Consider the following 72,089-nt stretch of genomic DNA (forward strand, 5'->3'; position numbering starts at 1 on the left):
AAATCCAGCAACACGTTGCCAATACTCCAACCTTCAGTACTCTGTCTCTTGTAGTTCATGTAGGCCTAGAGTGAGCAAGCACACACACACACACACACACACACACACACACACACACACACACACACACACACACACACACACACACACACACACACACACACACACACACACACACACACACACACACCAAAAGTACCAATAACAAACAAAGACACAACAACAATGGTATCATCCTTGAGTCTTAATACATTTCTTGGGTGTTGCTTACCTGCGGCATGTACTTGATCAGAGTGATGGCTAGTTTGATGTAAGAGAAATAGTAGAGGTAATCCAACCAGGTAATCAAACGGGCTATTGCCACAAAAAGGCTAGTACATGCAAATGCCCAGCCAACCACCAGCAAGATCAGGGCTACCCTGGACACCTTCTGATCACCTCTCTGGAAAACAGAAGATAGAGGGTTACATACTGCACACACACACACACACACACACACACACACACACACACACACACACACACACACACACACACACACACACACACACACACACACACACACACACACACACACACACACACACACACACACACACACACACACACACACACACACACACACACACAATTCAATGTTCAATATATAACCGTGCTGGTTAATGCTGATGCTGTTATGTTGAGACAAAAACATTTTCTTTCTCACACCAACAAATGCACATTCCAATCTCGTATACAATCATGTGTCAGATATACCATAAATAAACACATCCCACTCATTCAAGAAATACATTTCTAGGACATTTACAGGACATTTTACTGTATGCAAAATAACCACTTTTATGCTGTATATGTTCATATTCATAATGCTGCATTGTAATGTGCTTTTTAGACCGTTTAGAATAGAGCAGTAACATTATGAGTTGAAATGAGACCATTATCTCAGACCAGTAAAAGAAAAGCACTTTTAACTGTTCCCATTTCTACTCTATTACAACATTTCCAATCAGTGCCAAGATTCCCAATTCTTGTGAACTGTCACCACAGGCATTGTGGGTCAGCAAAATTCTGCCAACTTCTGCAAATTTGAGAGATGAAATGCACTGGTGTAAAGTAACTCATTACATTTACTCAAGTACTGTACTGTCCAATTTTCAGTACGTTTACTTCTACTCCGCTACATCTCGGAGGCAAATATTGTACTTTTACTCCACTACAATTATTTGAAAACTTGAGTTACTAGTTACTTTGTAGATTTTGATTATTAGTACAAAACATACATACATTAACCATTTCAGCCCTATATACATTTTGGCCATTTGAAAATAGCCGATCTACAAGCTCACAATGCATCGCATGAGCTTGTAGATCTGCTATTTTCAAAAGATTTTTATATATTTTAAAACTTTCAATTCTGCATGAGTACTTTCTACTTGGCATTTTAAGTACATTTTGTTACCTACACTTTTGTACTTTTACTCAAGTACAGTAAATACAGAATTTCTGACTTACTTGTAACAGAGTATTTCTACATTGCAGTATTGATACTTTTAAGTAAGAAATGTGAGTGCTTTTTCCACCACTGATGAAATGTCATCCATGAACCCTAACTGAAAAAGAGATATTATGTCCCTCTTCCCCTTTATTGGGAGAACTACGTAGACTGGACGGAGCACTCAGACCGAGTTGGCAATGTCTTACTGTAGAAATGTAAGTAACTAAAATAATAAATTGGTCATGTTTTCTTTTGAAGAGCAATACATATTTTTTATACAACTCATATAGATGGGTGGAAATTGTTTCGGGGATTACAGCAGAATGGTCCACACACCAAATAGCTCCCATTAACAGGATTTGATTTAATGCCACGACGTGACAACAATTCAAGCAACAAGCTTTACCTCAGACTTCTGGTATAGACAAAAAAGAGTTTGCGGGAGTATGCATTTTTTAGTGAAAGCTTTTATCTAAGGGGATTTACTCCCAGCACCACAAAAATAATTCTGAGTGTGCATGTTGATCTCCCCTTATAGACAGAAAGTCACCATCTTAAATACACATAGTCCCCATTACAGATTCACATAAAAACGTCTGTTGCATGAGGCCATGAACCAAATTGTAGCAAACAAACGCATTTTGTATTCACATTTACACATATTTTACACACACATGGTGTACCTTGTATACATGGCTTTTCTGTGTAGAAAATATGTGTACATTATGTGAAATGAAATGCATTGTTTCATACGATTTGATTTGACTGATGGCAATATCACATGTTTTTTTTAATGGGACAATAGGCACTTAACCACTTAAACCTACAGTATATACTTTGTTTTACATCAAATAGTGAAAATAGCAATCTAAAGTTCTCCTATTTCTGCAGAATGTTTGTCTGTTTTCGCCTATAACGCCCAGAATGCTAGGGTTCATGTGGTTAAGATGGAGACTTTCTGTCTATACCAGAAGTCTGAGGAAGAGCTTGGAGCTCGAAACGTCACGTCATTGCATTAAATAAAATCCTCTTAATGGGAGCTATTTGGTGTGTGGATATTTCTGTTCTAATCTCTGCATTTCTGGATCCAGCACCCATTCATTGGAGATTGGGATAATCTTTTGTTATTGGAAAGTCTTAGCTCATATTCCCCTCTTACAGCCCAGCCTCACAGTCAGCTCTTTCTCTCCAACCGGGGCGTCAATTTGTTGTCATTTGTGTTAATAATATTATACATTGCAATGCAAATTCTCGTAGGGAAACATTGCGACGATAACAGTAGATGTAAAGGAAGAAGCAGTCGTTTCATCAGATGAATAGCTTGTCACTTTGAGTTGATTGACTAAAACTGCAAGCTTGCTACCCAAGTGGCTGAGTTTCAGAAAGCAAGGAAAAAAATTACTAGTATACAGGCAACTTATTTATTTAAACTAATTAATGAATTGAAAAAAAAAAACTACATCAAAACATTGCAGGTTTTCCAGGGTACGTGGGACCCCTGTGTATGTAACTACCTCATATACAGCAGCCTGACAGACATAGACCAAGCAGAGCAGAACCGCGTGGAGACTGAAGAAAACATCATTGGCATCCACAGGGCTGACTCCATTAGGGTTCTTGTCCAAAAATAGCTCCTAACGCAAAAATAGACAATAGAAAAAGACACACATGCAGTTAGATTGATACAGATGAAGTTGCTGGTGACCTATGTTATCTATTTGTTTTGAAGCTATTAAACAATGGTATCTTTCAAAAACCTATTTTTTTTTTGTGGGTGCGTTGGTTGGTTGGTTGGTTGGAGGGAGGGGGGGTGGATGGATGGATGGATGGATAAAACTGTATTGATCCCACGGTCTGAATATACCGAATACTGACTGTTCAGGAGCCACTACCTTATTGTTAATAAATTATGTAACCTTAACATAATTCAGGAAACACTGAGAGAAACACTGTGTTATGATGCTGACCTTGATTAAACTAACACATGGTATCTTTATAATATAGAATTACCTTGATGTAAGGCACCCAGAAAAGCCCTACATTGAAGACACTATAGGCAATGAAGCCAGTCAAGTTCAAAGCCAAGAAGTCAAAGTTCAGACCTACAACACTGTCATACAGTAGCACACCACACACACACACACACACACACACACACACACACACACACACACACACACACACACACACACACACACACACACACACACACACACACACACACACACACAAAGTATTAGTAATACACACAAACAAGAATTAAGAATCTACTGGACTTCATACTTGTAGCCATTCTGATAATTACTTGATGTTTCTACAGAAGATAGTGTATACAGTATGTCCATCATACTGTAGGTAAGCTACCTTTTCCTTTTCCAGTTTTCCCAAGCTTGTGGATAGAAGGAGATTGACCAGGCAACAAAGTAGATCCATCCAATCACCTGGTTGAGTATTGACAGAAGGTTGCTATGGATAACCAGGAAACGGATCCTTGAGGTCAGACTGAAACTGTAAAAGAAAAAGACTGGGTGGATTGTTGTTCCGGTGTCATTTCTGGCCGAATAGGTCTGTCACGACAGTATGCTAGTTAATCCATTAAGACCGGGGAAGCATCCGTGTCATTTTAAGATTTCTTTGGCTATTCAAAAATAGCAGATATACAAGCTCATAGTGCGGCACTGAGCTTTTTTTTAAATAATTCGTGCAAATCTTTGAATATATATAGCCAAAGTGTAAAATAATGGTTAAAGTGTTTCAAATCTAAATGACAAATGCTTTCCCGGTCTTTTAGTCCCTACACCAATATCATCTTCACAATTATTTTAACTTGTTTAATAAAAGGTTCTGATGAATGGATGGAGATAGGAAAAGACGATGGGGTGGATGGAGAGATGAATACATAGCTAAGAACAGTGGTTCCCAAAGTTTTTAGCTCAAAGACCCAAAAGAGAAACTAGACATTTGCCCGGGACCTAAACTAGTGAAAATAGCAGATCTACAAGCTCACAATGCAATTAATTTATTTATGGAAATTATTACATTTTTTTACTTTATTTATTGAATACTTTTGAAAAATGTTGGAATAGTTTTTAATTGGTGAAAGGTTGTGACTTTTTTTTTGTTTAAACTTTTTAAAATATTTTTTAATATTTTATTTGTTTTAATGTAGGAAACAGAAATAGGGGATATTTACTCGCGACCACTAGGAAACAGTGGCTCAGATGAATTAGATACTGTATACTGAGATGAACAGATGAAGAGTGATAAAGATCCATGGCATTCCATTCAATAGACCCTTTTCACATTTCCACGCTCTGTAGTAATGAGCAACGTTATTGACGGGTGAAACAGCTAGGCCTGTCACAATTATTACATAATCATCTAATCGCAATTATTTGGCATAATCGTCATAATCGTTTCCATGTTGGAACATTTTCAAATATTACAATAAAGCAGAAATAGCAGATCTACAAGCTTACAACGCGAAGTGACGCGTTGTAAGCTTGTAGATGAACTATCATATTACATGTATAATATGATTAAAAATATCAATAATTCCTTTGTATATTTAATTATTTGTCATATCTGCCCTGTGAAATTTTTTATTACGAAACCTAAAAGGCAAACAGAAATAAAATTGATATTCATATGTTCAATGCCAAACACACAATTATATCGTCAATCTCAACTATTTGAGTAACAATTAATCGTCAACTTAAATTTGTAATGGTGACAGCCCTAGAAACAGCTAGCGAAACAGTCAAAAACTTGATGGTGAATGAGAATTTCTCTGCAGCAGTGATTCAACGCCGCTTTGAAAAGACCACTGCCATTGTCGTTTACCCTACCACCATGTGTCGTGGAATTCAACGGTCAATCAGTAATAGGAAATAAAGGGGTCAGAGTCAGTACTTAGAAGGTGGTGGTGTTGGTGCTTTAATACATTAGCGCACAAGGGAGATGTACATTGAGTACGCACAGGCCTGTGGTACAATCACTCTGACAGGAGCACAAGGAATCAGACCATGGTTAGACTGTCTGTCATGTTACAAGGACAAGTTGTACCATAAACAATAGCTATCAGGCCTAGGAGATACATCATGGCTCTTCTAAGTCATGTAAAATATAATGTATCATAGGGCACAAAGATGAATAACATAAGATGAACAACATAATGTACTGACAATAAGGTTACATGATATACAGACAAGGGCGTGGCTGTACACTACTGAACTGGACATCTGATGATGACACAAGAAAGAAGAAGATATAACCAATCATGATAACATAATATGATTTTGTCCACACATGACATCATAAAAATGATCGTTATAGTGAGAGCTTACCTCGGTATGTCTGTGTTGTTGCTCAGGAGGTACACGGTCACTTGACCCACCCTGTGGGCTGCCACCACAAAACTGACTGAGGTCGTTTCCACTGGCAACAACACCTAAACAACATAAACAGCAGCATTCAATCTCTCTATAAATACAGTATGATGCACTGTATGATCATGAGAGGCATTTTTACCTCTAAACCAAAATATCTTTGCCAAAAACAGCCGATCTACAAGCTCACAACGCATCGCAATGAGACGTGTTGTGACCTGGTAGATCAGCTAATTTGCAGAATCTTCGCCAGCCCAGAATAAGGATGCTAGGGTTCAAGTGTTTACTGTAGTCTTGCCTAGTAGTCTTGCCTAGTCTTACCTGTTGAGGGAGAGTGATGATGGAGGAGTAGTTGTGTGTGGAGCTATAGGTCACGTTGAACTGGATGACAGTTGACTGGTTAACAGGGGGGCTGCAGGAAAGGACAGAAAGACAATTTCAAAAAATGGCAGAGAGACCTCCAAACAAATACATTAGCATTAAGTCTAGCTGGACCACAAGGACAGGTAATTTATCATGTGTTTGGCTGAGAATTATTTAACACCGACAACAGCCTGCTTCACATTCATACCGTTACATGACTTCTCACCTAACTCAGTTCAACAACTTGCAAAAAACTGCTCAGCAAATGGACACATTTCGGACACAGGCTACATTGCGAGAGTGACTACTGCTGATGATGATGATTGCCAGCTATAGTTACACTATGTAATTGTGTTACCTGACATCGATGTTGATATTGACTGTCGATTTCTCTTGCAAGGTGACAGCATCAGGAACAGACAGAGACACCGTGGATCCTACAAGTTGGGAACAGTACTACATATTTAATTCAATTGTATACAAAACAACACATTAGAATCTAATGTGTTCTGTCTAACATTAGATGTTTAGGTTTAATTGAAAAAAATCGGAATAAAACTATCTGAACAGAAAATATCTGTTAACATTGGGTATTTGGATGACTGAACATTGTCAATTTGTCATACACCAATGTCATGTTGGTGAACGTGTAAGCAGTAGCTCTCTATCAACAGGATTCAATTTGGCTAAATGATCAATGTACAAATCAGTTGTCACACACCAGATGTAATGTTAGCTGTCCAGTAAACCAACAGCAGCCCTGCTAGCAGACCTCTCCCTGCCATGTTCAGCCAGAACAGATGTGCTCAGCAGAGAGGTGGCCTGCAGATTCAGAAAGGGTGAGGGTGCAGCAGCTAACCTAGATGAGATGAAAGGCACAGAACATTTTGTAAAAGGTCATTCTCACAGTCCACAACTGACATATGGCTGTGAGAGAGAACTTTACAGTTAATTATACTAAGTAAATACATGCTCACTTTAAGACAACTAGTGAACAATCAAGTCGGACTGGATCCATCAAGGAAGTTGGTGCAGATGTTATGCCACCAAAATGTGCTAGGGTTGGAATGCCAAAATGTGGAATGCCCTACCAAAAGTCGTGAAGGAGTGTAAAACCCTATTCTACCTCAAAAGTGCCCTAAAAGAGTACCAGGTGGCTGCAATTCGAAACTCGCCCCTGTAAAAGTCATAACCTAGCCCCCCCCCCCCCCTCGAACTGTTTACTATACATATTTGTTTTCTTTTTAACTGCTTATATGATGTTCTGCATAGTAGTGTATATCTGTCTGTTTTTTTAATGTCACTGTTAATGTTAATGTCACTATGAATTGGGTACAAATGACCCCAATGGAAACAAGCCAATGGCTTTCTTGGGTTTTCTAATTCCTATTAGCTGACCTTGTATTGAACTGTACTTTCATGTGCTTTTTTTATGCAAACTTCTAATAAAGTATTCAATCAATCAATCGTATCAATGGATACAGGATAGGTGGGCACTTTTTGTCCAAAACGTTAAAAAATAAAATATTTGAAAAATGGTCTTAAGTAATGTAAAGTATACATGATGTGAACATGCCCAGTACATCATTAATTGTATCCGATCAATTTCTTGTTTATGCCCCAAAATGACTGGATATACAGGTTTTGTAGCAATTTGTAGAAATATTAGACCTTAATTGACGAATGTTTAAGCATGTTCTAATCATGTATTTTTTACTTTACTTCATTTTCCAAATATTTAATTTGTTAACATTTTGGGGAAAAAATACAGGAGGTATCGATGTGTATCAATGCTTGCCCTGAACTATAGCCTCAATCAACTTAGATGAGATAGCATAGTTGCTTGCCTGAACTTGTCCCTGAACTTAACTGAACTGAACAAAACATCGATGTCCGTCAAGAATAGTGAATCATACACGTGTCTTTAGCCCTGAATAGCTGATATTCTAATCTATTCATTGCATTGGCCTCATGTGAGTTCTGTTACCATCTTCGGAAAATAGCAGTGCTTTGAAAACAAAGTAAAAGTCTGATCATACAGTTAAAATATGTATTTTTTTGTACGCAAACTGCTTTCTTTGGCTATATTATCGTCACTGCCAGAAGTAGCTATTCAAAGCTCTTTATGACAATAAATACATACAAACTGCGCACATTAAGAACACTATATCTGCATTTAAAACGCTTTGATACTTTGATAAGTTAAATCATGCACCTTGCCTTACCCTTGCAGTCTTGTATCTGCTACCATATGTCTGTGTCTGCTATACCTCCTCCTCATCACACATTCACAACACAAACTGAATCTGTGAACAAGTCATATGACCATGTCATCTGACCATAGATATGTCATCTGACTACGTCATATATGTCATGTGCCTGACACAGTCAGACACACGATCAAAGTATGTTTGTATACAGTAAATTATATTAACAGTTACAGATATGCACCCAGAATGCTAGCCTTGGATCAAGACTATCATGGATGGATTTTATCGCTTTTGATTTTTTTTATATCTCCGATAGTCTTGACTAGCACCCGGCCCCCAGTGCGTCCTGCACTTTCACCAGTAAAGCCCGTACTTCTCCCGAACGTGTACAAATGCAAAATGAAAGGTGCTTACCCGGTAGCCCCACATGTTAACTCACCCTTTGGAGTCTTTGTGCAATGTATTAGTCCGTATTTTTCAATGAAGAAGTGTTTTAATCCCGTCTGTGCTTGAACGCCGTCGTTTCCCCCTCGTTTACGTCCTGTTTACATTGAGTGTAATACCGGCTTTCACCGGATGCGCCCCGTCACTACCGCCCATTGAGGAATACAGCGAATTTCCGACAGAATCCGCCACAGACGGGATTAAAAAAAACACTTCTTTATTGAAACATATGGACTAATACATTGCACAAAGACTCACGAGTTAACATTTGGGGGCAACCGAAAAAGCACCGTTTATATTTTTTACCATCAAGAATCGTCTAAATTCTTAATTATGATTATGTAGTAGTCTCGTGTGTCGTAGAATAATGTAATGTGGAACCATTGTGACGTGCGTTGTTTCGGTACGACAAACTAATGTGGGAACTCCACGGTATGACCTTCTATTTCCGGTAGAGTTCATAGTGTTACATGCATAATAATAACATTAGACGTTTTTATTTCTTCTCAAAATGTCCTTAATGAAGATCTGGATGCCTCTATCTCCGTTCTCACGGTAAATTTGTGTGAACGTGACTTTGTTAACGGAAAACCCATGCGATCCAACTAATAATTAGCATTTTAAAGTTATATTCTTATATTTCTGATGACTGTGTAGCCTTTTTGAGTGAAACGTGTTTCAGATTGTATTTATTTACACAGATTGAATGATGAGACATTAGGCACAAACAATTCTTACATTTCTGATCACTGTGTAGTTGTAGTTAACAACTGTATGCAAGAGATCTACTGACTGGACTATGTGGCTTGATCTTTCTCTCTGTGGGTAGAATATCTCTGTCTCTGTGTGTGCAGTGGTGTAAAGTAACTAAGTAAATTTACTCAAGTACTGTATAAGTACAATTTTGAGGTACTTTTACTTTACTGGAGTATTTACAATTTTCAGTACTTTTACTTCTACTCTACATCTCAGAGGCAAATATTGTGCTTTTACTCCACAATATGAAAACTAATAGTATTAAAAAATAATACTAATACTAATACTTATACTAAAAAAGTAAGAAATGTGAGTACTTTTTCCACCACTGTGTGTGAGCGTGCGTGTGTGTGCTCATTTATCTTGGGTTGATAATTCTCGACTTTACCTCTTGTGTGTTTCATTCTCACTGCTTTTGCTGCTACTGTTATGACACCTGAACATTTCCCTCCAGTGATCTGATCAATAAAGGTTTATCTTGTCTTTCTGTCTCTCCTGCAGGTGTATCCATCATATCAGGAGGCGGACTGGATCCCTCTCAGCACTCTCTCTCCCCTCACACACGTCTCAGCCTGTGTCCCCATTCACACCCTGTCCGTCCGTGGTGTGTGCCTCTCTCTTCCACACACACACTCCTCAGAATAACTCCAACAAGACGTCCATAGTACGCTGCGGCAGGCAGAAATACGAGAGGCTCTATCCGGTCCTTTTGGTCAGATCTGATGGCTCCACTTTAAATATAAGATACAAAGAACCAAGGCGGATACTTATGGTTAGTATGTGTTCCACTGTGCTGTTTTTTTTCTTTTCTTCAGTTGTCAATTATATCTCAATCCCAATCAACCTCCTATGGAATAGATATAAGTCCTACACATTGCCAGGTTATAGGTTACATTTTGTTAATTTCTGATCTTTTTTGTTGTTTCAATGGATCTATATTTATTCATTATTTTTATTTATTTATTTATTAATTCACAATTTTTATTGCGCGTGCGTGTGTGTGTGTGTGTGTCAACAGATGCCGGTAGACCTGTCCACTCTGTCAGAGGAGGATCGTAGAGCTCGTCAGAAGAAGAGAGAAGTAAAGAAGACAGTGAAAAAGGATGAAGTCCACTATGAAGACGACTTTAAGGCTGACGATTACAGCAAATTCTGGAAGAAGAAATAACAGTTGGGTCAGAAGTGTGCTGGTTTCATGATTCTGGACTTGATGCAGTCTGTAAAACATTTTATTTGAACCCATTAAAACCGGGAAAGCATCTGTGTCATTTTAGATTTTTGCGTTTTTCAAAACAAATAAAAATAGCAGATATACTGTACAAGCTCACAGCACGTCACTTAGTGCAGGGGCTTTCAACTGATTGTGAACCAGGGACCACTAGCCTAACTAAGAAACAACCAGGGGACCACTGTTGTCTTGGGTGTTGGTAAAAAAAAAAAAGTACACAGGAGCCGAGATACAGCCTTTTTAAGTAATAAGTTAAACAAAAAGTGAATGGAGCAGCAAATCTTTGGATCACGATATCTTGGGTTCTGAACATTTGTTTCATCTTATGTCACCAGGTCATTGAGTGAACTGTTTCTCAACTAGTGGTCCATGGACTGATTACAGGTGGTCCATGTCTGTCTCTTCTTGGCTATTAGTGGAGTCTCATGTCATTTTCTGGCTCGAACCTTGCCTTGAACCTTGCCCTTAATGTAACCTCTGCCAGCTTGAAAATACTGCAGTCACAGAGATACGTATAGTTACAGAAGGTCAAATACATTTAGCTTTTACTGTAAGCTCTGGGAATTCTGCCTTACAACTCCAGAACTTCACAAGGCACTGTGTTTCATGTGCCTCTTGACAGAGTCTGTGGACATGGCAATGAGCTGATGATCCTCTTTTGTAGTTTTTAAGCATTGAAGTACATTTGGAATTGAAGAATATGGACTCCTCAAAGGACCACTGAAAATGATAATGCTCGTACTCGTACATCTGCTATTTTTGATAATTTTTTGAAAATCTTGAAAGTGTGAGAACTGCTGATTTAGTAGGCATTTGTAGAATCAGCCTCAAGTGAGATCTTCAACAGTAAACTCTAAGTCTAAGTGTTCTCTCCTGGAAGAAGAATTAAGCCACAGCTGTACTTAGCAGCCAAATCATTAAGTTACAGGTTGTCATCATGTTATCAGATGTTGTGTTAATAAAACATCTGATTGGACTATATGAAGCTGGCTCTGTCTCACATTTCACAGCCACGTTATAGACGGTGTTCCTCAGAGATGGAAATAGTAAATAAATCTATAATATATATATGTTCAAATAATTACATGGATGAGCACTGTTTCATGCCTGGGGCTGGGCAGTGCAAGACAGTCCCACTGAACTGTAATTATGTGTGTAGAATATTCAATACAACAGTCACTAGTTGACTTCTGTGCCATTGACACAAATCACTGAGTGACCACTGTCCAGTAATTATTGAATATAATTTCAAAATACTGTATATTGACTGTAATTATCCAATTAAAGTATGATTTCAGAGTGTTCAATTAACAGGGAATGTCCTTTCTAAATAGTCGCTGGTTGTATGGGGTGATCCGGTTTGTATTTTGTCAATGTACCTAAAGAGCTATACTTGTAAGATTATTTTACACGTTTGAAACATCTGTGATGTGGAGATATTCAGAGAATATTCCAACACTGATGTTTCTTCTGATCTGTATCTGCTCTCCTACCACTCTACAGGTAGGCTATTTCAGAGAAAGCTGTATGAACTTCTTTTAACCACTTATATAGAAGCTTATATACTTAATAGTCTCACAATGAATAGTGACAATAGCTTGTCTACAATATCACAACATGTCACATCGCAAACTTGTAGATCGGCTAATTTAGCCATTTTAGCATAATTGGGAAATTATTTTAATTTTGTTTTTACATTTTGCGTATGATTACATAAACCCAAAATTGCGACACCAGGTTGAAAATAGTTAACCCTTCCATTGTCCTGGATTGACCCGTTTTCGAGTTGATATGTAATGAAGACCAGTTTTTTTCTATTTACACAAGGCTTCGTGATATCCTCAAGGAAAACACGTAAAACACAGAAATAACAGTTGTGGTTGTCACCATTTTTGTCAATTCTGAAGTTCTCTAAAAAGAAGTTACATCTGTTGTGTACTGTAGGTCAAATATGAGTCAGCAGAGAATTGGCTGTTGATATTAATGGTTTGTAGTATGACATGCATCATTGAACAGTTCTGGCTAGCTCTGTGGATTAGTTGAGCTGTGGCTCAAACTAGATTCATGTTTGACTCTAGACACCCCACCTCTCCCCTTCCTGGGAAAAAACATTTTCTCACAGTATGGACTCCGAATCCCTATGGCTCCCCTCCCCCAACGGGGACTCAATCTTTCTCACAGAATGTGGACACACTAAATATGAACTTGAATGTTAACACAGACACAGCAACATTCTTGTTCATGGTCAAGGACATCTGTTCACTATACAGGCCCCCTGTTTCACAGGAGTAAACAAGCCATGTTTTCACCTGTCGTCTGGTAGTCTGTCAGAGTAACTATTTGTAAAACTAGAATGGTCGCGCCATGTATGGTGCTGTCCAGTGTCCACCAACGGGGCCTCCATCTATTTGTGTTTTCCTGTTCTTCTATAAAAGGGACACATGTCTGACATTTGGGAGGCTGCATTTGCATGGGGCAGGCTCAGAGAGTTCCCGACTTTTGTATAAAAAGTTAGTTATGAAGTAAAAATAAAACTGAATGATAATCATTGTTTTAGTATTTTAGGTTAAGTCATAGATAAGATTTGGCCCACTAACACAAAACGTGTGGGCAATTATCTACAACATCAAGAAGGTTAACTTCTCCGTATTTCCTGGTGATAATACGTGACTTAAGGAAACAGGTTTACTGACTGTCTTGATAACACACTGATTAATGATTGACAATTTAAGAGACAGCACAGATTAACTCTCTGAACAGTCACTTGCAGATAGACAAGAAATATCCATACCATCACACACACACACCACATCCACACCCGCACACAGGGAGTCTCAAACCCACTAAAGAAAAGTAAAGGAATATTTTGAGAAACAATTCTGGAAGAATAGTTGCAGGGTTAACGGTACATGATAGCAAGTCAACATCTGGAGGTTCCTGAAGCAAGCTGAGCTCTGGACTCAAGATGGCAGCCACAGGTGTGTTTCCCAGTGTTTCCTGATTCTGTGCAGACAATGTTGCTTTAGTGCAGTAGTATTTATCTTTGTCAGCACATATATATTTTATTTATTTTACATTTTTATCGTGTACCCATCCATTTCAAGATCAGCAGAACCAACCTGCAGTGCTTGAAAGCTTTTTTTCCTAAGCTTTTAATCAACAATTGAAAAAAGGCAAAATGATGTATTGATGTGGCTGAATACTGAATCATAATACCTAGACCAACCCTACTATTATTGCGTTGTGTAGGTTAACAAAATAAAAATGAATGGTAGTTGCCCGACTACTACCAAAGCAATGTATTGCTTTAAATTTGCTATATTTTGTCCACAGTCAGCATCCCCACTATCCTGCCCACTACGAAACCCCCAACCACCGGTTTTACCTTGGAAGCAGCTGACATTGCTGTGGTTGTGATCTACTTTGTCTTTGTCATGGTGGTTGGCATCTGGGTAAGATCTCACTTGTAAAGATGTTGTAACAGTATTAGTAGAAGTAGTAGTAGCAACTCAGATTTTTCTCTGATTTGTCTCTGACCCAACAGGAGAGGATGAAGAATTTGTAATAACAGGTCCATGTGATCATAATTAAGTTAGTTAAGTGGAGGGCAACAAAAGAATCAGCACCAATGAAATGATCAATCCATTATTTTGTATTTCTTATTCAGGACCCCTTGTAACTTTGCCATATTTTGTATCAATATAATATTTTTGTTATCATGGGTATTTGGATGCGTCATTCACCACCACATTACCATTGAAATAATAACCTTATGGCAATGGCATCATATTTACCTCTCATTTCTCCTCCAGTCATCAATGCGAGCCAATCGCAGCACAGTGGGTGGATACTTCCTAGCTGGCCGTTCAATGAGCTGGTGGCCTGTAAGTATGCTGATCTTAAGGTGTGCACATAGTCCGTTCAATGGTCAGTTTCTATAGTGTTATTCTATATTGTTTGTATATCCACAGATTGGAGCTTCTTTGATGTCCAGTAATGTTGGAAGCGGTTTATTCATTGGCCTGGCTGGCACAGGAGCAGCAGGAGGAATTGCAGTTGGGGGCTTTGAATGGAATGTACGAAACACTCTCTATGTATATACCTGTGTGTGTATATACCTGTGTGTGTGTGTGTGTGTGTGTGTGTGTGTGTGTGTGTGTGTGTGTGTGTGTGTGTGTGTGTGTGTGTGTGTGTGTGTGTGTTTCTGACCAGTGGTGGGTACTATAGGTAAGTATTGGGGTTTGTGTACTGAACTGTACTGTATGTTATTTACTGTGTGTACATTCCTGCAGTCAGCGTGGGTTCTGGTGGCTCTGGGGTGGATATTTGTGCCCGTCTACATCTCTTCTGGCGTGGTGACCATGCCTGAATACCTTGCCAAACGCTTTGGAGGGCAGAGAATACGGATCTACATGTCTGTTCTCTCTCTAGTACTCTACATCTTCACCAAGATATCTGTAAGCCACACAAAACACAACATAAACAAGTACTCATATAATATATGGCACTCATTTATATAAAAACGTCACTTAGCATCTTCTCTTACTTATGATTCATCAGAATCAATCTGACATGTATGTGTGCGTGCGTGCTCGTGCATGCGTGTGTGTTTTGTCCAGTCAGATATCTTCTCTGGAGCATTGTTCATCCAGATATCTTTAGGCTGGGACCTGTACTTGTCTACTGGCATACTGCTGCTGGTCACTGCTGCTTACACTGTGGCAGGTACAATACCATGCACTACATAGACACTGGCTCCACATTAAGCAATGTCCCAAAACTTTATACAATGATTGCATGAGTACCAGGCTTATCTGCTGTTTTGCAACAAGTGGATAGTATACTTATTACCTTTACATTTTTAATAATATAATTTTAGAATGTTTTACCTCTAAACCCAAATCATAACTTTTGATTTAGTGACATATAGCTATATTGTGCATTGTGCAATAGTATTTGTATTTCATTTTGGCACTTTTCAGTTATTTCTATTATTTTATTGCTGTTTTTGTTGCTGCAATGTCGAGGAGCGGAAACCCAATAATTCTTCTCTCTTATGTGTTTTTTTGTGTCTGTGCATGTGTGTGTGCATGCGAGCATGCATGTGCGTTTGTGTGTGTGTGTGTGTGTGTGTGTGTGTGTGTGTGCGTGCGTGCGTGCGTGCGTGCGTGCGTGCGTGCGTGCGTGTGTGCGCGTGTAGGTGGTCTGACAGCAGTGATCTATACTGACGCCCTGCAGACTGTTATTATGGTGGTAGGAGCCTTCACACTCATGTTCATAGGTAACTCAATGCTATTGATACCTTTTTGGAGTTTTTGAGTCTTTTTCTCTGTGAAGTAGCTCAGTGTCTCTTAATGACATTCTACGTCTGGTCTGGGAAAGAGCTGATCCAGTTTGTTTGTGTGTGTGTCTATTTCCCAGCATTTGACGAGGTGGGTTGGTACGAGGGTCTCCTGGACCGCTATCCCTCAGCTGTTCCCTCGGTAACAGTTCCAAACACAACGTGTCACCTGCCACGTGCCGACGCCTTCCATTTGCTAAGACACCCCATAACAGGAGATTTACCCTGGCCTGGTTTGATATTTGGTCTCACAGTACTGTCCACATGGGTCTGGTGTGTATGGATCAGGTATTCACCATCATTATAATCATCATACTGATCATCATCATTATCATCATCATTTACGAGTAAAGACCACACCTTATCAAAAGTTGAAGTGGAGATGACTTGAGTAGAGTGAAATCGAAAAAGGGGTGAAGGAGGCTATGAAAGGATGGGATGGAGCGAAAAGTAGGGTGTGAGGAGATGAAGGGATGAAGGGCAAGGGGACAATGAGACATAAGGGTAGGGAATGAGGGAGCTAGTGGATGAAGGGATGAGAGAATGGAGCGTGAAGGGGATGAAGGAGGATGAGGGAGTGAGGAGGCAGGGATGCCAGTCGCACGTTGGGATGAAGGTTCCACATGATGGAGGGAAACACTGAATCTTTGGCTTGAGGGTTCGTATAGCGTGGGCGTCTGGTGGAAGACGCTGAAGACCTCCAATCAGAAACCTGAAAAATAACGAATAGAGGAGAAGGACACGGAAAAAAGGGGGATAATGGGGTGGTGATGTAAGATACAATATACAAATGACAGGTAGACGTGTCGTGAAGTATAAATTCCTCACTGATTGATGTGAAGCGAGGAGATAAGGGAGAAGTTGTTATCAGGCTTGATTGGTAACAGCTGAGCGGGGGAGAAGTTGTTAATCAGGTGAGATTGATGTCAGGTGAGTGGGGGAGAAGTTATATGTTGAGATTGAAATCATGTGAGTGGAGATGTTATCAGGTGTTGTTTTCCCTCATGAACATATGTTGTCCAACTCCATTTAAATTATCATCATTACTTCTCAATAGCTAGGTATTCCACACAATTGAGACCACCTAACAAAATATAATAATCTCTCTGACACTGATCTTTGCCGGCCTCTGTCCCCAGGTCATTGTCCAGAGGTCTCTGTCAGCCAGGTCTCTTTCTCATGCCAAAGGAGGAAGTGTTTTGGGTGCATATCTCAAACTGCTGCCAATGTTCTTCATCGTCATGCCAGGCATGATTAGCCGTGCACTGTTTCCTGGTGAGGAAAAATTATACTTATTGTTTCGAAGTGTGACTGGAATGGTCTTTTAGGGCATGTTCACACCAGGGACTTGAATCCGGTCCAGTTGGTTTGATTAGTGTAAACATTGTTTACCGTACCTGGGAACGGATTCCGTACCAGGGTGGTATACTCTTTAATACTATTGGTGCAATACTATCTAAGGGCTAATTATACACTTTATCATGTCATTGAAATATAAACTTGGAATTAAAATATGGAAATGTATCATGCTTTAAAACATTTTTGTGAGCATATTGTTTTATATTTTGTCAGTGGTTTATCTCAAGTTTGTATCTCAATATTGTGTGTGTGTGTGTGTGTGTGTGTGTGTGTGTGTGTGTGTGTGTGTGTGTGTGTGTGTGTGTGTGTGTGTGTGTGTGTGTGTGTGTGTGTGTGTGTGTGCTTGTGTGCGTGCGTGTGTGTGTGTGCGCGCGTGTAGATGAGGTAGGTTGTGTGGACCCAGCAATTTGTCAGAGTGTTTGTGGGGCATCAGTTGGCTGCTCCAACATCGCCTACCCTAAACTAGTGGTGCAGTTAATGCCTGTGGGTAAGACACACACACACACACACACACACACACACACACACACACACACACACACACACACATATATAATTAATTGCCAAATTTGGAAACCCATGCTACATGCTGTAATCCTGCTTTGTTGCTGTTGCTAAGTAACAACCTTGTTACTTAGTAACATGACATTATAAAGGATACTACATTTATTTGAAATAGTCAGAGAAGACAATGGACAATATGGTGAGCAAAGTGAAATGTGGACAGACTCAGTGGTTCTGGAAGGGTTCCATAATTATCTGTACTCTGACATGGAAAAGTATGCAGTTCTTCACCTCACTCTGGATTTCTCTTTTTCTCCCTTTGGCTTATTTTGGCTCTTTTCCACTGCAAGAACTATCCAAACTGTACCGTCTAGTGTATTTCATAGGTTCTGGATTTGTTTGGCTCGGTTTCAGATATGGTTCTCAGAACCTAATTTGGGCCATGCTCAGGAGGTTTTACTAACCCCTGAACTCAGAACGTATACTTTCAGATCTTTTCTAAAATAGCTAAAATAGAAGATCTACAAGCTCACAACACATCGTGAGGCGACACGTTGAGAGCAATCTTCTATTTTCACTTATTTTATGGGATTTTAATGACGACCTTTCACTTTCACGTAAAAAAAACAAATACAATACGAGTTCTGGAAGGTTTCAGTTTATATTATGAAACGTTCTTGGTTACCCTTCACTGTGGAAAAGAGCCATTAGTGTTGCTGTTGTTGTGTCTGTTGTTTTCTCCGCAGGGCTGCGTGGTCTGATGATAGCAGTGATGCTTGCTGCTCTGATGTCCTCTCTGACCTCTATCTTTAACAGCAGCTCTACTCTGTTTACACTGGACCTATACAAGAGAGCAAGACCTAAAGCTACTGAGAGAGAGCTCATGGTGGTGGGGAGGTAAACGCACGCACGCACATACACACACACACACACACACACACACACACACACACACACACACACACACACACACACACACACACACACACACACACACACACACACACACACACACATGGTATAAGAAATGCTTTGAGGTTTGTGTTAACATCAATAAGAGGAGTTTTACATGCATTAAACATCCCAATACAAAGAAAATATACAACAGTGTTTTGCAGGACATTATGGGGTTGAATTTTTAGGTGGGAGTAAGAAAAACATGGACAATATACTAATGTGGGACAATAACATTCTAGTATCACAGAGTACATAGATCACGAGTACACCTTATCTCATGGTTAGAAAATTGGAAATAATAATAATGATAATATTCTGTGTGTTTTCAGGGTATTTATCTTGGTTTTGGTGGTCATTAGTCTACTGTGGGTTCCGGTCATCCAAACATCCAATAGTGGGCAACTCTTTGATTACATCCAGTCAGTGACCAGCTTTCTAGCCCCACCCATCACATCTGTATTTCTACTGGCAATCTTCTGGCCACGCGCCAATGAACAGGTCTCACACACATGGACTGTACATATATGTTACAGTATGATTGAAAGAACAGTCAGATTGAAAAAGGAGTGCTTGTTTTCTTTGAGTTCACCTCCTCCGCGTTCCCCCACGGCGGTCAGGGCCCCCGATCAAAAAAATAAATGACGTCTCGGAGGTACCTAGACCAGGGGGATGATTTACGATTCTGTGCCTATCGGGACATAACTCGGACGGCGCTGAGTCGACTGAAGGTGACTTCACAACGCTCGGCACGGCGTCTCACTCGCCTAAGCTCGCTTGGCGGTGGCTCAAGTCACTTTCAGGCGGGGCGCCTCCGTCGGTGAAACCGAGTGCACCTTTTTCAATCTAACTGGTTTTCCACTGTGACATATACTGTACTGTGACATATATACACACACTACATTCATACTTCTCTCATTTATTGTTAAATTCACATCTTGGTATGATCCACCATATCTGTATGGTTGTATTTGAGTGTGTGTGTGTGTGTGTGTGTGTGTGTGTGTGTGTGTGTGTGTGTGTGTGTGTGTGTGTGTGTGTGTGTGTGTGTGTGTGTGTGTGTGTGTGTGTGTGTGTGTGTGTGTGTGTGTGTGTGTGTGTGTGTGTGTGTGTGTATATAATTATGTTTCTCATTCGCTCTTAGGGTGCGTTTTGGGGACTAATGATTGGGCTGGTGGTGGGAGGAGTCAGAATGGTTCTAGAATTCACCTACACTGTTCCTTCCTGTGGAGAGCCTGACCTGCGGCCATCCATAATAACTGATGTTCACTACCTGTACTTTGCTCTCATCCTTTTGGCTCTCACTTGCCTTGTCATTGTTGCTGTCAGCTTGGCCACGCCCCCAATACCTAAAGAACATGTGAGCATTAAAGCACATTAATCGGTACACACACACTAACCCCATCAGTGGACAATTCAATTACATTAGACATTAGGCAAGGCATGGTTTTATCAGTAGAACACATTTCAACAACAAGGCAATTCAATGTGCTTTACACAGGACATCAAGCTAAGGAAACACAATCGTAAAATAACATTAGGATGCACAAAACAAAAGAAGTAAAAGATGTTACAGTAACAGTGCAGAAGAGAAAAGAAAAGAGAACAAGAAAAGTAAAACTCAATCAAATGCAGCAACAAACAGAAAGGTCTTTAGTTGTTTTTTAAAGGAAATAAGAGTGGCAGCAGATCAGCAGTTTTCTGGGAGTTTGTTCCAGATATGTGGTGCATAAAAACTAAATGCTGCTTCCCCACATTTATTGCTGGTTTTAGGGACAGAAAGCAGACCTTTCCCAGATGACCTGAGAGGTCTGGATGGTTCATGATATCGTACAAGATGAGAAATGTATTGGCCCTAAACCATTTAAAGCTTTAGACCAACAGTATAGCATTTTGAAATCAATTATTTGACACAGGGAGCCAGTGTAAGGATTTAAGTACTGGAGTGTTATGCTCCTTTCACCATCTCATTGGCTTGTGTTATTGATTAGATTGCCACTAAAATTCAGAATTCAAATTTTCAAAATTGCTACATTTTAATATTTTCTCATCTCAACATTCTTCTCCTCTCTTCTACAGTTGTACAGGTTAACCTGGTGGTCAAGACATAGCAAGGAGCCTCGTATTGACCTCCCTGATCCCTGGAGGGACTGTGACCCTGTGACATCTAATGGAAGCTTTGTCTCCGACCCTGACACCTCACCAGTGTCATGGTGGCGGAGAGCGGCTCTGTGGCTCTGCGGTCTGAGTAGCTCAACCTCCAGTTCTGGCCCTGTTTTGAGCCCTGAGGAGCAGGCACTGCAGGCCATCAAACTAACCTCCCTCCAGGAGAGGGCAGTATGGAGGAATGTCTGTAATGCTAATGCAATAATATTATTGGCTATTAATGTGTTTCTATGGGGATACTTCTCCTGATATTTGGGTTTCAGGTAGAACATCAGTGAGTTTGCTTTGGCAGAAATTAGCCATCTACAAAATTCTTGTCTGTTGATATACCCTAAATACTGATCAATTATAACCACCTAGCCTGCCCTGCACATACTTTTAGCCAAGTTCTAATGTCTAACATTACAGTGTGCTCGACAATATGATGGGATTCAACCAACAGTATGTGAATCAACCTATTACTACACTGTAATCAGTTTTGACCATGTATATTTCTTTGATTAGCTAATAGCTACTAATAGTATTTGGATCTACTAAATGCTACTATTTAGATGGTGTGCCACTATCCATTCTTTTCTTACACAATGGTGTAAGAAAGGTTTTGCACAATGGTGTTGTGCAAAAAAAAAGAGTGAAAATAGCACATCTACAAGCTTGCAATGTGAAGAAAAATAAATGTAGGACTACTTTTTCGCCTGGCCTGCTCAAAATAGGATTGATTCAATTCAATTATTTTATTAAATGATCAATTATCGACACAATGCTGATGTGTTTTAGATTCCAAACTGGGTTCATTCCCTCTAGTACAAACATAATTAAACTAAGCATTCACAGTCAGCTGTTTACAGTATATCATTATGCATTTTATTCACATTTGATGTATAATTTCTGTTTACTATCAAACCAGCCTGTTTTGCTTTCATTCAGTCACTGAGGCTCCATCCCACCCCATCCCACTCTGTAGCGTCACATCCATGAAGTTGTGTGTACTATAGTTGAAATAATTTCCTGTCACTGCTAAAAGTTAGTAATAAATATATTGACTTGAATTACTATGAGTAAGAAATAAGCACAAATACATGCTTAGCTGTCCCACATTAGGCTACATGATGTGTCAGATCGATTGACTTCACAATAAATGTTTTCATCTGGTTTAAAGCTTTTTTTCTTTTTCAACATATGGCACAATTAATGTATGAATGAACAATGTTGAAGAGTGTTACAATCTACAATTTAGGCTTATACTGAGTAACTCATAAAGTGCAAGACCAGGCTAAATGGATGAAGTATTAGGATACCAGATAAACATAAAACCTAGCCTCTAAATGACATTTGTGGACTAGAACTTTAGAATTTTGGGACCTCTTTTAGGCCTAAGGCAATAACAACAGTAGTATTTTGAAATCAATTCTTTGACACACAGGGAGCCAGTGTAAGGAAGGATTTAAGTACTGGAGTGATATGCTCGGTTCCGTTGGCTTGTGTCACCTGTATTCATGTTTAACCATCTAGAATCAATTGTCCTTTCCCCTCTCATATTATGTAGATTTTATATCTCTGTTCACCAGGAATACATTCCAAAACAAACAAACAAAACAAAATGAACACCAGTACACCACTAATGATGAATCAGTTTACTATACTAGACCCTTATAAACAAACACCACCAGAGCGATGTGATGCTCATTTTCCACCAGCACAAAACCATGGGGCAATTCACAGGGGTATAAAGGGAGCGTGTGTGCACCAGTGGTGGAAAAAGTACTATATATATTTTTACAATACAGCAATGCAGTTGCATCGCGATGCATTGTGAGCTTGTAGATCGGCTATTTTCAAATGGCTGAAATATATATGTATGGCTGAAGTGGTTAGTGTGTTTTGTAATAATAATCAAAATCTACAAAGTAACTAGTAACTGAAGTTATCAAATATTTGCCTCTGAGATGGAGTAGAAGTAAAAGTACAGAAAATTGGAAATACAGTAACGTTAAAAAAATACCTCAAAATTGTACTTAAGTACAGTACTTGAGTAGGTAACAGGAGAGGTGGGCACCAAGGAAGAGTGGGCACCTCGAGGTAAAATTGGCTATGTAAAAAAAAAAGGAAAAATGTAAAAAATAAATATATATATATACATTTGGAAAATGTTTTAAGTAAAGTAAAGTAGGCTTTACATGATTAGAACATGCTTAAACATGACAATTAAGGTATAACATTTCTACAATTGCTACAAAACCTGTATATCCAGTCATTTTGGTGCATAAACAAGAAGTTGAAGGATAACATTAAGTTTGATAATGATGTATCGTGCATGTTCACATCATTACTTAAGACCATTTTTCAAATATGTATTTTGTTTTAGCATTTTGGACAAAATAGCCAATTTTATATCGAGGTGCCCAGATTTCCCTAGTGCCCACCTATCCTGAATCCCTTGAGTACATGTACTTGGTTACTTTCCACCACTGGCACGCGCATGCGCTTGCACGCCGTTGCCCTGGTGACGCGTCCCCATGCAGTTTGGTCCCGCCCCTCGGCCTCCTTGATTGGCTGTATGCGACCCGTGCGGCGTCTCTGCATGGTCAACACAGCTGCCAGTCAAGTAGCAGCTGATGCTATTTAGCTTAGCTTGGTTTATTATCGGATCAGTTGAGCTGCCCGTCAGATTAAACCTGGATACAATCCTACAAGTCAACATATTGTATGGGCTGCATAGTCCGCGGACTGCATGCTGTTTACGGGAACATATGCCCATTAGATCCAGTAGATCCCTTGCCAGTTTGCAAGTCAACATCACCTTTTTGGTGGCTCCTTGTTTTCTCTCCACCCCAGGAAAAGTGAAGATTTATCCGACATGTCTTCAGAAGAGGACGGCAGGGCCAAGGATATTCTGAAGGGCTTTAAACTGTATCCTTTTGTTGTGGTTCTTCAATGTTAGTTGTGTAGTAATAATGATAATAAGTGCCCGGGTGTGTTACTTACCAGCCAAAAGGCAGTTCGTTGCACACACACACGCATAGCTTTCTGAGCTAACGGTTGCTAGCTGGCGTTATAATAACCGTTTACTCTCTGAAATAATGATCCGTTCTCGTTTGATAGCTCTATAGCAGACATATGACATCAGTCTGGATTGACTCATGTTACTCATATGGTTCACTATTTTTGAAAGATATAATTTGGCGCCACTTAACGTGCCAGGCCTTGCCTACTAGTTGCTAATAATGTAAGTGACTATAATGTAATCTCGTGGAACCTAGCAGTTAGTCATACCCCCGTCCCAACAATATAGAGTTATGTCCGACGGAGGCTATAACGCGAGATTACACTGTTTTCATTGCAAAGCATCCAAGTGGAAAATTGCAGTAGCAGGAGGATACATTGTAGCCTCCTCACTAGCCATGGATACACGACGGTCGTCTGTCTCGACCGTCATGGATGAACTTCAACCTGCTGTTTGCACTTTCTCCCTTTTTGGCCCGTACATCTACATAAACGTTCAGATTTCAAATATAAAGTGCTTACATCATGGCCACGGATGTTGCAATTATGTACGGGCCCTCAGAAGTACCTTGTATGTTCCGTATTGTTCATAAAAAGCATTTTAATCCGATTGGTGGCCATTTTCTCATAAGAATTATAATGTATCAGAGTGCCATACACCTCCCAACCGATAGGGTCGCGTATTAGAAAGCTTGTGGAGGACATATCAAGAAAATGGCCACCGATCGAATAATTTTTTTTTATTGAACAATATGGAAGATACTGGTACTGCTGATATCCCGTACAGTATTGTAACATCCGTGGCCAAGGGGTAAGCACTTTATATTTGAAATCTGAACGTTTATGTAGATGCACGGGCCGTAAATGGAGGAAGTGCAAACACCAGGTTGAAGTTCATCCATGGCTGTCATGATATGACAGTTAAATATGATGCATAAAGCATCATATTTAACTGATGTCAAACAACTGTGAGGTAACGTGACAACTAAGCCAAATTAGATAGTGGTCAGTGGTGCAGGAATTGACATAAACATACCTGCATTGAGTGAAAATGAATAATTGTCTGATATTAACCATTATTGTTTACTGCATGTGTTATGCATTTGGTTATGTACATGTAAGAGCAGGCTGTGTGCCTTGGAAAATATACAAACACATTCGTTTGCCTGAAGGAGAGCAAATGTTTGTGAAAACATGTATCAATATTTCTGGGTAATTGCTGAAAAAGTTTGAGTGCCCGACCTGTGCATGGATCCTATTAGCCTTGGATCAAGACGGTCATCTGTCATAATGACAGTCTTGTATCAAGGCTAGGATCCTATTATAGTTGGACAGCACTGATGTCTGTAATTGTTTAAAATGGGACAGACTGTGCTCTGCTCAAATCACTGATGCATGCCAGATCAGCTAATGAGGATGTCAGGAGATGAAGCCTGTAGAAAGATGGATATTTTGGTTCCTACTGGAAGTGCTGTGCAGCACTAGGGCTAGCCTGTCACAATTCTGATATCTTCTAATCATTGATATAGAGTGTTTGTTCAGTTACAAGGGTCTGCCTGTCTCCAGCTTAATAGACAGAAAATACATTTTCAGGTGGGTTGCACATTTTCAGCCAATCAGGAGGAGTACCCATTGCCATTTATCAGCTTAAATGTTATAATCTTACTGTTCCGGTTTTGTCTGCTCATTTCTTTGCGTCATCACTTCCAAATTCACCTTAGCTGTATCCTGTGTGAGTTCTCTCTCCTGATTGGATAAAATTGGTGTTTATTTTCTGTTTACCAAAGAGCTGGAGAGACAAGGAGACTCCTGTTACTCCTGTAAACACTCTATAACAATGAGTACTATCCGAATATAGAGCATTTTAACACTTATTTTGAAAAAAAACATATCACTTACCCTACCTTTAATTGTCATACAAATAATTGTGATTAACGATATATTTGTGTTCTGCCATTGAACATTGGAACATACAAATTATATTTCAGTTTTTAGGCTTTGTAAACAAAGATTGCACGGGGTAGATATGACAAATAACTTAAACATGCAAAGACATGACTGACAACGAGAAATACCAATAACCAAAATAAATAATGCACCATGTCCAAAATATGCCATATTTAATCATTTTATACTCAAAATGTGTTAAACAATTGTGGAAATACCCGATCTATAAGCTCACAGTGTGTCGCATCGTGACATGATAGACATGAGATGACATGACATGAGACCTTGGCTTGTAGATCTGCTTTTTCCACTATTTCTCAAATTGTATAAACATTTTTCAACATGGAAGCGATTATGATGCTTATGCTAAATAACTGCGATTAAGCGATTATGTAATCATTGTTTGTGACAGGCCTAGCTGTGCAGAAGGTGACTTTCTCACAGTGATAGTCAAAATCAGCCTTTGGCCCAAATCCAGTGATGTCCCGAAAAATATTCGAGGACGACCTAGAGAGCTGCATTTAGGTTAGCACTAACATTTTCTAGCGGACTGTTCAGGTGGAAGCTCCCAAAGCTGTACCATAACATTTTTATTCATCCTTTATATACAAGCTTTGTCTTTAAAGTGATCATTTATTAGATTCGATTTTCGGATGACTGTGTGGTTGCTTGCAAAGGTGGATGGCTGAAACTAATTACGGTCTGCAGCGTTAACCTCTATAGCCCACTGCCCCCCCCCCCTCTATTGAATAAATCTTTTTATCCGGGAGGTGGGAGGGAAGGGTTAAGCCCAGCCCCAATAGAAGAGTTAAAGGACAGCAAGTTATGTTTATGCTCCTTTTTCCTTTTCACCTCCTCCACCTCTTCCTCCTCCCTACTGCCTCCTTACATAACCACACAGGAGACTGAAATAGCCTCAGTAATACCCTCTAGAATAAACAGTACACCTGCACTGCAGCCTATTGCTACTATCATTGCTACAGCTAAGGTTATATTAATCCTGTCCTGTACAAGAGAATGACTAGACAACTTTACAACTGTTTTAACACCTGTGTCTGTCAAACCCATTCAAAATATATATATATATACATTTCGACATTTTGCTGCAACCATTCTGTTCTAGGGTGCCTATCCCCTATTGCATTTCACACAACCTTTCTACTCTCAATCCTCTCCTAAACACTAAACCTTACTGTCTATTGCTTATCTGCTTACCTGCCAGCTTCTCTGTTCCTTATCACTCAAATTGCAGCATAACTTGTAAGACGGACATCTATGTGAGGGTGTGTGTGACCTTCCTGCATGAAGCCTGGCCCCCTAATTCCTAAATCCATGATTTACTGGGGCAGGGATTTTCTGGCTAAGGCTAATGATAACAGTGGGTGTTCATGATGTTGCTACACATACTACTATGGCTAATATTAATGCTGCTGGCTATACAGTGCAGCACCGTTTGGGTTGGTACTCATCATCTACCCACATCGCATGTTATCACGCTACATCCAAAACTGCTATACTGTATATTCAAGCCAACCAGCCTCTAAGAGGTCTCTATACAATTGTTATTAATCCCTTAAAGTCGGCCATACCACCCATGACCAAAAAGGAAAGTCATTTTGTATTTTAAAACAAAATGCCAGATGCCAGAGGGGCAAACAAGCATTGAATGATGAAGATTGTAAAAGTATTTTTCAACTTCTCAACATTGCGGCAACAAGGAAAAATAGCAATAAAATCACATAGAAATTATATGAAAAATAGTACAAAACAAAACATATAATGCAATAATCGCACAGTGTCATGTTTTTAATTGATTGACATCTTTATTGACAAAATGCTTATAGGCATATATTTTGTGGTCCTTTGAATATAAGTGTGTGTAAACTGAGTGCCACGTGTTGGGGGATGAGGTGCTGCCTTTGTTAGGAATAGGTGCTGTCTAGTCTTATCTGTCCATCCATCTATCCTACCCAGGATGCAATTCGCGTACAGCCAGAGGCTAGCAGAGGCCGCCTAAGTTCAGGTAGAAAGGGTTGTGTTTAGGTATTGCATCACAGATGGTTTCATTTAGGCATGGGATTGTTGTGGTTAAGATCAGGGTACATTGCAACAGTTGGTTTAGCCGGCAGTTAGCCAATGAGGATGGGTGACCTCAAACTCCTGCATTCTGAGCTTGTAGAAGGTGCCAGTATCAGTTCAGGGGCCACAGCCTAACAATAAATATCTATGTTTTAGTTGAAAGATATTATTGTTTAATAACTTCAAAAACAGATTAGCAACCTCATCTATATCAAACTAACAGCATGTGTGCACTTGTCTCTGTCTATTTGTGTGGTAGGAGGACGTTTTTAACCCTAATCGATCTATCTGTCTAATCAATAATATAGATAATACAATTGTATAATTATCAATATAAAGTGGCACATGAGTCTGTTATATGTTTACAGTGTGTGTGAGTTGCGTGTGAGGTGTGTGCAAGATGCTGTGGGTGTTAATATTCTGCTTTAATGAGCATTAATGTGCATATAATGTTTATGTAGTTTGAGTGTGATTATGTATGCACAGCTCTGTATGTGAGTGACACAGGCAACATGCCGTGTCCGTTGTTCACAAGCCTGCTTGCCTGCCAGGTGGAAAAAAGCTGTTCCGGAGCCTGCTGGTCCGAGCCACCATGAGGGTGCTGTAACAGTAGCAGCTGAAACAGTCCATGGTTAGTCTGGCTGGGGTCCTGTGGGCTTTACTGACACGTGGTCGGTTGTATACTACTGTAGCTGGAGGGAAGCTCACATCCATCCATTGATGCTCTGGGCTGTCCGTACCACTTTCAAATGAACAAGGTGGTGTGTTTCCACTGTTACTGTGTTTTTGGTTGAATGCTGTGTCACGGTTGGTGAAGTGATGATGGTAATTGTAATGATGATGATTTAAAATTGCAGTAATGGTCATTGGTCAGGATGATGATGTGAGAAAGATGGTGTCGTTGGTGATGAAGAGTTTCAAGTATGAACCTCTGTTTTTCAATGAGAATTTTATATTTTGTCAATTATTGATGGTGTTGCGTTGAATGTGATGTATTTTACCCTGGTGTAGCTACAGTACTTTTTCTTGCCTTGTAACTGTATCTTAACTGCCATGTTGCCTTTAGCAACTGAAATTCCCCGCGGGATCAATAAAAGGTCTTGTCTTGTCTGTCTGAAGGAAGCCAGGTTTGACTTGATTTTGCATACATATTCGTCATCCGGTGTGGGGCAAGCTGTCATAGCCAAAAAATACTTTTCGGTTTGTGTTGAGTAGGTTAGGGTTAGAGTCTGGCGAGGTAGGCAGCTGTCAGTATTTTGCAATCCTCAGCGTCTCTTTAAAAATGAATACAGACTGAAAGGTGACAGAAGCTACTCGCTGGGGACTCATTAACGTACGTGTGTGTGTGTGTGTGTGTGTGTGTGTGTGTGTGTGTGTGTGTGTGTCCTTCCCTCCACCTGGGACTCCTCAGCCTGGTTGATGTAAGTGAGGACATGTTCTTAGCCAACCAGATTCAGGTAGACTACGACTTTCTCTTTGTCAGATATTTGTCACTTGTCATGCTGCAGTGGCATGTTATAACGAATGGGATTTGAGGAGAGATGCTCTTTCCCCATTGTCAGCACAAATGACTACATCCATCTGCCTTTATTTATAGATTCTCAGTTGCAGAGAAAAGTAAAGGGTTCATCTGCCCTCTCCCAGTCCATTGCAGAATGTGAACAAGTTGCCCATTATCTATGCCTTACATACGTAGATTGTCATATGAGAGAAAATGTTAAAGGATTGACATGTGTGGTTTCGAAAATAAGTGGTTACAGTTCTGTAGTATTTCACCGTTGCAAAGTTGGTGGGCTCTAATGAGACAATAAAATCAGAGTTGCAGTGTATTATTGGCTCTGCATACAGTAAATGTAGTTTATTTAATAATTGATTGAAGGTGGCATACCCGTTTCCGGTTCAGTTTCCTGTAGCTTTGTTTGATTCGTGCAGCAACAGATTTAAACCGGATACAAATATGCCATTCATATGTATGTCTGGTTTAAATCTGCTGCCGGATCTATGGGAAACTGAAGCAGAAATGGGTATGGTTTGGTAACTGGGTTAGGCACTGAGCATATTGCTCATATTACCCAAGTGACATCACTTGGGTAATCTTCTCAGACTTTCCACCAGTCGGTCTAGTTACAGAACACTTTAAAGAGCGTTTTTCCACAAACAATGTAATACCTCACATAACAAGACATCATATTCTGATATCTAATGTCAGCACAGAGCCTCTTTTTTAAAGGAGTAGTTCACCCAACAAATTACTTATTTTCTATCAATTACACACCCCATGAAGCCTTGAATTCATGAAGATTCTTTTGGGAGTTTTTATTTTTGTCGGATTCCTGAGCCGGTAGGAGGAGACTCAAATGCAGGTCAATTGAGTCTCAAATTATTGGCTCAGGAATGCGACAAAAACAAAAAAATCTCCATGAATTCAAGGCTTCATGGGGTGTGTAATTGATAGCAAATAAGTTTGTTTTGTTTTGGGTGAACTACTCCTTTTTAAGGTATAACGTAGACCTAGACCACTGTATTAGTAGTGCTAGATGGGTACTCTTCCTGCATGGAAAAACAGTGTGGGCTCATCTCTTGTCGTCTGACACAGGATTGACATTTGATTGATTGATTGAATACTTTATTAACAAGATTATTAGCAGTACAGGTAGTATAGACAAGGGTTATGCTAAAAGGATAACCCAGAAATCCCCAGGGGCTTGTTTCCATTGTGGTCCATTGTACTCAATTCACCAGTAATACATATAACACATACAATACAATACAAAACATATTGGGATAAATCTCAGTAGCATCATAAGGTATATTTAGAGAGACAGGAGGGGTTGGGGGCAGAGAATTCAGCTATCAAGATGTTTAGAGAGTTAACCCATTCAATCCGGGAACGCATCATTTTAGATGTCTTTGGCTATTCAAAAATAGCAGATCTACAAGCTCATAGCGCGGCACTGAGTGTCGCACTGTGAGCTTGTAGATCTGCTATTTTTTTTAAAGAATCGTGAAAATGTGTGCAAATCTTTCAATATATATACATTTTTAACTCAAATGTTTGCTTCTGTATAAAAACATTTTCTTCTAAATAAATTGCGGATCTACAGGCTGAGCTTGTATATCTGCTATTTTTTAATACAAAGCATAAAATAATGGTTATAGGCTAGCTAAAAATCTAAGATGACACGGATTGAATGGGCTCCCGGATTGAATGGGTTAAGCTGTGTCCAGTTGTATTTTGAGAACAGGATCTTTTAGGTTAGTTTTGAGTCTGGGTAGGTCGGACCTTGTCTTTTTGGTTGGTCATTCCACATTTTTGTGGCAGTGTAGCGTCCGAGGCTGTAAGGGCATATAGGTGTAGGCTTTAGACTCTCTTTATAAGGACAAAAACCAAGGAACTCTCTGTGGAGCGCCAGCAGAAGCTACTCCATTTATTATAAATTTCACACCAGATGACAACTCGCCAGAAAAACAATACAGTCGCACACCGTTTTACGTCATCACCCTGTGTCCCCTCCCCTCTCAGGCATGATCAATCAATCCCTGAGCCTACAGCAGCATAGTAGAATACATTTTACCCATGTTTGAGCCGAATTTGGGGGAATGAGGTCTGATGATTTCCTTCTGGTGTTATGGGCATCACTCACTCTAGAGAAGTAGTTTGACAGGTAACTGGGCACTGACCATATAAAAACATCCCCAAAGTCTTGTGCGCATGTGTTGTTTCGGCATAACGCCAAACGTGACCCGGACTAAATGCAACGTTTACAAAGTTAAACACGTTATATTTAACTTTGTACTAGTAATAAATATAGATTAAAAGGATTTCCTGGCTATACCTGAAGTTTTTTTTTATAGTCTGAAGCTTCTAGGTGAAATTATGGCAGAGTTAAAGTGTGCCTCCAAAATAAATAAATAAAGATAAAGTTATAATAAAGAATAGTGACAATAATCGGGGCTCTCCCAGATCGAGCCCACTACTTAGCGGAATTAAGGAAAGAGTTACTGTACATAACTGTACATATCACACTGGGAGCTGCCCAGTACAATCAAAGTTCATTGATACATTTCTACCGGTGATCAAGCTGGTCTGGTAAGAATAGGATTGCATTCTACAGGGTGGCTTCCTTGGATTATTCTAGAAGGCAGGGAGTGCAAGAGAGGGGGAGGGGATGGATGTGGAAGTGACAGATGAGAGGGAGGATGAGTTTAAATGGAGATCGGACTCCGTTTGACTTGAGAGGATTAGAGGGTTTGTTCAACCCAGCACGTTTCTAGAAAGAGACAATAGACTGACGTTGTAGTATAATATAATTCACTTCAGCAGTCAATTCACTTTGAAGCTTAGCTAGTTATTTATAGCCAAGCTCAAGTTCATAGTGTTATAAGTAAGTTGACTCAAGTGGTGCATCTCTTATCCCTTCTTTGATACATTTCCTGTCAGAATTCTTATAGAAATATAGAACACTTATTCCAATGGCTCATCACAAGTTATCTGAACAAACATCTTTGAAGTTGTTTAATATTTATAATATTTTCTCAGCTGTCAAAACATTTAACAGCAATTTTACAAATGCAACAAAGTCAAGCATTCACATTTTGGAGTAGCTGTAGGCTCTGCCATATATTACATGTTTTTACATGATGCATCACTAAATCAAATGGATTACTAAAATTGCATTTCAATTATAATCAGTTATTTTATTCGTTATTTTACCTCTACTTTGTAACAAGTGCAACAGTGGTGGTTGAGGCTAATTTTGTTTAGCCTTTTGTTTGTCAAAAACCTAAACCTTTTGGTGGTAGTAGTATTCTCAATGTGTTCATTAATGCAGAGGGCCTAATGGGGCCCCTCTCCTCTCTGCTAGTCATCAAATAGTAATGCCTGTGACAAAATGTCAAGTCGGCATCCTGGGGCTTGGAGGGTTTTGTTGTGTGGATAAGCCATGATGGGGAGTCTAGGCCGGGGACGAGAGCATCACAGGTGGTCAAGAAATTCCCATTTACCTCTCTTGTAGATGTGGTTGTCTTTTTCAGGTGTGTGTGACACTAAGTAGTGTCTGAGTGTGACAGGGCTGCTAAGTGGAGACACTTCCAGACCTGAACACTGAACAGTCTGTAGTGTCTCTCAGGTCCTTTTTTATATTTTTAGTTTGTGGGCTTGCTGGGAAACAAACACACTCTAATGTTTTCTTCATTTTGTATTATTTATGTCTTCTCACTTTTTTCTCACAGTAACAACTTCTGCATACTTGGAGCAATACACTCATACTTTCATACTTGTTAGACTGGAGCCAGGTGTAATTCAATCTTTTAACATATTTTTGTAAACTCTTAACATGTGACAAAGAGCAGCTTTGTGATTTTTCCATACTTGTCTGGCTGTAAATGGCTTCGATTAGTGTCAGGAGCCTATTTTTACGATAAAATTACGGATCAACTCCAAACTTGATTCGCATGTTGCGGAGTCTCACCTCAAAAGTGTTTTCACTTCTGACCATAGGGGGTGCCACAAATGTGAAACATTTAACTGAATTTGGACAGGCATGGGGGCCTGCTGTCATTTACATTCCCAGTCTAATTTGTGTTCCAGAGTCTGGCCCCAGACAATCATTATTGACACAAGGAATTAACAATCTGCATGCTTTATCATAGCCTTTCCCTCCGTTGCATTTCCACCTTTCGCGAAGGTATTGGAAGGGGTCCTTCGGTCCAAAAAGGTTGGGGAACCCTGGTGTAGAGGTTTAAATATATACGCTTAAATGGCAAAACTCCTTTTAGAATGTATTTTCTGCAGCTCCCACTCTCCCTCCACCTGTAGTCAAGTCTGTGATTGAAGGTTCTTTTGTTTCAATTTCCGTTATGTGTTGTGTCATGGCAGTCAGGAACAGATGGCTCACAGGACACAGCTAACAACCAGCGTGCATCATCTAGGCTGCACAGGTTTCTTTTTGCAACCCTGCATTTAGCTTACTAATCCACTACTTTACATTCTTTAATTAAGACTAAGATTGTAGATGCTTTTTTTTAAAAACATAACCAGGAACATTTTTTGGACATCAGACATACAGTACCTGGATAGAACATTGATTTGATTACATCTCAAAACTGTATTGGTTTATAGTCCAGATCATACAATACAATACAGATGACGACATTCAACATTCATACTGTTCTTTTTCTGTAGGTCTGATCCTTCTCCCGTTTTGCTTGTAATCTGAGACTGGATAGAGATAATACTGGTAGTTAATCTGACCGTGCTATGTAAATGCACAGGTTTAATAAGGAGCCCACAGCATGAAGTTGTGTTAGACTGCATACTGAGATGCTATATATAGGTCTTAGTCAGCTCTGTTTACCTCTACAATGAAATCCCAATGGAGACAAAACATGCTGCTAGATTGTTCCTAATGTAGATGGTCTTTTTACACCTGGAAGGGGTGAGACTGGTGCTTTAGAAAGATTCTGTGTTGTTTAGAAAGTTGAGTTCTTATGTCTGCAGTGAAATAAGGCGTTGTGTCTTTGTGGACACAGTATGTTATGTGCAGTGAAGCATGTTATAACACTGAATTCAGGTAGCCCTTGGATAGAGCTTGAATATTTCAAGCACCTGTCCAGCTTCCTCAGAATGATGATGATGTTTGAGTTTTAAGTAAATACGCACAGAAACCAAAGCACCAAGTTTTGTGCTTTTTGGAAGGAAAAAAACACAGATTCCTGTGTTCCTCCTAATGTCTCTCTTGGATATTTAAGTGTAATTCTGCTTCATATCTGTAATGTAGATTTTTATTGTTGGCACTATTGCTGTTCATCTTTTGGTTTTTTTTTGTTTGTTATTTCCTTAACCCCATTTCTCTCTCAGTAACTGGATGAATCTTAGAGATGCAGAGACAGGCAAGGTGCTTTGGCAGGGAACCGAGGACCTTTCTCTACCAGGAGTAGAACATGAAGGTACACACACACACACTCCTAGATTTGCGCACACATTTACAGTCTGTTGAGAGGAAACGGAATAAAGAAAGGGACTGAACCTCAAACCCATATTTTGTAGTACAAATAAAGGTGTGCGACTATGCATTGGATTCAAATTGAAGATACACAGATCCTTTGGAGAGTTTGACATTGCTGTGCGGTTAATATTGCATTTGACATTGAAAACTAGAGCTCAGACACTGCTTCCTCTAGTGGTTTACATCCCCATGCAGAACAATCATGCATTTGACATTGAAAACTACAGCTCATTGCTCCCTCTAGTGGTTAACAGCACCAAGTGCGTAATTTTTGTTTTGTCACACAGTCGATGTGGGAGTTATGAGCCTTGCTCTGGTTTCTGCTAACAAGTCCCCTGTTCCTCCCTTTGACTACCTGCAAAACAACTTTGGCAAGTCAAAGACCAATAAGAGTTAACAATGAGAGAGGCATCACTTTCAACGGGTCTCTGTTTTACACTTGCAGTAGTTCATGTGCTTGTTCTTTCCTAAATCCTACATGTTACCTCTTCTCTCTTCTTATTTCTTGCTCCCTGTCCTCGACTTTTCTTTTCTTTTTCGGCTTTCTCTGAAGCTTACTGCTTCTTCCTCTTCTCCTTGCCTCTTGTGACCGCCTGTATCTTTCTCCCACTCCAGCCCGCGTTCCTAAGAAGATTCTGAAGTGTAAAGCAGTGTCCAGAGAGCTAAACTTTTCATCTTCAGAGAAACTAGAAAAGTTCAGACTGGAGCAGAAGGTCTTCTTTAAAGGACAGTGTCTAGAAGGTACAGAAGGCCCAGTATTTATTTATACATTTTTAACTGAGGGTCCATTTGGTTATATTTGTATAATCACAGAGTTAAATGAACACTGAGGACTTTACATGGTATAAATGCCATTCAACTAAATTGCCTAAAAGGCATGCATCCATAGTACTTTACTGTCCAGGTAGTATGACAACGCTGAGGAAGACCTATCAGGTCGAAACACATCAGTTGTCTCAGTCTGTGAGAGGTAAATACAAAACTATGGGAAAAAGGACATTCATTGTGTGCCGTGTGAGCTGTGCACCTTAAGACTTTTTATTAAACCTGGAGAGTTGCGGGCCTTCTGCTTTGCAGTCATTTCTCTCAGTATACAGCTGCAGAACTGCACTGTGTAGGAATTATACTGTACGGTCTCAATTGGGTTTACTTTGTATCCAGTGGTGAGCTGTGGATTTTTGAACTAAGGGTACTGTATTTTATGACGTCACGTGCGCGCGCACAGGCATGTGCACATAGCCACTTACTAATACTGTATTCAATATGTGATTATTCATGTATTTATATTTCTTATTATTTTGTTGCATTGTTAATTTGTTGTTTTTATTTTTGTTTCAATTAATCAATTATTTTATTTTCCTTTTAGTTTTATATAAAAGCCCTTTACATAGACTCACCCACACATAAGCAGTTAAAATAATCAGACAACTTGTCTTTGTCTTGTCTCAGAGAACTGGGTGCTCTGCTAAGCAATCCCCTTCACACTCTGCAGTGCAGAGACTGTTGTCTCTCATTGTGCAAGGAATGTAACACATTCAATTCAAGTCCGTGGCTTTTCTCCGGTAGCCCAATGTTATGCAAAGCAGCCAGGTAGACGCTATTGAGAATGTCTCGCCACTGACGGCGCGAACCTTCAGAGGCTATTGTTTAAACTTTAAGGTTTTAACGACCGCCGCTTGACGGTGAGTGCATGTGGAGCACGCGCGAGCCCCCAGCCCCCACAGTCTCAGAACTAAGGGTACGCCGTACCCGCCCGTACCCCCTAGAGCTCAACCCTGTTTGTATCAGTTCTTCTCAGTGAGTTCTAAAACAGCATTTTTCCTTCAGCATCGAGTGCCTTGTGTTTGCTTCCAAATGTGATTTGTTCTTGTACATGTTAATTCAGTTCCCCAAATTCTGTCTAAAACTTGTCACACTGTGGACGTTATAACCCGAGGCTAATCAGAATAATTCTGGCCACAAGGTTCATCTACATAACTTCAAAATGTTGCACATAATCTGGGGCAGCACTTCTGGGGAGGGGGAAGGGAGGCGGGAGGGTCCCTTTGTTTTTTGCTTAAGTTTGAGTGTATTCTTTTTATGTTACTCGTCTATTTTGTGTATATGTCTGTTGGTTTTTGTTTTAAAAAAAAGGAAGCAATCCATATGTATGAACAGAAATGTATAATATTACCCTGTGCTTCACAATTAAAAAAGATTTGAAACATAACTTCAAAATGGCCATTGCAATTCCAACGATTGTGACAACGTTTTTTTCTCTTTCTCCCTCTTTCTCTATCTAGAATGGTTCTTTGAGTTTGGCTTTGTCATTCCTAACTCCACCAATACATGGCAGTCTCTGATAGAAGCAGCTCCAGAATCTCAAATGATGCCAGCCAACGTTCTCACGTAAGTCCACCATACTGCTACGCTCACCATTTTATCTGTTATTCATGCCACTGTCATGCTAGGAATTACATTTTTGCCATTATTATGGTATGATCTAAAGACATTTTCTTCCTTTGTTTAATATAATTATTACACCGTAGATGATAATTATATATGTATTCTTTGCTCCAATAGTATTTTGACTATTTAAAGTTTGTTATTGATAGTTAAAGAATATTTTGATATATTTCATAGTAATATTGTGTTCACCCCTGAGGTTTCCTTTATACTTCAGTTAATGCATTTATTCCTCTATATTTCAGTGGAAACGTTATCATAGAGACCAACTTTTACGACGATGACCTCCATGTGAGCACCTCCAGGGTACGACTGTTCTACGTCTGACCTCCGACCCTTAATCCCCCAAGCCGTGGTCTATAAATTACCAAGTTGAGACACAATTTGCAGAGGCAAACAATTCAAGTGCTGATGTGGGACCTGTATGTTTTATTAAACTGAATTCTGGTCCAATTGCAGTTCCCACTGTCACCTGAAGTCTGAATTTGTTGACTTATTGTTGTTTTGACCTGCATAATTTATAGACCTTGCTCTCCTTGCCCCATCCTCACAATCTCTCTAACCTCATCCCTGACAGCAGGGGGAAAGAGGGAGGAGGAGGGGAAGAGGAGGGTAGAGAGAGAGAGAGAGAGGGAGAGAGGGAGAGATGAAGAGGTCATCTTTCTCCACTGTTGCCCCAGTATGCAGATCAACTCTCTTCCCTCTCCCTGTTGGACTGTTCCACTGTAAATATTCTGCCACTGATCTGAAGTCAGCCTTGGAGAGTGCTCTGTAAATTAACCGATTTGTACATTTTATTTGAACTCTTAAATGTTATGTTTTGTGTTAAGTACAGTTCAGTACCTCACCTTTTTTAGCTGCATTCAACAAGGTGTCACATTCCTGAAACCCAAGTTGATGTTTGCCGAATTAAACGTTTTATAAGTTGTCGGCAAACAATATCAAGCTGTCATTGTTACATGTATATGTACATGTTAGGACTTGTAAATGTGTACCAACATTTGGCTTCAAAAGTTGACAGAAATTAAATGACAACAGTTAAACTGTAACTGTTAGTATAAGGTCAAGTGCAGTGGCATTGAATGTTTGTCTTTAAATGTAATTCCCTGTTAACAGCTTGTTGGATGCAGCTCTGTTTTGTGTATCCCTGCTGGATTTTTAACTTCAGTTTCCTATCATCTCAGCGTGTATGTCATCATTTTTGTTTGTTTTTTAGCTGCTAACTGAGTTCTGTAAATTAGGAGTGTTTATTACTACAGGATTAATGAATTAAAGTTGTCCACTATTTAATAACTTCATGGTGTGTCTGATATTATTCTGTGTGCTCGTGCTATTGGGCTTCCATCAGAAGGTGTCTCGTGTCCAAGAAAAAAATAATTTTCATGGGACCTGAATTTGGTTATTCTATAAACATGGGTGACCCTGGTGCCTGGGGAAAAAAGGCTGCTAGATGCAACTTGCTGTTTTTGTTCACTGTCTTGTCTCAAAGCAGTTGCACCCCAAAAGTTTTTTTTTTAAATGGTGCCTTTAACCTCAGTGTCCCTATCTGCTATATTGAGCTATTTATGTAAATAGAGCTGTATAAATATACAGTTTAAGTGGTTAACAATTGACAATTTTTGACGGGACAAATCTACGGTAGTTCCCTGTTAACTTGAAAATGTCTGCTCCTCCTTGGTCACTTGGCTGATGCTTTCAAGTGCTACCCATCTCACCCGTAGATGTATTGATTCCAGCATCACCATGGTAATGTTATCATCTTTACTGCCAGCACTTCACCACTCCAGTGGGGGAGGCAACATAACACCCACCTTTCAGTCTGACTATGCCACATAATCGGCTCCTTTTTCTTGTCTTTATGTTCATCATTGTTCCGGCACTACAATGAGGAGTTGAATATGACATTGTTTTATCCATCTCATCTGATGGTCCAGATCTTTCAAATGTGTTGATGTATGAGTTGCAGCCTACCCCCCAATTCTGGTAGTGATATGTCCTGGTGTCATCATGGAAACACTTCCCGTCAGATAGGCTACTGTTACATTAGGGTCATTTAGCTGACGCTTTTATCCAAAGCGACTTACAATAAGTGCATTCAACATAGGTAGGCAAGAAAACTACTAATCACCGGAAGTCTTAAGTGCATTCTCTTCTAAAACAAGCAACTAAGAGTATACCTAGTGCTAAGGTAAAAGTGCAATATATGTGCTACCTACTTTCTTAAACAGATGAGACAAATAGGAAAATCAAATGAGCACAAGCTAAAACCAATAAGTGTATCAAAATAAACAAGATCCAATAAAACAAGAGCTCGTACAAATAATTGACAACAAGTAGGCAAGGCTAAGTGGAAGGGTCAGGGTAGTGTTTGGGGGTTTTCAGCCTGCGGCGAAAGATGGGCAGTGACTGCTGTCCTGAGTGGGGAGTTCGTTCCACCACTGTGGGGCCAGAACAGAAAAAAGCTGTGACCGCGTAGATCGGCCAGAAGAACCACTGAGCGACGCGGCAACCAGTCGCCCGAGGCGGCAGACCGCTCAGGTCTCTACAGAGTTTGAGAGCACACTGAAGAAAACACTGCCAGGGCTGCCTTTATAGTCCTTGAGATGTGATAGGCCTTCTCCCACACTATAGCAAGGCACTTGATTGGGCTAGCCTGCTTAACTGCTCAACTGCCTACTGCTTCAAACACAAATACTAATACAATTACAACTAATGCAAACTAACAACAGCCTACTGCTTAAAGCACTAATATACTTAAAGGGATATTTCACTTTCAATATTTCATTTTATCAGACACGCCCCCCTCCTATACAAACCCATTGTAACGTCAAACTCCATTTTTAACATACTAGATTCATCAAAAACACCCGTCCTTGGTTCTGGTGATTCATCCTGCCCTCCTAAAATGTGAGGGGCCCGTGTTTTTTCAATTACTTTTTTAAAAATAAAGGAAAAAAGTAATACAAAACACACGGTCTCCTCACGTATTAGAAGGACAATGTCAGTCACCAGAACCAAGGACAGGTGTTTCTGATGAATCCAACATGGTTAAAATGGAGTTTGAAGTTACAATGGGTTTGTATAGGATATGATATATCTAAGTATTGAATCAAGCAAGCAACTTAAAAACTGTCTGGGGTGCTCCCAAAAGCCTGAGTAGACGATAAAATGACCAACATTTTGTTTTGAAAGTGAAATATCCCTTTAAGCACAACAAAGTACAACTAATAGCAACCTGTTAGTTAAGAAAATCCTATACTTACACTACACCAGATGAGTTCAGTAGCTCAGGTCTCTACAGAGTTTGAAAGCTCACTGAAGAAAACTCTGCCAGGGCTGCCTTTATAGTCCTTGAGATGTGCCAGACACTTACAGTAGCAAGCAAGGCACTTGATTGGGCTAGCCTGCTTAACTGCTCAACTGCTTTAAGCCTACTGTTTCAAACACAAATACTAATACAAATACAACTAATACAAATTAACAACAGCCTACTGCTTAAAGCACTAATATACTTAAGCACAACAAAGTACAACTAATAGCAACCTGTTAGATAAGAAAATCCTATATTTACACACTACACCAGATGAGTTCAGTAGCTCAGGTCTTGCCTTTATAGTCCTTGAGATGTGATGGGCCTTCTCCCAGACACTTAGCAAGGCACTTGATTGGGCTAGCCTAGGCTACTGTTGGGGTTTCACAAGCTATTCATTTATCAAGAAAATGTATTTGCTGTAAGTATCTCTGATATCATGTACTGTAGTCTAAGCTAGATATTAGGCAGAAAGAATCAAAGAATAAGAACAAGATGCACCAACCGGCCTGGCATATAGTCCACACCTTATTCTGGTCTGAACATGACCACAGTCATATTTTAATTAGATTTTCTGATCAACCTGTTAAGATGCCTGATTTCTAGCCTATGATCTTTTGCATAAACCTCCACTCTCATATTTCTGACGCTAATCACATTATAGGTATACTGCTTGATAACCGATGGAGGATATTTCTTAACCTATAATCTGCTGCTGTTACGGGCAGAGATTGATTGATTGATTTAATACTTTTTTAGCAGTTTGCAACAAAAAAGCACAGGAAAGTACAATTCAATACAAGGTCTGCTAAGAGGATTTAAAACCCAAGAAAGCCTATATGGCTTGTTTCCATTGGGGTCCTTTGTACTCAATTCATCGAAAAATGTAATGACAGACAGATATACAGTACACCAGGGGTCTTCAACAGGGGGTCCGGGACCCCTAGGGGGTCCTCAGAGTTACTACAGGGGGTCCGCCAAATCTTTGTGTGATATGTTTTTTTGTTTTTTTTACCGTAACCACTTGAACCCTAGCATCCCCTTTCTGAGGAGAACTTTAGCCAAAAATAGCAGATCTACAAGCTCACAACGCCTCGCAGTGTGAGCTTGTAGATCTGCTATTTTTGGCTAAGAGCAGACCAATTAAACAAAAAAAGTTGAAAATGAAACACAATTTTTATACAATATATAGTAGGGGGTCCCTGCTTCATCTCTCTCTCAGCTAGGGGGTCCTTGGCCTGAAAACGTTGAAGACCCCTGTAGTACACTACTATGCAAAACATCTAACAGTTTTAAAACAGAAAAACTAAAATATGTACAGTAGAGATATTTGGACCTAAGCTCAAGTTTATGCAGTGGCAGAGCAGATACATCTCTGGCCTAATATAGCTAAGAAACTTGTAACAGGATGACCCCACATTAGTATAATACTATACAATATACAATTAATAAACAACTCTAAGAACTTATAATTTTCTTCTCCAGAGTCAGACATAGAGCAGGTATATTCCTGAATCCAATAAACTACAAGCAGTGGTTTAAAGTAACCAAGTATATTTACTCAAGCACTGTACTTAAGTACAATTTTGAGGTATGTTTGACTTTCTTCAGTATTTCCAATTTTCAACACTTTTACTTCTACTCCACTACATCTTAGAGGCAAATATTGTACTTTTTACTCCACTCGGCACAGCTTTAGATACCAGTTACTTTGCACATTTAGATTACTATCACAAAACATACATTAACCACTTCAGCCCTATATATATTTCGACCATTTGATCTACAAGCTACAAGCTTGTAGATCTGCTATTTTCAAAAGATTTTTTATACATTTTGAACATGTGAAATGGAACATTCTGCACAACAATGAGTACTTTTACTTTTGGTACTTTTAAGTATATTTTCATGCCAATACGTTTGTGCTTTTACACAATCACACTTTGAATAGTGGAAAGTTACTTGTAACAGAGTTTTAGTAATACTCTGTTACAAGTAAGTTTCCAATTAAAAAAGTATCAATACTGCAATGTAGTAATACTATTACTACATTGCAGCATTGATACTTTAAAAAAAACAATATTAGTTCTAAAACTTTAGAACTTTTTAGTTTTACTTAAAAAAAGAAAAAAAAGTTTTCGTTTCTTAGTTATTTTTAGTTCTAAAAAGTACTAAAAACATTTAGTAGGCTACTTTTTCCACCACTGGATACAACTACATATCCCAGCGGTCTTTGCGGCACATGTGTCCAGTCCTGACTGCCTGCCTGCCTGTAGTGTCGACCTTCAAGGAGCTGTCTCACTGAAAACTGAAGCATGGCGAGCAAAGATCCAAGCGTGAGTTTAATGTTGGATATCAAACTATTGAATAACGTTAGTTTATGACGTTGCAGGCTTAATGTGTCTGTTAGAAGTCTGTAGTTTACTGTACATAAACTCTTTGAGTTGACATTAGAGAGAGAATGAGCTAACTACGTATGCTGTCAAACATTAGCCTAAATGCTAACGTGCAGTTTACGTTACATGTATTGACGTAGAAACTTAATCTGTCAACGACAAAACAAACATAAGTATCTCTCCATTTATATCCACCAAAACATTTTCCTGTGTTAAAACTCACAAGAATTCATAGCATAACGTTAGGATTAGGCTATCGCTAGGCTAGCTTATTAGCCTCGATGGTTGCTTAACACCTACTTTATATGTGATATGTTATGTGATGTGATGAAAGGTTATATTCTCTAGACTGAATAAAAGTCTATTTATGGCCTTGATTCAGTCTGGTTTAGTGTATGGAAAGTGACAAATATCGAAGAGAATATAGCAGTTAATTCATGCACTGCACCTGCACGACCCTGACGTAACGTCATGTTACATGTCTAAAGTCAGACGAGTTTTAGAAGAAATCCAAGGAACGTTTCAGAATCTAACTCCATTGTCACATTACAATTAATATGGGTGATATTCTTAATTGTGCAGGCCCATTAATGCAGTTAAAAGATAGATAGAGAATAGAAGTACAGTAAAGTGCATTTAAGAAAAGGTGGCTAATTTACGCAGAAGACCAATAGATGTCATACATCAGGGGTCTGCAACCTTTTTTGACATGAAGTGCCATGTTTTCATTTTCTTGATGGTCAGTGTTTTCAGATAGTCAAGTTTAATTATGACATCAAAATGAACTTTTCCAACTGATTTTGATTGTCCATAGGCTATACATAACATTCTTTATTTATTTTCTTTAGAAATATTTTCAGGATGTAATAATCATTAGACTAGAGCAATAACCCACCTATTTCCCAGACTCCCTCCCCAGGCAGAAGTAGTAGTTTGAATGATTGTAGAATTATGTGCAGGATGTAATTTGTAGATGTAAGACTTAATTGAACCGACTAAACCTTTTTTTAATATTTCATTTTAAAAGATAAAACCTCTCTCACACTTATGCGAGTGGTCACCCTCCCCTGTGCCAATGTTGCCAACTGTGCCTAAGGTTGCCTACCCCTGTCATAAATGATTTGCCTTCACCAGGGTTGTGTCACTGAAACAAATGACAAATGGAAAGTTAAATATATGAATCTGCTGTTCTATACTGCAGACAACAAATAGAGTCCCAGCTATCATACAGACTTATGTGACATACAATGATGTACAGTTGTCAATGGACTCAAGACTATAATAAACATTGTAATGTAGATATCGACACTGATTAATCTATTAAATGTTTGTGTCTTTTCTAGCGGGTTCTCCAGCATCTGAGGGATCTGGCTGGGAGGATGTCATCCTCAGGGGGTGGCAAGGGTGCCGGATTGGGGCTAAAGCTTCTCATTGGAGCAGGAGCTCTGGCCTATGGCGTTAAAGAAGCCACCTACACAGGTAACGCACGCACGCACGCACGCAAGCACGCACGCACAGTTAACTCTTTATATTTCTCTGTCCTTTAACTAACTTAATTTCCATCTCCTACCTGCATGTCTTGCTTCTCTTAATCTTTACTCCCCTAATGTCTGAAGTAATATTTATATTTTGGTAGAACATATTCCACTTTCCAGCACCTACTTTCATACAGGTGGAGAAGTTAATTAGCCTCCCCACAGCTTACGACAGACTACTATAGTCCATATTCACACGGCGGCCATTTTTTAATTTAACATTGCGTTGCTGTTGCAACTGGGGTGGCAACTGGGGTGGCATTTCATTGACTTAATGGCAATATGGCCGCCGTGTGAATATGGTCTATTACATGCAACTTCTTCAGTACTCCTCATCTAATGTAGTCATTTCTGATCTTGTCCCTCCTTGTCTCTCCTAATGAGAATAGTAGCATCCTCAATTCTGCCACCCCCAGCTCTGCCTCCTGTCTTTTCGTCATTGCCACCGTTTCGAAGCTGCATTGTACAGCGTGGCTGGTCTGACTATGATTACATTACATTACATTACATTACAGTCATTTAGCAGACGCTTTTATCCAAAGCGACTTACAATAAGTGCGATCAACAAAGGTAGGGAACGAAAGCTACTAATCACCAGCGGTTATAAGTGCATTTTCTGCAATAACAAGCAACCAAGAGCATACCTAGCGCTAAGGTAAAAGTGCAATATATCAGCTACCTATTTCCTTAAACAGATGAGACAAAATAGCTAAGTCAAATGAGCAGGAGCTAAAAACAAATAATTGTATTGACTAAACAAGATCCAATAAACAATTCAACAATAAAACAAGCATTCGTACAACTGTGATCTTATACATCTTCTCTCTCTCTCTTGCTGGTACCCTTCTGTCACAAATCACTCCTCCTAGCACTTTCCTCCATCCGTTCCAACCTGCCTGCACTCTCTTCTTCACCTCTCATCCACACTCCCCATATCTTTGGATAGTTGAACCCAGGCATACTTAACCTTTGCCACCTCTACTACCATCCTCAGTCACTGTTCCACTGTCCTCTCTCTCTCTCTCGCAAACATATTCTGTTTAACTCTTGCTAACTCTTCTCTCAATCAAATATGCGGACAACAAACAGACTTCTATTACATTATGTTTAACTCCCCATATCTTTGGATAGTTGAACCCAGGCATACTTAACCTTTGCCACCTCTACTACCATCCTCAGTCACTGTTCCACTGTCCTCTCTCTCTCTCTCGCAAACATATTCTGTTTAACTCTTGCTAACTCTTCTCTCAATCAAATATGCGGACAACAAACAGACTTCTATTACATTATGTTTAACTTATTATTAATTCTTGATTTCTATGACAGAAAACGTATACAGTACATCCTCATCTATAAGCTGTATTCCCGGTATTTTTTACATGTTCTTAGAATTTTGCATTAATTAATTCTATATCTGTGTGTGTTCATGTTACGGTGTCTCTAGTGGAGGGAGGTCAAAGAGCCATCATCTTTAACAGGATTGGAGGGATGCAGATGGACACTGTACTGGCTGAAGGGCTGCACTTCAGGTACTACTACTGCTATGATTTATTTATCTCCTGGCTGTACTTCTAGTATTGGTTTCGGTGCGTCCTTCTGGCTATGTGATCTGAAGGTTTTGATGACTGACTCTTTGTTGTAGGATTCCATGGTTCCAGTACCCTATCATCTATGACATCAGAGCCAAACCCAGGAAGATATCTTCTCTGACAGGAAGTAAAGGTAAAGGACACACACCACAAATTTCATCTGAAAGTAAGACAATTGCACAAATAAGTAACAAAGTAACAAATTGCTGTAAGTCACACGGACCAAATCTGCAGCACACATTTTACGGGATGAGCCATTTTTCTGATGCATTTTGATTTACCAATTGAACCCTTCTATTGACACATTTGTGTAAATCAGTGGCAGCAATGGACATTTCTATTAGGAGATGGAAAACGATGAGGAGAACCTAACTGTTACTCTTCTCTTTTTGTAGACCTGCAGATGGTGAACATAGCAGTGCGTGTGTTGTCCAGGCCCTTGGCCTCCAACCTGCCAATTATGTATCAGCAGCTGGGGAAGGATTACGATGAGAGAGTTCTGCCGTCCATTGTTAATGAAGTTCTCAAATCTGTGGTCGCCAAATTCAATGCCTCTCAACTCATCACACAGAGAGCTCAGGTATTATTACTTTTACTGCTACATACGTTTATGCACTATGACTTGCAAGTGTCTTGCTCAGGGACACTTAGACACATTGGAGTCGTACCTGGCACCTCCGTAGTCCTAGGCAGGCTCACTAACCATTCAGCCTTGGCCGCCCAAATGTATTGCACTCTTCTTGAAAGAGCTCAACACCTGAACCTCTTGTGTGTGTGTGTGTGTGTCTATGTATAATTGGCCCCAGACTTGAATTATGACATGTTTGAATCCAGTCAGAGCTGCAACTATCAATTATTTTCTTTACTTTTTTTGATTCATAGAATAATCAAGAAATACGTTTTTTGATCAAATCCTTTTTATGCCTCCTGTGACTGGAGGCATTATGCTTTCGGGTTGTGCGTCCAGTCCACCCACCTGCCCGTCTGTCCCAACCTTCTGAATGTCTCAGGAACACCTTCAGGGAATTATTTCATGACATTTGGCACAAATGTCCACATGGACTCAAGGATGAACTTAGAAGTAGGTGGTCCAAAGGTCAAGGTCACTTGACCTGTCACTTGACCTTTGACCAAGGCCACTTGACCTTTGACCACCTTACTCTTGTGAAAGCGATATCTCACAAACGCCTTGAGGGAATGTCATTACATTTGGCAAAAATGTCCATTTAGATTCAAGGATGATCTGAACAAAAGTAGCTGGTCAAGGTCACTGTGACCTCACAAAACACGTTCAGAAAATTCTTTCTTCACTACATGTACTTGTCAGTCTGGACAAACACTGATGTAAATGGCAACTGGTTGGCAGAGGAATATAACCGCATATGTGGTGTTTTTGCTTCTAGTTTTAAAATTGGTTTCGTCTGATTAAATGTTGCAGCCCTATTGTCCTTTATAGTCTGTCTATACTGTCCCCCCTCCTTGCACAAAGCTGAAGACACGAGACACTGAAAAGTGTCGTTTCTCTTGCAGTCAATGATGTTTACTAAACAGACTGTTGCGTTTATGATAAGCTTATATTTCAATCACAAAACATATGCACTCTTATAACTTTCATCAGCAAAAAATAAATTGATAAAAATAAATCTATGTATCAACACATAATCAAATTATTGACTTTATAATCGATTAAATTAATTAATGTGATTTACTGTTGTAGCTTTTTGCTCTCTACCAACTCTTTCAACGTCTTCTACTGTATTGTCTAACTAAATACAAATATCTTTAAATTAATCATTATAAGATGTATTTCCTGCAGAATAGTTTTATATTTATCTCTGTGTGCTAGGTGTCATTGTTGGTGCGACGGGAGCTATTTGAGAGAGCAAAAGACTTCAACATCATCCTGGATGATGTGTCCATCACTGAGCTCAGCTTCAGTGGTCAATACACTGCAGCTGTGGAGGCTAAACAAGTCGGTAAGGACTTGCACTGCAAATATAATATCGTCACTTGTCGGGTGGAAACCTTGATAAGCACGCTATGAGCACGCTGGAACTCCCTTTGAGAACCACTGACCTAGACGGCTCTTCAGTGTACACTCATTGGTCTTGTATACGCCAGAACAATGAGATTGCGTGTGTGTGTGTGTAGCCCAACAGGAGGCCCAGAGAGCCTTCTTCTACGTAGAAAAGGCCTTACAGGACCAGAGACAGAAGATCATCCAGGCAGAAGGAGAGGCTGAGGCTGCAAAAATGGTAAATACCAGACCCTAAACAGGCTTTATATTCTGTAGTACTGTGTGTCTCTGATTAGACAATAGGCATATTTAAAATGCTGGGTAGGTGTTCATGAATGAACCCCTAAATTTACACTCCAAAACGTTACATCACGTTACAAAACTGTATGTTGTAATGTCTACAACTGGGTGTGTTTTTGTAGTTGGGCGCAGCAGTGACTAAGAACCCAGGTTATCTGAAGCTGAGGCGGATCCGAGCTGCACAGAACATTGCTAAGACGGTCAGTAGTACTTCTCATATTGTCACTGTTGGGTGGAAACCTTGTATGTCCAAAACCGTTACTTTTCAGGAAATGGAAAAAAAAGTACCAAGGCTACATTGGCTATTTTCACTAGTTTTGCAACACTGTGATAAGATTAAGTATAAAATAGGGCATTCATTTATGAAAGAATAGAAAAGCTCCTCGGAGCGCAGGTGCCGACCCAGGCCTACCCTATGTCAGTCACCATGTGGCTGACTGGAAAGATTTGGGGAGTTCTTCCTTTGCCCTCTCTTTTGCAAAACTGGCCCCTCACGCACATTTTTAAAGCCACCTGACCTTCTTAAAATAATGTCCCTTCTTGAAATAAATATATTATTTTCATAAATATCATATATTCTATATTTGTTTCAGTTTATTCTGTTTTTGGAAAAAACAGAAAAGTATGAAAGTATGATTTATTATTTTAAGAAGGTACTATGCGTCCTCCTATGGCTCTTCTGTAGTCTCTGCCTGGACACAGGCTGCACGCACTAACACACACACTGGTGCTCACACATGCAGCGAGCTCTCAGCAATTGACTCGTCTCGTTTATCTGGGAAAATACAGCACTTTGCGACGTCTCTGCTCTGCCATGTGAACCAGCAAACTATCTCTATGCTACTACGTACATAGCTGGCGGTGGGGCAAGAGGAGTGTTTGTTTTTGCTCATGCGACATCCAGTTTTGATTGCACCAGATGCATTATTTTCAGGATTTTCTTTTGCTCCCAATTATTTTTTGAGGTCGCACAGATTACATTTTGGGAGCGTATGCGACTAAAGTGGTTGAAAGTTTGAGCCCTGATTTCAGTGTGATAAGTATGCATAAAGATGCAGCTGTCTGAGCTTTGTCTGAAAGGAGGCCCACTGTCCCATACTCTGAAAACCCCCGGCCACCAATTAAAAGCAAAGATAGAAGCCATCATTGAAGTTGAGGTTAACTTGCTCATTTTGCACTGACAGCATTTTGCTCCCTCGTTGTTGTCTACGATGCTTTATTTCTATGCTTTATTGTTTTATGTTTTTTTTTATGTCATCTTGTTATTTCCAGGTAGCACAATCGCAGAACAAGGTTTATCTTAGTGCTGACAGTTTGGTTCTCAATCTGCAAGATGACTCATTTAACAGGTAGGTTTATATTTACACACACGCGCGCGCACACGCACACACGGAAAGATCAAGCCACATGGACACATAGTCCAGAAAAGTACATGTGTATGTCACTGCTGATTAATAGAAATGTATGTTAATTACTGGTGCTACTAATAGTATTGTTGCAAGAGATCAGAGATCTCTGCCCAAATCTAAATTCTATGAATGGCCTTGAATCGTGGAGAAAACCAGTGCTAACAAATCTTTTTATTTTATTTTAAAATGCAGGACATGCATAGACACACACAACTATACAAAATAACACTATTACAACTAAGCAAACCCTAACATCTGCCCAAACACCTGCCAGCACTGGGGGGAGAAGAATATAGAAGAACACGATTAAATGTGCTGTATATTAAAAGATAAGGGAATATTGATCAATCAATTGCCTTTAGGGAGTTGATATATCAAAGAATAGGGTAACAAACCTACACGCACTACTTTGAAAACCAAATCTGATACCGGACCAAAATGAAGGACTGCCTTACAGTCTTTGCAGTGATTCTGTGATGCTGTTTATTATTATTGCTATTATTGTTATTTCTAAATAACAAAAAAAAAAGAAGTTTTACCCAGTCTTATCCCACTCATTGAAATGAAAGACTCACCAGATGTATCAGTAGGCTCTCTGATTGTCTGACTACTTGAGACTATAAGTATGGCAACTGGTTTAAAGTTTTTGCTTCCATTTCTTTCCTTTTTGTAGTAGCCTGTCACTGGGCCTGAAAAAGTGATGAAAAGCAGACGTAGGGAGAAGAGGAGGAAAGGATCGTTAAAGCTGGAGGAGAAAGAGGCAGTAGCATTGTTCTTGTCATCAATTTGAATTTGACATTTATGCAAAACTATGTCAGACTTGTAAATGGAATGTGACCTTGGAGAATTGTCAGTGTACGTGCGTATCATAACAGAACTGGATAAATAAATCAAATCAAATGTACATAATCTTACATTATAGAGTAAAGCTGTGGATTTGACAGTGTGTGAACTAACATATTACAGTATATGAACATATTGTAAATTCGAGTTAAGATAAAATAAGTTTATTTTTCACCAGTACACATTGTAAATATGGCTTAATGCCATACCCACCTAAACAGTACTGAAACCTTCTGGAATCATCTCGAGGTCATGGACTTGCTAGCCACCATAAGTACAAATGGTGCTACAGCTTGTAGTAAATGTATGTTACTGAACCCAAATAAAATCTAGGGACTCTACTTCTTTCCCCTCATTTTGGGCATTTTTAGTCTGAGCTTTCATAAAGCGAAAAGACTGATTAACAGGCATGTCATTGAGGTCACAATCACCCATAAAACAAATTGCACACTTGCACTGTAACACAATGAAAGCCATGCGCTCTCACCATTCTTGGGTTGGATATGCCTAGTGTCCCATGTTTTATCATTGGAGGTGGCATGTTTTATAGGTAGGGTCCCTCTTGTGGTTGGATTCTTCACACAGTGAAGTTCTACAGTTCATAGACATTCTACACAGTATGTTGTCAACCCATCAACAAACCCATTTCTCACAGCCACATTATGATTCAGAAACAAAGAAAACACCATATATACAGGAGAATAACAATTTATGTTTCCGACATTTACCAGATGCCCTCCTCCAGATCAACTTAAATAGTCCATGTTCAGACTAAGTGCCATGAACACTTAAGGAAGTAGATGCCTGAGAAAACGAATTAAGTCTGCAGATTTTGTTTGGGGACGGGTATTAGAGTTACCGCTGCAGCTATCGTAAATTATTTGAATGACTGAATGCTTGCTGATTGAAGGTTCTGCTCTGTTAATTTTCTGTGCCGTAGATTGGCTCTGAGGCTGTGCTGTCTGAGTTACTATTGGTCAGTAGAGCCATTCCAGTCTTCTGGTTGGAGTTGATCTAATAACATTGTCTGCTTGACAGAAACAAAGACTTTTTTTTTTATTCCAACATCTGATACCTTGTCTTGTCTTTCTTTAAGTGTGCAGTATGTTCCACCTTTTTTGGGGTGGTGCAGTGTTTTCAAAGACTTAATTAACTGTACTAGTACTACAGTGTTAGTATGGCTCTATTTATACTAACTTAAATGCAAATTATTGCTTAATCAAAAACTGCATTATGTAATTGCATATATGTCCTTTGTCAAACAATTATTACAGTTATTGACCTGGTGGTAATGGACACATTAAATTAACCTGCCATTTTCTTAATGTCCCAAAATGGGCTATAATATACAAATTAATATATGAATTGGCTCTTAAATTTGGATTGAACCACATGCATATGTTATATAAACCAAGTTCGCCAAGTATTTACTGTAGGTTCAACATTTCAATATTTTTATTGAACCTTGGTCATAGGTTTGTTTATATAACATCCAAAGTATTATTAGGCTACCATTTTATCTGCCCTCAACCACCTAAGCAGTAGATTCCTATTGTCTCCAGGAGGTGGAGTTGAAGTGCATCATGGAGGTCAGCTGCTGTCACTGACTGTTATTACAGCTGTGCGGTGTGTTTCATCCGAATCATCTGCAGTGATGCACCTGTGTGCTGACTGTCCTTGTAAAGGAAAACAGTTACCTCTCAGCCTGTGTGCTGACTGTTCTTCTTGTAAAGCAAAACGGTTACACCTCTGCCTGTGTGCTGACTGGTGTAGTAAAAATGGAAACGGTTATCGCTCTGCCTGCCTCTGTTTCTCTCAACCCCCCTCTCCTCCCCAGTGGGTGGCGTTTGCTGTTTCAGCTGCTGCGCTTCTATGGCAACAGTGACCTCATGCTGTGAACGGTTGCTATGGTTATGGGTTGTGACATCATAGCAGGTATGGTCAGTTGCTATGGTAACACAGCTACCGGCCCTAGCAGCTATTTCGGTTACAACACCACCACCACCACCAGAACACTCCTACTGAGTGATTGTGAGAGAGAGAGAGAGCGGGGGGAGCCAGATAGAGGAAAAAATGACTTGCTGTAGTAAGGTCATTTCCTGTTTCAGAGAAGGAAGTACGCCTCTAGACTACAGCTATACTCCAGAGCAGCCTCTGGCAGGGGGTGTGTGTGGAGATAGAGAGAGAGAGCTGAGCCGGGTGTTTAGAACTGTAGCTTGAACAAAAGACCTAATGACATTAGAATGATGCTGATAGTTAACCATAATGGGACCATTGTTAGCATGCATCCCTGTACTGAACAAGAGGAGAGAAGAGGGGTGGGAAGAAGAGAGGAGGAGAGGATGATGGTGACGACAAAGTGGAGGAGGGGATGGGAGGAGAAGGTTTCATTGCACTGGTGAGAAACACAAAAGAGGAGGACCAGGCCAGAAAACTATGCTCAGTTTGACCTTAATGTGTTGTCCTTGGTGTATTGTATCCTGAGACCTGGTACAGTACATCCAAAAACACTACAACAGGAAATTGATATCGTGATCTCACTTCCAAACATGCCTTACTTGCACAATTTCACAATGGATTGCGCTCCTGCACACCCTTGAGCCACGTGTACCAAAACCATATTCTATGAGATGTCATCATCAGTCAGGCTGCTGTAGCATACATACGCTACCAGTAATCCATATCATCATTTCCCCATGCGACCTGCACTGTAGCGCATGCAGTGGCGTGGCATTGATATCACTCTTTAAGCCTGATTTATATTTTGTCGTATGACGGATCTGCTATTTTTGGCGAGTGACACCGTCGCACGGCGGATTATAAATGAAGCATTAGGGACATGGAAATAAAGGAAGACAAGGACGGGGAGTTGCAGGCTGAGGGAAGGTCAGCAGTACTGCTACTACTGTGTGTGTGTGTGTGTGTGTGTTTGTGTGTGTGTGTGTGTGTGTGTGTGTGTTTGTGAGTGACAGTAAGGGGAGTGGTCAGGTAATCTGATACGTGTGTGTGTGTGTGTGTGTGTGTGTGTGTGTGTGTGTGTGTGTGTGTGTGTATGTGGCAGTGGGGAAAGGGAGGGAGGGAAGGAGAAGGAGCACCACCAAGGATAATCCTCTTTCTGTCCGATGGAAATGAGGGGGGTGGGGGGGGGTGCGGTGGGGTAATCTGAGAATGGATTCTCCTGAGATGGGCAGAGAGCCGGAACCTCAGGAGAGAGAGTGCGCACGTGTGTGAGAGAGATTGTTTTAATTAATTAATTTTTAATTAGTCATCTCTCATTAATCATTCCTTTGTTGTTTCTTTCCACTCCCTTTCAATGCACAAAAACAAATATTATTTGACAGCTGCTGAATGAGAAGTTGCAGTAAAGATTACACCCTGTTGTGTCCAAAAGTGGACTTTTTAGGGATTGTCTTGTACTCTCAGATTAACGGGCTTCGACTGGGCTCGCTGGCATTCATTCACTCAGCTAAAAAGGAAAAAAAAACGAAACTAAAACAAATCTGTTCATGTACAAACCAAAATCGGTCGGTGAAAATCAATTGAACTGAAGTTCTAAGGACATAATAAAGGGAAGACATGCACAATTCTGAAATGCTGTCACAACACCTACTGACAATAGACAGACATGTAGTATGCTTGTAGATGTGTTGTTCAGCTCCGTATAGGCTGGAACATGTCTCAAGGTGAGTGACTCCGGTAGATAGGGAGAAAGCACTCTAGCAGGAATTCAAGAAGGCATGTTGAAACACATACTGACAGCACTGTCATCACCTTTCTCTCTCTACCCCCCCCCCCCCCCCCCCCCTTCTCTCACTCTCCCCATTCCCTGACTGTTTCTTTACCTAAAATTAAAGTAATTGTGTTAAGTGTGTGGAGCCCTAGGTGCCTTAGATCCATTATAGGCTGAAAGGGCGTTTAGACAAACTGACAAAACATTTACTCATTGGCTTGCTGGCTAGTTTGTTGACGGACTGGTTATTGGACTGGTTGGCTCACTGCTTGCTTGGCTGACTTACTCAACAGAGAGACAGGCCTGGACAGAGGAAAGGAATCCTCTTCAGATTAGATTAGACTGTATGTTGTGCTACTAAATCATTACAGATGGCAGAATTTACAGTATTGCTATTAGCGTATTTCCATGTAACTCTGACATGACCCAGGCTTAGGGCCTTAAGGCAATAGAAATATTTAATGGTGTTTAGCCTCTTTGTAAAGCAAGCTAATGAATTACAGAGTAATGGAATACATGGATTTTACTTTAAAGCGCCTCTCCACTCCATTGTCTTTCCAGAATATAAATGAACCCCACATAGGTCCTTGGTAGAATGAGAGACCTATTGCAGCCATGTGACTTATGCATTACCAGCCCATGCTCGATGTAAAGGAGTTGCTTGTCTCTAAGCAAAAACTAATGACACTGTGGTACACAGCATACTCCATCCCTCCTCCCCACTCCTCTCCTCATCTGGCTTTCTCTCCTCCCCGTCCCTCCCCTTCTTCTTGTCTTGTCCTCATCTCTCAACTCCTTTCCATTTTTCTCACATCCTGTCCTCTCCTCTCTATATTCTCCTTTTTACTCCTCTGCCCTCCTTTCGCCTCTCATCTATCCTGCTCATCTCTTCCTTCTCTACTCGCCTCATTCTCTCCTCTCATATCCTACCTTTTCCTTTCCTTTCCTTTTTCTCTCCTCTCCCCTCCCTTCCTGTCCTCTCTTCCTCTCCTCCCATCCATCTCTCTTGCACAGTGTCAGTCTCTCCGGGTTGTCATAACAACCAACAGTCTTTCACCAAAATCATCTCGGTCCAGATCCAGTCCGGGTTGTAGCTCCACTCCAGGCTTTCCCTGCCGCCACACAGCTAGCACTCTGCAGTGTCAAATATCTCTCCCTTCCCCTCTTCATCTCTCTCTCTCTCTCTCGCTCTCTCTCTCTCTCCCTGAGCCGCCATTTCACACCAACCTGCTGTGTTCTGCTCTGTGATGGAGGAAGAAAGATAGGGCTTTGTTTCCGCAGACGAAAAAGAGAGGGGAGTCAAGAAGGAGACAACAGTAGGATAGAGAGAGCAGGGGAGAGGAGAGGAGAGGAAAGGTGGGAGTAAGGGGAGGCATAGATAGTGAAGAAAGGAAATGAGTAAGTCTTTGCGATAAATGTATTCATCGGTAGGGAACCACCACTGTGAGAATATTACCACCAGTTCTAGCTGGTGATCAAACGAAATACAAAAAAACATCCCTGAAACTTTTTGAGCAACATCCTGCTTCACGTTGATCCAGTTACACTGTTTTCCTTTTTACTGGGTCATGCCAAACATCAGTACTATTGGTTACTGATCTGCTCATTATAACAGTTAGTGATGTGCCTTGCTCAAGTGCTCACTTTGTCCAGAGTTTCCTTGATAGTCTGGCGTTTCAAACCAGCAGTTCTCTTGAACTCAAGGCTGCTCCTACCAAGGGCATGAACATGAGAATCAACAGAGTCACAGATGAAGTGTAGTTTAGTCCATGGGTAGGATTTCTTTGTGGGTGTTCAGCAATCACAGTTTTTTTGTTTAGGTTAATTTGGGTGCATTTTAGGCATTCATTTGATAGTTGTAGAAGGAGAGAGAGAGAGAGAGAGAGAGAGAGAGAGAGAGAGAGAGAGAGAGAGAGAGAGAGAGAGAGAGAGAGAGAGAGAGAGAGAGAGAGAGAGAGAGAGAGAGAGAGAGAGAGAGAGAGAGAGAGAGAGAGAGAGAGAGAGAGAGAGAGAGAGAGAGAGAGAGAGAGAGAGAGATATGCAGCCTCAGGTCAGAGATATGCAGCCTCAGGTCAGACCAGGGCCAGCTGTGGGAAGGACTATAGCGTTATTTATGTGGCATGAGCTCTCACCAGGTGAGCCACCGGCACACCCCCAGCAACCACTGTTAAATCACTTTTGGTGAACTATTTTCTGCCTTTGTTGAAGCAATATTTGGTACTTTATTTTTGCTCACCTCTGGAGAGTGAAGAAATGAGATAGAATAATAGAATGAAAGCCACAACAAACAAGCAAACAAACAAACAACAAATATGGACATGACTACAACATTATCACTCAACGTTTAGAACGGACTGCCTCAGAGAGCTGCGGACATTCAGCCTTTTATTTTTTCATTCCATTATTACATTAGTAATTGCAATGGGACAACATTACTTCTCAAAAACTTCAACGCCAAACACAGAAACAACATATCGGGGTCACGTCATCAAAGTTCATATGTTAGAAGTATTTAGACTTTGTTCTGAGGTCTGCCTGTGTGGGTGGTTGAGGGAGGGAGGGAGGGGGGAGGGAGGGGGCCCTCTGTTGCCATGGATACTTGAGCTGTAAGTTTGACTTTGCATCACTGGAGGGCAGCAGAGAGACGCAGCGTGGGGCAACACACTGATTCAGCAGCGGCCCATATGAATCAAACACACGCACTTGTACTTTGATCCGATTTCCTGCCAGTCTTGAATATATAATTGTGTAGTAAGACAGACAGACACCTCCCCGCCAGCCAGGTACCCTGTCCAAGTGAATATTTAAACCCACTGCTGCTGTAACGTAGATATCTGCTTTGTTAATGTATTATTGATATTTTGATGTAGCAAGAGACTGGGCGCTTAGGGAAACTGTTAATAATAGATAAGGTCCGTAGTTTAGGCCGGATTTGATGTCTGCTGCATTTTAAAACAACTTTTACATGTATTAGTTATGACTACAGACTATGATAGGCTACATATGCAACACTGCCCTCAGCAGGGATTGGCCAAAGACACCAAACTAGCTGAGCTTCACTTATCCCTGCAGCAATGAGTCGCACAGACAGCAGTACATCTCTATTACATACAGCATGTGTAGGTGCATTGCGTGAGGGACAAGCGTAGGACACGGTCCCTCACGCGCAGCAAAAACACATCATATCTTCACTTGTACCATAAATCATCATAATATCAACAGGCCAATAAAGTAAGCAGCACAGAGCACGACCATACATCACCATCATCCCCATTACCAGCCGTTACGTTACATACCGGGTACAGGGAGGCACAGATTATATTTCTTGACAAGGTTGTTTGTCACTGGGATAAATGAGCTGCACTCTCAGATTGAAGCTGCGTGTGTTCTTTGCCTGATCTTGGCCCTGAGGGTTCATTAGATTAGAAGATGAGCGTGAGTTGAAAGTGATAGTGAGAAGTTTACCTGAGATCTTAAGTCTGATTTATACTTTATCGACAATGTGTCATGTGACAAAAAAGTCAACTTTTCTTTCTCTTTCATTTTGTCAAGCGATTAAAGCTTGACAAAAGCATAACTCTGGCATAATGTTTAGTTTTTTCTCTCAATAAAAGATGAATACCACAGTCATCAGAATTGTATCTACAAAGCATCAGACTAGAACAGGTGTACTCTGGGCAACCACCTTGTTTTGATCTACTAGGTGATCAGATTGGGCTGTTGAGGTTGATCAAAAAAAACGTTATTGGCCTGGACAGCTGGCGTAGCGGTCCAGGCACCTAGGCTCAGTGTAGCTTGGCAGTGCGTTGCGGGTTCGACTCCCAAACAAAATAAGCATTATTATTCCCCTCGAGATAGTAAGAATTTATCTTACCATTTTTATTTATATTAAATTATTAATTCTGGGGCACAGATTGCCGAGTGGTTAAGACGCATACCACATATAGGCTCTGATGCAGCCTCACAGCGAGTCCCAGGTTCGATTCCTGAACCTGACGGTCACTCCCCGACTCTTCCCATTTCCTGTCAATCTACACTGTTATAGTGAAATAAAGACAGAAATTCCACAAAAATATCTAATAGAAAAAGGGGAAAAAAAACATTATTGAGTCATTCTTTTGTTTTTATTATTAAACTAGAAAATGTGCTCCTCGGAGCACAGGTCTCCGCCAGTACTGTTCCTGATTAATCCTGTCTTACCTATTTATATTACATATTGTCAGTCACTTGACCAATGTTAGCTTGGCTGATGGAAGCTCACTTCAAAAAATATAAATGATTTTTTGAAGTGACAAACCTATTTATAGATTTCTATTTCGTCATGCGTCTCGCTAGCCAATCAAAAGCATTGGTGACAACATATTGTCACGTGTCACGTGAAGTCTCGTTGACCAATGTTAGCTTGGCTGAGACGGACGGACACACGGAAGGACAAGAACGAAAACATACTCTCCACCTCTGGCGTAGACAATTATTGACTTAGTTTATGCTTGTATTATGACAATTATGATAAAAGCAATGGTGGTTTTCAGTGTCTGGCACTGGGTGATCATGCCAGCCTTGTAAATTGGCGTAAAGTGATCATGTGCCCGAGAAGGTTGCCCACCACTGCTGTAGACAATAAGGAACAAAGCTATCATGAACCATAATATTAGCTGGAAAAATGGTACATCATTTACTTGATTTTGACACTTTAGGACAGGGTCTTCAACAGCGGGTCCGGGACCCCTAGGGGGTCCTCAGTGTTATTACAGGGTGTCCGCCACATTTTAGTGTGGTGGGGAACATTAGCAGATCTACAAGCTCAGTTTGTAGAATAGCCGATCTACAAGCTTGTAGATTTGATGGTTTAACTATCTGAAAATACACATTAACATGAATCCAGCTATCTATGAAATCTATGAAAAAGTCTAATCTGCAACACAATTTTATACAATATGTAGTGGGGGTCCCTGCTTCATCTCTCTCTCCGCCAGGGTGTCCTTGGCCTGAAAAACATTGAAGACCCCCGCTTTATGACACTACGTTAGGATCAAGCTCTATATCTCTTCCTGCCTGGCTTTGCCTCAGCATCTCAGTATGAGTATACGTATAGCCACAAGAACACAGCGTCTCCATTCTGGGCATGTCATCATAGGCGAACATTTGGCAAAATAGCAGATCTACAAGCTCACAACGAGTCACAATGTGACGCGTTGTGAGCTTTGGTTTGGAGATGGAAAAAAGGAGGGGGCCAAGGGAAACCCCTGGGGATCACGATCAGTGAAGTATATAAGGTTTAAGTGCTTAGCTGCGATAAGTATACAGTAAATGGTAAATATACTCTATGTGGAATAAAATAAGAACAACATGTATTCATTGTTCAACGACGACGCAATGCACATAAAAGCCCATACTTCTGGGCAGACGAAGGAGGAGCCAGGGCCGGAGGCAACCCACAGTGCCTATAGCATACTAGTGTCGCCAACACCAGCTGCAACATCTCAACCTGGCCTGGCATCGGCTGGACTGGCGTGGATTCACTCACAGATTTCCACAGGTAAGTGGATCCGTGTTGTCGGTCTACCTAGTGCCTGCTAACCCTAACCCCCAACAAGCACGGTCTCTCACTACTCACAAGAGACAGTGGGGGCAGTAGCATGCCACTTGGACACAGGCCTCGGTCGGGTCGCCTGGAGGAGGGTGTCTGTTGCAAGACCGGAAACACCCAGTAACACTGATGATGTGTCCAAGTTTGTGCATCATGTAATTATATATGTGATGGCCCCCCATCATACCGTTTTTTTTTTTTTTTTTTTTTTAAGTCTGATGATATTTTCTTTTGGAATGGAACAAATGTACTTGATCTTTTATTGCTAAAATCACTCATCGATGTTGTCCAAATACAGTCCTTTCTTAGATTTACTGTGTGTGTGTGTGTGTGTGTGTGTGTGTTTTGATTGATTGATTGAATACTTTATTACAGTTTACAAAGACAAGCACAGGGAAGTACAGTTCAATACAAGGTCTGTTAAGAGGATTTTAAACCCAAGAAAGCACTATGGCTTGTTTCCATTGGGGTCCTTCTTACTCAATATATCGAAACACACGCTCTGTGTGTGTGTGTGTGTGTGTGTGTGTGTGTGTGTGTGTGTGTGTGTGTGTGTGTGTGTGTGTGTGTGTGTGTGTGTGTGTGTGTGTGCGCGTGCGCGTGTGCGTGTGCGTGCGTGTGTGAGAGAGATTGTGATTGTGATCTACTTGGCATTTATTACCATATTTATTACCATATATATTATTTATATCATTATTACCTGATGAGGGTATAGTACCTCCAGGAACCAGCAGAGAGCAGCATAGATTCATGATTTCTTTCTTTCTTTCTTTTTTTCTTGCTTTCTTGCTTTCTTTCTTGCTTTCTCTGTCTCTCTCGCCCTTCCCCTCGTCCTAGCTCTTGTCTCCATGAGTTGTGGCTCCAAGTCAAACTCCCAAGAGGAGAAGTGAAGTGCAAGCTACTGACAGATCAGTATATCTGGGTTGCACGATTCATCATCTGCTGTCCCCCACACACACACACACACACACACACACACACACACACACACACACACACACACACACACACACACACACACACACACACACTGCACTGCACACAGTGACAATAAGCATTGTGTTGGTGATAACAGGTGCACCAAAGGCCCAGCAGGGCAGGCGTACCCAGAAAGGACAGGTGAAGAAGGAACTATTGATTATAGAAATGTAGCAATAGGGTTTTGATTGATTGAATATTTTATTAGGCAAAAAAATGTAAACATCACAATTACATTTATAATACTTTGTCTAAAAGGTCCGTCCAAAAAAGTTTCCATTGAGGTCCTTGGTATTCAGTTCATAGACATATAGTAGCAACATTTATATTCATGGACTGTCAGTTGTGCAGTGTTTGAATTTACACATTTGGATTTAGAATCTGTGCATTGCTGCTCTCTGGTGACTGACTGTCACCACTGCAAGACATGGAGTTCTAAAGCCTGATTTATACTTAGTTGTGCATCGTGTCTTGCACTGAAAATAGCAGATCTATACGAGCTCACAGTGCACCACAGCGTGACAAGTTGTGAACTCGTAGATCTGCTATTTTCAGTGCGAGACAAGAAACTAAGTATAAATCAGGCGTAATGACTCACGTGGGCCATACTCCAATCAACGAGAGGGTAAAAAAAGAAGATTTGCTACTGCCTTTTGGTTATTTTAACCACACATTGAAGAAAAGTATTGAATCGGCAAGGCCTTCTTTCTTCAAGCCTGTAATTCTGTAAATAGGACAAAAGTGTGACACTGAATTCAGAAATTAGCAGAGTCATGGATGGTACATGGTTGTACTTTGGGCACTCTGTTTGTGCTCCTTCTATAGAACTCTAGAACAGTGGTTCTCAAACCTTTTCATGTCAAGGAACCCCAAATTAATCTGAAAGTTAATCTGAAAATATTTTGTGCCAGGGACCCCCATACAAGATTTTTGTTGTTATTTTTTTTATTTTGTTTTGCCCCCTTTTCTCCCCAATGTAGTTGTTTTGCCAATTGCTTCCTCCCCACACACATGTATGTGTTGTCACTGCTGATGTATTCTTAATGCTCTCCTCTCCTGCCAGTAAGGAGCCCCCACCAGGAGGACGTAGAGCCTTTGTCCTACTCCTCCCGCCCAACATTCCCTGCTGACAGTTGCCACCCCAGCCTGTAGGAATACGTGCAGTGACTAAAACCACCCTCCCCGCCCGGCTTAATTCCCTGCCCCGAACACGGGCCAATTGTGTTCATATATAGATGCTCGACAAAGCCGGATGCACCACGTGGACTTGAATCCACAACCTCCACGGTGGTGGGCTGGCGTGGGGGCGTCACACCAACAAACACAAGATTTGTGTTGTTAAAATGTTAAAACAAATATTCCAATCTTTTTTCAAGGTTTCTTCAGGACTCACAACGCGTCTTTTCAAAGTGGTTGAACTGATTTTTATGCTATATTAACTCATTTTGCTGGGGACCCCCTGGAACCTCCTCAAGGGGCGTAAAATCACAAGTTACAAGTTACTACAATGGAGTAGAGTTTTGAAGCCAACATGGCTTCCACTGAAGTGCAGCATCAATACACTGATCCATTCTATACTCAATTAAAAAAGTTTAATGCTCTCATTATAGTCTATCAGATATTTTCAACACTTGCTTATTAGCAATGTATTACTACCTGGAATCGTAGGTAGGAGTGCTGTAATTGGTACAAAATCTTCTAATTTCTTGATTCTCTCTATCTCTGTCTGTCTGTCTGACTGTCTCTCTCTCTCTCTCTCTCTCTCTCTCTCCCTCTCTCCGCTCCTCTCTGGAGAAGTGAATTCAGTGCAGAGGGAAAAACAGTTATTAAGGAAAAGCTATATTTATAACAGGATGGGAAAAGAGGAGGAGGGAGGAGTGAAACCAAGGAGAGAGAGAGAGAGAGAGAGAGAGAGAGAGAGAGAGAGAGAGAGAGAGAGAGAGAGAGAGAGAGAGAGAGAGAGAGAGAGAGAGAGAGAGAGAGAGAGAGAGAGAGAGAGAGAGAGAGAGAGAGAGAGAGAGAGAGAGAGAGAGAGAGAGAGAGAGAGAGAGAGAGAGTTAGTAATGTGGTGTGGTGTGGCTGGGAGCCAATTCCATTACAGCATCATTAAACTGGGCTTGGGTTGGAGTGGGGGGTGGGGGGGAGGTGTAATGTCTCTGAAGATTCAAATGTCTCCAGTGTTTCTAATATTCTACTTTTAGTGATTCTAGAATTAGTTAGTGCACAGATTCTAGAATTAGTGAACTAGTGTTTGTAGAATTATGAAATTCAATAATCCAATCCGTCTAGTCTATTGTGAATAAATACCCTGGTCAGCATCCTATACCTGTCCAGCCGAGAGCAACCTTATTTGTGCACAAGCTCATAGTAGGTGGATGGTGCACAATACAAGTAGATAGACAGGTACGGGTGCATTTGGGTCCATCTTATACACTCTCAAAGTTAAATTAACCCAGGATTTCACAGGTTGACCATACCAAACGGCACCGGCTTGTAGGTGGCACTCCATACATGGGTCCATTTGGTTACATTTGTACACTCTCTGAGTTAAATGAACACTCAGGATTTTACTGTGTATAGTGGATGTCTTTATATCAATGCATGAATGGGTTAACACTCATCACACATTACCATAGTCATTATAATCTAATTACAAAAACAAAACAAAACAAAAAACATAATAGGAGCTCTGTTTTGATACCACAGATGCGCACATGGTGTCGCTGCTACAAGGGTGGCATAGTTTTGTCTACATGTGTTCTAATGTGTGACAATGTTTGCCATGTTCCCGATGCCTTTGCAATGAGAGCTGTCTGGCTGAAGTAGGGGGTTTCCAGCTCAGAAGGAAACTGACTGTGGGAACTGTGTGTGTGTGTGTGTGTGTGTGTGTGTGTGTGTGTGTGTGTGTGTGTGTGTGTGTGTGTGTGTGTGTGTGTGTGTGTGTGTGTGTGTGTGTGTGTGTGTGTGTGTGTGTGTGTGTGTGTGTGTGTGTGTGTGTGTGTGTGTGTGTGTGTGTGTGTGTGTGTGTGTGTGTGTGTGTGTGTGCGTGCATGTGTACTACTTGTCTGTGTTTCTGTACTTGTGTCTGTGTTTCTGCTTTTTCTCCACCAGAGGTCACTAGCAGCCTGATGTTCATCTCAAAAGAAAGAGGGAGGTGGGAAGAGAGAGAGGAGAGAATGGGGAAGGAGAGAGGGCAAGACAAAAGAGAGGAGAGAAAAAGTATGCTACTTTTGCATTTTGCGCATCATAAATCCATTCCAACAATGAGAAAGGTACAGTAGGCAGCAGGGCAAATAGAAAGAAAGAACGAAAGAAAAGGGGGGAAAATGTGAGAGACAAAGACACACTGTTAGTTGTGAATCCATACCTTCCCTATAAGATAATTGAACTGTCATTTGTATCTACTGAACAATGACAGCACTGTTACTAAATAACCAATCAGCTTCCACTGTTACAGACTAACCAACCAATCACCATTTATTGTGAACAATAGCTTACTATTCAGTCACTGCACTAACTAACTAATGAATGAGAGAGAGAGAGAGAGAGAGAGAGAGAGAGAGAGAGAGAGAGAGAGAGATAGAGAGAGAGAGATGGGGTAAATAAGAACATAAAACAGAGGGATTGAAAAAGAGCCAAAGGATTGTGAGAGAAAAGGTACACTACATAATATGTTCTCTAATTCTGGCATATTTGTGTTGACAGGTGTTCTGATATGAGATGTAGGCCTACTTACTGTAGTCAATAGCTGTTCTGTGTTGTCAGACATACAAGGCATTGTGTTCATCTTCTTCAAATCATTGAGCTAATGACTGAGAACTCTTTATATGATAAGGAAAACACAGACTCCTACGGTATATGTGAAGTTGATAATAGTTCTCATTGTTATTACTGTCACCCTAACACTGCCTGGCATACAGTGCTGAGGCCAGATTATTGCGTTTACGTCAGAGATTTGCATTGGTCGGAGATTTGAAGCATAAGCAGAGAGAGACTTTGGCATAAGGTCCTTTATAAAGCCTACACTGTAGGTGAACCAAGTACACATCACTACTACTTGTGTGTGGTTAATGGTTATAGGCTCCATTTCTCAGTCTGAAATGATTCTGTAACTTGGAAGCAGCTACTTTAATTGTATATATTTTTTCTTTCTTTTTTTCAGTTATTCTATTAAAAAAGACAACACAACAGCGGTTAACTTTTTTTGTGGATATCATTACTGATGGTCGAGTAGTAGCCTAGTCAATTGAAGCAATAAAAGCCTCACTGCGTGCTGGTCACTGAGCTCCTGCTCTCTCCTGCTGACTGAGCCTCATGAATAGAGCCTACATTTACCAGTATGCATTGCACATAAGGTTCCAATTGGCAGTAGAATAACAAGTCAGTCTCTAAAAGCTTCACTCAACTAGAGACTGAGGACAATCTCCCAGCTTTCATTGCAAAAACTGGGTGAAAACAAATAGAGAATGCATTGCAGAATCAATCCAAAGTATTTAGTGTGGCCCATATTATATTATAATATTATAATATTGGTTGGTGACGTCCAAAGCAGTAGGTTAGCTTGAAAGTGAGAAAATAGCCAGCACACAATAAATGTCCTTTTCACATTTAACTCTCCACGGACAGAACGGACGCATTTCAATCTAACAGGTCTTCCTCAGCGTTGACATATACTGTACATAGGTAGGCTATTTGAAAATAGCTGATCTACAAGCTCACACCACCTTGCGAGCTTGCAGATCTGCAATTGTTTAAAATGTAATATTTGTGAAACACTCTAACAACACAAATCTTGTGTGTGGGTCTCTAGCACATAATATTTTCAGATGGGGGTCTGCGGCCAAATACATTATTCATTTGGGGTCCCTAAGAAGAAAACAATTGAGAACCATTGTTTTAGCTAGCAGCTACCTTGCTTTTATATGTCCTCATTCGCATTGGTGTAGGCCTAAGTATGGTTTGGTTTGTAGGGTTACTCTCTTCACATTTGTCCCGTGTTCTGCAGCCACATACCTGTACAAATGACACTCTTCTTCCAGCCCACAGTATCAGAATACAGTTTGTCACTGGTGGCGGTAGAACATTGGCAAGTATTGTGGATGTTATAGACATGCCATATCCAGGACCAGCGTTGGACAGTAAGTACATTTACTGACTGTAGTGCTGTACTTAAGTACATGTTTGAGTATCTGTACTTTACTTGAGTATTTGTATTTTTGGATACTTGTGACTTTCAATCCACTACATTGCAAAGACAAATATTGTATTTTTGACTGATTTCTAGGAAAGAGTTGCAGTATGCGACACGTTGTCAGCTTGTAGATCTGCTATTTTCACTATTAATAATGTGTTAATGTGCATAGATATAAACAAGAATGACAAGTCATAATAAAGCCGCATGCGGCAGGCTTTTTTGGCTCCAATCTTGTCAACAACACAACATTACCATTTTGTGTAAACAATTCACAGCAGTGAAATAAGTAGGTCTTTCACTTATGGCTCCAGAAGCATATTTACTGATATCCAGTATTTAGCTTATGTAGATTATCATTCAACTAAAATGTAACACTTTTTTGTCTCACAAGCCAAAGTCCTCTCCTACTGTACATTGTATTACTACTACTCCTTGGAAGTGAAAAACTCAGAATACATAACGCAGTGGTGGAAAGTAACCAAGTACATTTACTTAAGTACTGTACTTAAGTACAATTTTGAGGTATTTGTACTTCACTTGAGTATTTCTAATTTCCAATACTTTAACTCCAACTCCACTACATCTCAGAGGCAAATATTGTACTTTTACTCCACTACAATTATTTGAGAACTTTAGTGACTAGTTACTTTGCAGATATAAATTATAATATTATAAAACCTACATTAACCACTTTAGCCCTATTTTATACATAGGTAATTTGAAAATAGCCGATCTACAAGCTCACAACTCGCCGCGATGCGACGCGTTGTGAGCTTGTAGATCTGCTATTTTCAAACACAAGTACTTTTGGTACTTTACATTTGATTGATTGATTGATTGATGTACTTTATTTAGTAAGACATGAGAACAGTACATGACAGTACATAACAGTACATGGAAGTACAAATTTTGATTCCAATACTTTTGTAGGCCTACTTTTATTCAAGTCAATTTTGAATTTGGGATTTTTACTTGTAACAGAGTACTTCTACATTGCAGTATTGATACTTTTATTAAGTACAACATTTGAGTACTTTTTCCACCACTGTACATAAGTGACAAAGATACAGTTCATAGTCGCTTCTTTTGTTTTGGGCTTGTTTTCATAGACAGGGTTGCTTATTTCTCTCACAAAACCTGGCAACACTGACCAGGAAGTCCTGTGCATCGTATTGTTTACATCAGATCACAGCATCCAACAGAAATAGTTTAATAATGATGGGAAAAATATAAGTTACACTTACAGAAACAAACATAGATAGGAGCAACACTACTACTACACTACTTGTGTTGCACCGAAAATAATGTTTTACCGCTACGCGCGACACGGCCGTTCGACAAACTTTAAATACTCTTAGCCGACGGAGGGACCTAACTCTATGAGAGGGACAGAGAGAGAGAGAGGGGGGGGGGGGGCGCGCTGCCCTCTCGCTCCCTGTAGAGAGAGGCAGCCACTCTGGAGAGGAGGAGACAAGTCCCGCGGGTGCTCTGGGATTAATATTAATATTTAAATTATTTATTATGATAAAATAAAAAATAAAAAAATCGCGGCCTTTGCGATTAGCTAATCGCGTGGTTTCAAATCGCGATTTTGGTTTGAAAATGATTAATCGTTCAGCCTTAGACAACACCAACAAAGATTAGTAGTAGTAGACCTGTATGTATGATGATCAGTTATTATTCCAGACAGTGGTCTATCCAAGACGTTTTAACACGTTTAAGAGCAGGTCTCAACCAGCTCCTCATGCGACTCTCTCTCTCTCTGTGAGTAGCGTAGACTAACAGCGAGGGGCTGTGCTGCTGCTGCTGCCACACAACGCCGTTTAACCGAGTTATACTTCTCCAGTACAACGGTGTCTAACCGAGTTATACTTCTCCACCAACGGTGTCTAACCGAGAGAGTCCATGCAGATCACAGCTGGCTGACAAATATTATATATTATCGGAGCTATTACCTAGTGCGTCCCATGGACGCAACGACGGTGTCATGAATGCATCCTTTCGCAATATGGTGCGTCAGCGACGCAGGACGCAGGCCTACGAGCATCTCTGAGTGGACATTACCGCGTTTGGCTAAAAACAGTTAGTAACATCATACAAGCATACAAGCTAACTATTAGCCAAATTCGGCTAGCGCTCAGACGAATCCACTGACAGAGGCGTGTCTAGTCCCATAGCTTGGGAGGACGAGGGCGCCCATTGGCTTAAACGACAGCCAATCACGCAAAAAAAGTGTTGCAAACATGTCGGACATGTGTCGGGTTAGAGTCAGACTGAATATAGAGCCGCTATGCTTTCAGCATGCGGCTAAAAAGAAAATGTATTTTTGAATGTACAAATTTGACTGAGTAATATTTGACCAGGAGTGTCTATACTTTGACTTCTTGGCCTCCGCCTCCATCATCTTTCTCTAGGAGTTCCATGGGTCCCTTTTTCCGTTCTCCTTGTGGGTTCCAGGTTAAACCTTGTGTTGTGATGCTGGTGTGAGGTTTTTGGAAGTTATGGCCTATCCACCCCATATTATCCTCTGAATCTTCTCCTCTACAGGTACTTGGCGGGTGTGTTCCTGATGGTCGATGTTTCTGACTGTCTGTCCACCTTGTCCGGAGGATCAGTCTCAGACACTCGTTTAAGAAGGTTTGTTTTGCTGTTACTATTTATTTTGTTTTGTTTGTTTCTGAGCCATCGAGCACTGGTTTCACATTCAAACTGAATAGCCAGATATTTCACTTTGATTTTCCTTGAGCACGAAATGCCCCTGAAAGAGACAAAGGCTATGTTTGCCCAGTAGGTGAAGAAGCTGACATCTGTTGCTGTTGCTGCATGACTTGGGGTTTTGTTTCTGTGCTTAATCATAGCTGTGAAGCCTGTGGTGATATGTCCTAGGTTAGCCTAGGTTTTGCAGCTAAATGTATTATAATACTTACTGAATGACATTATTTGTTTTTTTTTGGTGGTCCAGGAAAAGGAATGGTGACAGAAGACAGCTCTGCTTCACCTCAGTCAGCTACAGTATTTGAAAGGTGCAGAAGGGCCTGCCAGCATGCACCACCCATGTAAGTTTGCCTTAATTGGTTTGGATCTCTGCTCTCTGCTCTGGTTTACTGTATTGCCATAGGAGCATCCACAGGCCATAGGAGCATCAGTCCAGGCTATCGAATGACTTCTCAAAGTTCTCAAAGCTGATAGTATGGTATGGTTGAGAATCTTTGAGTTCCATTCAACGGATTGATCAACTATTATGCAGAGGGTAGCAATTTGGTTTGCACCACATTGGTCCTGGCAGAAGCCTGCTTCTTGGTTCCTCAACTTGGCATCCCCTGCTGTTTTGGGTCTATCCAGGATGACCCTGTTGATGACCTTTCTGGGCACAGACAGTTATCCCTCTTTAGTTGCTGAAGTCCCCAAATTCTCAGTTTTATTATGTGTCCTGTTTTCCATTCCTCTGGGATTTTTTCCTCCTGCCATATTTTGTTGAATAAGCCAAACAGCATGTCAGTGGAGGCGTTCAGGTCCACTTTGATCGCTTCCAATGGGATCCCGCCAGGGCCGGGCGCATTGCCATTGTTCAGGAGATGAATAGCTTTCTGGATCTCCTCTTTGCTTGGCCTGTTGCAATTGACTTGAAGGACTCTGTTCTGCTGGATGCTGAGTGTGGTCTGAGGTCCTGGTCTGTTCAGTAGCTCTTTAAAGTGCTCTGCCCATCTTTCCATTAGGTTGTCTTGAGTGGTGAGGTTTTTTTTTTCTTTAATTGGCCTCTCGTGTTGTTGATGTTTCCCTTCCAGTTTCTTTGTGATGCTGTTCGATGCTGTTCGATGCTGTTTGTCTCCGCCAGGCCGAATGCCAAGGTTTTTCACCTTGTCCGTCCGTCCGTCCGTCCGTCCGTCCGTCCGTCCGTCCGTCCGTCCGTGTGTGTGTATGTCCGTCTGTGAACAGCTAATCTCAAGCCATTGGCCCGATCGCAGCAAAACTGAATGCCAGAGCAGAACCTCTGCCCCGAATTTGTCAGACTGGCCTGTTATAGCGCCACCAGGAGGCCGATTTTTGCAAAAGAATTTCTTTCATATTACTCCAACAGATTTTGTCCAAACATCACACAAATCGGTACACAGTATCTCTATAGTCATTAAACCAAACAGATCTGTTGGATTTTTCATATTCCATCCTGATTGGCTAAGATTGGCATTTAAAGTTTGCAGGAGTGACTTGTTTCACACAAAATGCCTCAAATCATAAACGCATTGTCCAATTGCCGTGAAACTTTGCACGCACATTCCCACTAGGCCGAGGAACACATGCCACCCTTTTCACATTGTCCTGTTATATCGCCACCAGGAGGCCGAAACATATTTTTTTATATTACTCCTACAGATTTTGTCCAAACATCATGCAAATCAGTACACATTATCTCTATAGTCATGTGATCTGTCAGTTTTCCATCCTGATTGGTGAATTTCAAACATTGCTGGCCCACAATAACCTACCTGACCTGGCGGAGACCTGTGCTCCGAGGAGCACTTTTTCTAGTTCATGTTTCCTTTTTGCAACCACCAGTCCTCCAGGTCAGAGGTTAGGTTTGAGGCCAACTACCGCAACCTGTAACACAAAGATAGAGAAACAAAGAAATCGTAGAAGTGTTCCTTTCATTTGTGAAGTACTTATGAAATAACATAGTGCTTCACCAGTGTTGTGTTCTAGTTTTTTTCGGAAGGTATACGCTACGATACGATGCGCGTGGTCGTGGGTATACGCTCTCGTGTTTTCAATGGATGAAACAGTTTTTGAAGGTATACGGTAGCGACGAAAAAAAATCTCAAGGTATACGCCGTACACAGCATCTGACGGTAGAACACACCACTGTGCTTCACAGTCACACAGGTTTTGAAAAGTAAAACAATGAGAAAAGGTAACACAATTAGAATTTCAACAGTGGGACATGAAAGTCTCAAATGATGCTATACAAAGAGAAGATGCATGCATTGCTCATACATGTGTGCATATGCTGTGTCTATATAACATGACATATATTTTATTCTGTGTGTGTGTGTGTGTGTGTGTGTGTGTGTGTGTGTGTGTGTGTGTGTGTGTGTGTGTGTGTGTGTGTGTGTGTGTGTGTGTGTGTGTGTGTGTGTGTGTGTGTGTCTGTGTCTGTCAGAGAGAACAGGAGATTGTGTGTAGGCAAAACATGGTATGTCTCTGCTATTATAACATGCTTCAACATGTAGAACCCACAGGGGCCTCCTGAAAATGCAACATTTTTAAAACTACAATCACTGACTGACTCTGTGTAGCCAGAGGGCCACTATTCTGTAGCAATACATTTGATCTTAGCTGGGCTCTCAGCCTATTTGATTAATTGTATGATTACTGACAACACATGTAGTATAATTCAAATATATAAAGGTATAGGATTTTACTCAACAATTAATAATGTGAAATCATGGTATGATGGTAACACTCAAATAGTTTTTTATTTTATTTTTTATTATTACAATTAGAAAGTCATTGC

General features: G+C 40.4%; 5 protein-coding genes across 7 annotated transcripts in view; 4 read left to right on the forward strand and 1 right to left on the reverse strand.

The window, feature by feature from the left end:
• Positions 1 to 8,915, reverse strand: part of ctns (cystinosin, lysosomal cystine transporter) — a 10,795-nt gene extending 1,880 nt beyond the window's left edge. The window contains exons 1-10 of one of the 3 annotated variants that reach the window (XM_084066442.1): positions 8,896 to 8,915; positions 6,968 to 7,105; positions 6,605 to 6,683; positions 6,205 to 6,295; positions 5,842 to 5,945; positions 3,860 to 4,003; positions 3,506 to 3,605; positions 3,010 to 3,129; positions 272 to 442; positions 1 to 65 (exon numbers count right to left, since the gene is read on the reverse strand). The exon at positions 1 to 65 is cut by the window's left edge and continues 53 nt beyond it. In XM_084066442.1, coding sequence (XP_083922568.1) covers positions 1 to 65; positions 272 to 442; positions 3,010 to 3,129; positions 3,506 to 3,605; positions 3,860 to 4,003; positions 5,842 to 5,945; positions 6,205 to 6,295; positions 6,605 to 6,683; positions 6,968 to 7,031 — 938 coding nt within the window. In that variant the 5' untranslated portion in view covers positions 7,032 to 7,105; positions 8,896 to 8,915. Of the gene's footprint in view, positions 66 to 271; positions 443 to 3,009; positions 3,130 to 3,505; positions 3,606 to 3,859; positions 4,004 to 5,841; positions 5,946 to 6,204; positions 6,296 to 6,604; positions 6,684 to 6,967; positions 7,106 to 8,461; positions 8,574 to 8,895 lie in introns of those variants that run through there. The other 2 variants (XM_084066440.1, XM_084066441.1) reach the window with 2 other exon arrangements.
• Positions 8,916 to 9,355: 440 nt separating this feature from the next.
• LOC311051989 (large ribosomal subunit protein mL55-like) lies at positions 9,356 to 11,865 on the forward strand. The gene is made up of 3 exons (XM_084066734.1): positions 9,356 to 9,455; positions 10,158 to 10,428; positions 10,675 to 11,865. Exons 1-3 carry the CDS (start codon positions 9,412 to 9,414, stop codon positions 10,822 to 10,824), a joined length of 465 nt encoding a protein of 154 aa, XP_083922860.1. The 5' UTR covers positions 9,356 to 9,411; the 3' UTR covers positions 10,825 to 11,865.
• A 1,984-nt stretch (positions 11,866 to 13,849) lies between these two features.
• On the forward strand, positions 13,850 to 21,457 carry LOC311051529 (sodium/glucose cotransporter 4-like; the record flags this gene model as incomplete). Its single annotated transcript, XM_084066106.1, is given in 15 exon segments — positions 13,850 to 13,862; positions 14,218 to 14,336; positions 14,697 to 14,768; positions 14,856 to 14,960; positions 15,177 to 15,341; positions 15,504 to 15,609; positions 16,085 to 16,165; positions 16,306 to 16,505; positions 16,508 to 16,513; positions 17,365 to 17,500; positions 17,964 to 18,071; positions 18,835 to 18,985; positions 19,375 to 19,543; positions 20,187 to 20,402; positions 21,122 to 21,457. Coding segments are annotated over 15 exon segments (1,983 nt in total).
• Positions 21,458 to 23,834: 2,377 nt separating this feature from the next.
• Positions 23,835 to 38,982, forward strand: pde6d (phosphodiesterase 6D, cGMP-specific, rod, delta). Its single transcript, XM_084067552.1, has 5 exons — positions 23,835 to 24,118; positions 35,097 to 35,185; positions 35,860 to 35,985; positions 37,527 to 37,632; positions 37,935 to 38,982. The coding sequence occupies exons 1-5, from the start codon at positions 24,066 to 24,068 to the stop codon at positions 38,014 to 38,016; spliced, it is 456 nt and encodes a 151-aa protein (XP_083923678.1). The 5' UTR covers positions 23,835 to 24,065; the 3' UTR covers positions 38,017 to 38,982.
• Positions 38,983 to 43,250: 4,268 nt separating this feature from the next.
• Positions 43,251 to 52,160, forward strand: phb2b (prohibitin 2b). The gene is made up of 10 exons (XM_084066290.1): positions 43,251 to 43,335; positions 44,739 to 44,874; positions 46,375 to 46,459; positions 46,573 to 46,652; positions 46,915 to 47,099; positions 48,366 to 48,495; positions 48,671 to 48,774; positions 48,959 to 49,036; positions 50,109 to 50,185; positions 50,919 to 52,160. The coding sequence occupies exons 1-10, from the start codon at positions 43,315 to 43,317 to the stop codon at positions 50,944 to 50,946; spliced, it is 924 nt and encodes a 307-aa protein (XP_083922416.1). The 5' UTR covers positions 43,251 to 43,314; the 3' UTR covers positions 50,947 to 52,160.
• Positions 52,161 to 72,089: the final 19,929 nt, after the last annotated feature.

Source organism: Gymnoscopelus microlampas, assembly GCF_963454915.1.
Source record: "Gymnoscopelus microlampas genome assembly, chromosome: 9".
NCBI lineage: Eukaryota > Metazoa > Chordata > Actinopteri > Myctophiformes > Myctophidae > Gymnoscopelus > Gymnoscopelus microlampas.

Bases quoted from the DNA above. Each gene is read 5' to 3' on its own strand.
- pde6d (XM_084067552.1), top strand. From the start codon at position 24,066: ATGTCTTCAGAAGAGGACGGCAGGGCCAAGGATATTCTGAAGGGCTTT. The intron at 24,119-35,096 runs GTATCCTTTTGT...TTTCTCTCTCAG, and splicing joins ATTCTGAAGGGCTTTAAACT to TAACTGGATGAATCTTAGAG. The intron at 37,633-37,934 runs GTAAGTCCACCA...TCTATATTTCAG, and splicing joins ATGCCAGCCAACGTTCTCAC to TGGAAACGTTATCATAGAGA.
- LOC311051989 (XM_084066734.1), top strand. From the start codon at position 9,412: ATGTCCTTAATGAAGATCTGGATGCCTCTATCTCCGTTCTCACG. The intron at 9,456-10,157 runs GTAAATTTGTGT...TCTCTCCTGCAG, and splicing joins CCTCTATCTCCGTTCTCACG to GTGTATCCATCATATCAGGA. The intron at 10,429-10,674 runs GTTAGTATGTGT...GTGTGTCAACAG, and splicing joins AACCAAGGCGGATACTTATG to ATGCCGGTAGACCTGTCCAC.
- phb2b (XM_084066290.1), top strand. From the start codon at position 43,315: ATGGCGAGCAAAGATCCAAGC. The intron at 47,100-48,365 runs GTATTATTACTT...TCTGTGTGCTAG, and splicing joins TCATCACACAGAGAGCTCAG to GTGTCATTGTTGGTGCGACG. The intron at 48,775-48,958 runs GTAAATACCAGA...GTGTTTTTGTAG, and splicing joins AGGCTGAGGCTGCAAAAATG to TTGGGCGCAGCAGTGACTAA.